Raw genomic sequence first — 72,089 nt, 5'->3', positions numbered from 1 at the left:
CAGTTGTGATTTTTTTTTGGTCATAGGAGTGTAAGTATCAAAATAGTTAAGTCTTTCACTCTGTGTAAAGCCTCTATTCACAGGTCGAGATTTATACGTTTCTATGGTTCTGACTAGTCTTAGCTTCTCTTAAGCAATCATTTACTATTAATGGATTTACACTCTTAGGTAAGCCAGCCAGTTCCCAAGTATAATTAAGATAGAGTCTAGCTCACTCTTCATGGCCTCTTTCCACAAGCTATAATCAACTGAAGTCATGGCCTCATGATAAGTCTTTGGGCCAGTCTCAATTAAGGAACTAGACACAAACTGATCATTCAGCCAGTCTAAACTTGCAGAAGCAGAAAAACAGTGACGGAGTTAGCGCCTCATGGTAGAGTCTAGCTCACTTTTCATGACCTCTTTCCACAAGCTTTAATCTACTGAAGTTATGGTCTCATGATAAGTCTTTGGGTCAGCCTCAATTAAGAAACTAGACACAAATTGATCATTCAGGCAGTCTACACCTTCAGATAGAATAACAGTGGAAAATTCAGGCAAAGTTTTTCTCTATCCTACGTCTTTTACGTTTCCTAAGTTGTCATCAATGGCAGAACTAGAGGGAGGCATACTATTTGACCTCTCAACATGCAAAGGTGTGCTTAGTAAGTGACTTATCACGCAAGGGAACATTCTCAACAGACAGTTTCAAAGGAAACACATGCTCAAAAATTCAACATCTCTAGATTCTATCATAACATTATCGTCTAACATGAACCTATATGCAACACTATTATGAACATAACCAACAAAACCAAAATCAACAGTTTTGGTCCAACAGTGACTTTCCCAAAGTCAGGTCTACCCACTTTTGTTAGACACCCCCCACACTCTTAAAATTTCAGGTTAGGTGTGATACCCTTCCATAATTCAAGGGTGTTTTGTCTAACACCTTTATGAGGTACCATGTTCAACACATGCAGGCGGATACCTTTTTCTGCAGGTCCTCTGGTAGCCCTACCTATAACCATGGCATTCTTCATGTTCTTAAGTGTCATCTTATTCTTTTCAAATACACCATTTTGTTGTGATGTATAAGGGGCACTCAGTTCATGAACTATCCAATGTTCCTTATAGAAAGACTTAAGGGTATTAGGGCTATACTCACCACCCCTATCTGATCTAGACCTTTTCGAATTTCCTGTCCAGTTGGTTGTCTACTTTAACCTTATATTTCAGAAACATCTCTTTTGCTACATCTTAAGTCCAAGGAGGTAATCTCTCGTGTACCTATAATAATCATCTATGAAGTACTTTTTATCTCCCTTCTTTGTTAGGCAGTTCTTGATGTCACCTAAGTCTCAGAATGCACTATTTCTGACAATTCTATCATTCTAGTTGTGACATGTTTAGAAGGTGAATAACATGTTTAGGTCTCACAGAAACATGACATCTAGTGTGATCGTCAAGATCATCTACACTAAAACGTTCACCAATTTTCACATTCTCAATATAAACATAAATAACATGGTCATAGAGATCGTCTACACTTATGAGTCCTTTCTCTTAAGAGAAGCAAAGTTAAGATTGCCTAATCTACCATGCCACACATCAAGAAGATATAACAAGACTAGTGTTGTTATCAAGCACAAGGGCAATTATTGCTAGCAAATATTAGAAAATACTCAGAGTACTTTAACTAATATTAAGTGGAACGATGTACCTTAAGATAGCTAGCCTTGCTTCAAGAAGAGTCACGAACACATTCCGTCTAGATATCCAGCTTTGATCCTTTCTCAATTAGGGTTTCACTATCCGTCGCCTGTCAATTTCCCATTAGCACAATGTAGGAGTCCCCTCAGCAATGGAGATGTCAACTCCCTTTAGCTAAAATTGTACTCCCCATAACAGTGGAGTTGATATCTCCCTTTAGCAGAACAGGTTTCTCCATAACAATGGAGATGACAGCTCTCCTTAGCCGAAACTGATTTCCCTATAACTGAGTAATCTTCATCTTCCTCCCAACAGAAGTCCTCCATGAAAGCTTGAGACAAGCTTTCTCTCTCTAGGAAATTCTAGAAGATTCCGGCTAGAGAAAGATTTTCCGGCCAAGAAAGGGTGTTGTTAAGGTGGGGCCAAAGTACCGAGCTGCTTCTCTCCCGTCCCGAGCTTCCTTTACAAAACCGAGCCGACTGGAGATGAATCTCGAGCAGCCCAAGCTACTGTTCACTGACGGAGTTGCTTTAAGCTAAGAACCTCTTACCCTAGAAAACTTCTCCAAGAGCAAACCCTTCAGATTCGTTCATCTCTTTCTTTTTTTTTTATTTAATTCAAATTCGAAACCCTAACCTTAGCAACGAAATAGAGAGTTTGTTCGGAGCAATGTCTGATAAGAATCTCTTTCTAACCAAATCCGCCACTCAGATTGACTGTTGGTGGATCCACGTCCTACTTCGATGCTGATGAGTACGATGCAACTAAAACTGAGACTGATTCAAGGTTCCCCTCCTTCTTTCACGGAAGATCTTGGACTGAGCGAAGGGAAGCTGGAATAGGAGAGTATGCTGGCTTTCGAATAGGTTATCTGAGTGGGTGGAAGGCCGGGCAAGATGCTTTCTATACTGCTACCGGTGTTGAAGTGACTACCTCCGCCTTTGAAGTGAAGGATCAAGAAGAGAGTGCGTTTTGTCTTTCTTTCTTAAAGCTTTCTGTCCGAGCTATCAAGCTGAAGGGAGTCCGCTATTAACAACAAATTGTAACATTGAATCTGGTTTTTTCTAATCTCACTGTGAATCTTCTTTTTAGTAACCAGATTCAAGATCGAAAAATAGATAGTGATCTTGTACGCATGAATCCATAATTTGCAAACGAACATGGCTCCTTTCCATCTCTCTTTTGTGATCTCTCTCTAAATTCCAAACAAACCTATCTCTTGATTACTTCATCTCTTTCTCTTTCTATGGTTTGTCGTTTCTAAAATTTTCTTTCTCTAATTAGTGTTGATTTTAGAGGGGAACATAGAGATATGTTGCTAACAGAACCACCACTAGTCATCAAGCTGCTTCGAGCCTTGGTCAACGTGATTAACAATAAGAGGTTATCACTTTCTTTCACTAGAAAATAGATAGTGCCAAACTAGAAAAGAAGGTTGAATAAAATAGCATTATTTTGAGAACAGCAAACCCCTTCTATCTTCATTCTTCCAAAACCTCACTGATGGGCCTAGAAAGTTTCCTAAATAGGTCACCACCCGCAAGTATACGGGCGTCAAGTAATAGTTCCGGTAAGACCGGTTTGTTCCTCAGAGACTAAGTGAAACCTATTCTAAGACTTGGAAGTAAGACGGTTTTTGTTTTTGAAAATTTAGTTTTTGGTAATAATAAAATGCTAAAACAAATGTATGAACTCAAATGGGGGGAAGATGACCTAGGGTTTTTGGAATCCATCTTAACATGCATTAATGATGATCTAATCAAGCATATCTTCTTTACCACTCAAGTTTTGGTAACCGAATGTACCAAACCCCGGAAAATGTTCTAGTTAAAGCCGAATAACACTAAAGTCTAAACTCGAAGTTTTAAAATAAAAAGTCGCAACTATTAACTATCAATTTATAAGCATGACTCATTAAAGGACTTAACCTAAACATGAGCCATCAAATGAAAAGCATAGCTAATGAATAAATCTCCCTATGTCAACACTAAGAATTTAATATTATAACGATTAAGGCATTTAAGATATTAAGCCATGAAAATGATTATCAAAATATTTTCAGACTTCATCAAGAACCCTAAGTCAAAGAGAGTTAGCTAATCATGGTGGGAGAGATAAATATTTAAACAATTTAAAGTACGAGAGCAAAGTGGGAAGAGAATTAACTTTCTTGCTAATTTGCAACCAAAGAGGGCCTTAGGGAAGTATTTTCCAGCAGATGGGAAAATAATTTTATCGACAAACCAAACAGACCCTAAAGGAACACGATTTTCTCATCTTCTCAAAAATATTTTCTCAGAAATCTCTATCTGTAAATAGAACAAAATAGATAAATCTCTTCTCTTTCTCCCTCTATAGAATATCATCAATCCCTTAATAAAACTCAATCAAATCTTCACAATCCTTCTCTTTCAATCTCCAAAAGCTCTAAGAATCCAAACTGAAATCTCCCATCATTTCCTTCTATACTTGGTTCCTCTTACGAATTTCCTACTATGATTCGAATCCCTCCTCCAGCCGAGAAAAGCAGTGACAGTCTCTTTCTTCTCTATCTTTTATTTTCAATATGATCCTCTTAAATCTTCAATCTCACACCTCTTTCAATCTCTCTATATCTTCTTTCCCTATTTCTTTAAGAACTTCCTAATCTCTGTTACTCCAACCCTTTCTCTCTCTACTGGTTTTATGGAGAAGCTAGATACCATAAAGAGAGAAGGAAATAATGAGATACTCACTGTTACTATAAAAGAGATATTCTTTTAAGAGGACGGTTGCAAGAGAGAAAGAGTAAAAATCCAATAAGATCATTCCCACGATTTTGGGTATTTCGGCTAAGAGATGTGGAGTGGTCGTTGGCTGTCAAGAGGAGCAACTTAGGTGCATCGCGAATCATGGAAGAAAAGCTATATGACCGTTAGATGGTTCTGTTGTAAGCGTGTTGCAGCAAGGTTCGTTGGATCGTGAGGGACTACTGTAGATTGGTTACGCGCAAAGTACCGAATCAGTCTTCATCTGTACCACCAAGTATAACCCGCGCGTCCCACCAGCATACCGAGAACTTAGCCCTCAACAACAGACTGCACAACACGTGTCCTTGCAAGCCAAAAGTTGACTTCACTTTGACCAAAACTTTGACATAGTCTATGTTCCTTATCCGGACTCCGATTTGATTTCTGTTTTCGCCGTTGGGTTCGTCTTGGACTCTACTTTTTCATCGGAGCATCGATGTTGGCCAAAATTACTGAACTCTCCAAAAGACCAAACTACCCTTTTGTGTCTCTTTCTCCCGTTTTTAACCACTTTCCGTGCTCAATCCCATAGAAACCTCCTGAGTAAGAGAAACAACCAATTCATTAGAGTAACCGCCCGAAATAGACTAACTAGTCCAAGTAAAGAGATTCAGATGGGACATTTTCATGTCTCATCACTCACTCTTGTCGCCATTCCTCCGGATGAAGAAATTCGTAAAGTTGTTTTCTCTCCCAAACCTAATGCGGCCCCTGGTCCCAACGGTTACCCTCCATTATTTTACCAATCAAACTGGGACACTATCAAATTTGATATCTCTACCATGATCATAAATTTCTTTCAATCGGCATGTCTTCCTTCTCAATCCAATCACACTCACATCTGTCTTCTTCCCAAAACCAAGACACCCTAAATTCCTGGGGATTTCAGGCCCGTTAGCCTGCTGAACACCACTTACAAAATCATCACCAAAATCTTAGCTAACAGGCTTAAAAACCTCCTTCCAGAGCTTATTTCCCCTTTTCAGGCAGCCTATGTTCCTGGAAGACAAATCACAGACAACATTCTCATTAGCCAAGCAATTATCCACTCCTTTTTAAGAAATGTCGAGGTTCCAAAAGCTACTTCGGTCTCAAACTCGATATGTCCAAAGTTTTTGATCGAATCGAATGGATCTACCTAGAAAACATCATGTCCCAATGAACTTTTCCGATCAATGGATCCAACTCATTATAAGCTGCCTGAGCTCATCTTCTATGGCTAGTTTAATTAATGGTCGCCCTGGCTCCACTTTCGATGTAAGCAGAGACATTCCTCAGGGTGACCCGCTTTCTCCTTTTTTTAATGCCTTAGCCATGGAAGGGCTTAGTCGAATGCTAGAAAGTAACAACAACGCTAATCGGTTTGATGGCTTTCCGATCCCCAACTCTGATGTTAACATCAAACACCTGCTCTTCGCTGATGATTGTATTATCTTCGATCGTAAAACATTGGGGAACATCCACAATCTTAAGCAAATTCTCGCGGAATTCAGCCTTGCTTCGGGACAAATGATAAACTATGCCAAATCGACTATCTTTTTCTCCAAAAATTCTCATCCGAAACTCAAAAGAATGATCATTCGTAATCTTAAAGTTCATCAATCCTCTTCCCTGGACAAATATTTAGGCACTCATCTTTTCATCAGCAAGAATAAGAAATAATTCTTTTCCTCCCTCCAATTCAGAATAAGTTGTCCAAGTGGCAGACTAATCTCTTCTTTCAAGCTGACCGCTCTATAGTAATTTCCTCTATAGTAACAGTCATTCCCCGATATCAAATGCAATGGTTTGCCATCCCAAAAGGCATAAGTAATAGCATCGAGACCCTGCAAAGGGCCTTCTGGTGGGGAAAAACCAAAACTATCCATACCATCAATTGGGTGGCGATCTGCAAACCTCGTAAAATAGGGGGTCTGGGATTTAGATTCTGGACATTGATAATCAAGCCTTTCTTAGTAAATTAGTGTGGCGGATGATCAAAAATCCCCAGGATCTTTGGGCCAGAATTCTGAACGTCAAATATTTCCCCAAATCCCCCAAACCTAACCTAACTAAATCTAACCATTCTTGGTCGTGGAAGTCCATTCGTAAGCATTATGATCAAGTGGCCAGTATTATATTTTGGGACGTTAACAAAGGTACTCATGTTAACATCTGGCTAGACAACTGGATTCTAATCACCCGCCTCCTACTCAAAATGCGAGAAATGCTAATTTAGTGTGGGTTAGTCAGTTAATTACGAATAATGCCTGGAATCTGAACATTATTAATAATTGATTTACCACTTAAATTAAAAATGCTATTATGAGTATTAACTTGCAAGCCGATGCAGAGGACACAGCTAGATGGCCTTTAACCAATCAGGTAATTACACTGTTAAGTCGATGTATCATCATATTCGAAACAATGGCAATGAGCATAGTAACGATACGATGGAATGGAATCATATATGGAATATGAATATAATACCACGGATAAAACTCTTTTATGAAAATGTTGCACCAATAGTCTACCTGTGACAGATAAAATAGGTAAATTTGTTGGTAATATATACTCTTGTATAAATTGTGATGCTAATGAAACTATAGATCATGTGTTGCTACATTGTCACTATGCCAAAGCGATTTGGTTTTATTTTCAGGTTCGGACAGATCATATACAGTCATTTAAACTGTGGATCCTTCTTTGGTAGGATCTGGATAAGGATCTCACAAATTTGTATGCTAAACTATTATGGTTTATCTGGAAAGCGAGATGTGAGGCTTGCTTCACATCCAAAAAACAATCTCCCATGCAGGTCATACAAATGATCCAAGCTTCTACAATAGAACCATTAAAAGTAACCACGAAGATCAAAGAACCAAAGCATAAAAAATGGAGCCCTCCATCGACACCATTTCTAAAAATCAACATTGACGCCTCTTTCACAGATCTATCTGAGCCAGCAGGATTTAGATGTGTTATTTATGATTCGGATGCCAACTTCATCTCAACTCTTGTAGATACTACCAGAGGTCAAAATGCGGAAGAATGTGAATGTCCGGCAATCAAACAGGCACGTATGTGGGCGATTAATCTCAAGATATCTCACGTGCATATAGAAAGTGACAATCTGAATATCATTTCATTTCTGGAGGATCTAACTTTCACCACACAATGAAAATCCAGGAAACATTTGTTCGAAATTTTACAGAAGGACAGATTCACTGAGTCGAAATTCTCCTACATTCCTAGAGATTACAACACGATAGCGGATGCATTAGCTAAATGGGGGAGGAAGAATCACCAGAGGAAGATTTGGAACGCCTTGCCTTCTTTTATTGCCAGTTCTGTTTAGTTTCCTTGTATTATCTTAACAAAAAACATTAACTAATCCATGATTCTGACTTTAACACCTTTTCCAAGATATAATAAGAAATCACTGTTGGATTTTGTCTCCAAGAAATTAACGTCTTCATTAATTTCTTTTCAAGCAAATCTAACCTCGTCGTACTAACACTTCTCTGTCTGAATCTCTCCACGAGTCTCAACCTTTATGGCTTTCTTTTTTATCTCAATTACTCTTTCCTTTTTATGTAGAAAACAATACTTCCATTGATCAATGAAATCACTTTCAATTGTTAGAAATATAGGGTTAGATCAATGGAAAGTATTATCTCTCAGAAAAACCAAGAACGGAGTTTAATGTGTCATGGTATGGAGGCCACTGCGTTCAAAGGGATTTCGGTACAACCTCGGTGCAAATTGTATAACTCTGAACACTTCCCAAGGATTTACCACATCTATCATCTTCCACTGCACTGAAGAAGATGATATTGGAGAAGCAGAAAATCGGCTTCAATATTTAGTAGAAGATGAATCCCTCTTAGTAGTTGTACGTTTCTCTATTCTGGTTTAGGTCTTATTTATAGACCAAGTAAACCCTATTAGGGTTTCTTAGATAACGTGGATAAGAATAAGGAAGTTGTGGGATTTGAGGATATCCTTTACTTGTTTTACAAGAAAACAAATACCAGAGTTTTAGAAATAATAAATACCCAAAAGTATTTATTTTATTCTAAATTCCCCCAAACTTAGAACTCCCAAACCCGACCCGACCCGCGTTGGTCAGACCGACTATTCCCCTCCAGTGGGACTATCGGACTTAACGGCTTTGGAAGCCATTTATCCAACATTTCCTTACATAGGAAGTTGAAAAATCATATGCTTACTTTTGTCTCCAAACAGTATATGCAATAAATTTATTGAATCGATTTCAAACAAGGTAGTTTATGTTATTTAACTATCACAAGACCTGATATAACATATTCCGTTGAATTAATATCTTAATTTAGGGACAACCCATGTGTGGGTCGTTTAATTGCAGCAAAGAGAAATCTCCGTTATACAAGAACTCTCAGTTTTGGTTTAATGTAGAAGAAACATGTATCATTCTACCTAGGTGGGTATGTAGATGTATATTGGGCAGGGAACGTAAAATGATGGGCTCTCCATAATTGGTTATTGCTTCAACCCGGACTCAATTGCACTTTCGTGGTGCACTAAAAAAACAATCTATCTTGATCTTTCGTCAATTGATGTGAAGTTTAATATGTCACATCTACTATGGCCACTCAAGAGTGTCATTGGTTTAAAAGACGCATCAAAGAAACTAATTCAAAAGAAACTTATTTTCTTTAGTAATTCTTGTGTATACAATAGAAGAAGTTATTCCCCTTATATAACTACAAAATTTACATATATATATATATATATATATAATATATCATAAGAAATGTTTAGTATGTCCCATATATCATATATATCTTATATTCAGCATATATCAGATATTGAGAAAATATATCCTATATTTTGTATATATCGTACATTGAGGTAGTATATCATATATTCTGTATATATCTTATGTTAATCATATCTTGTATTCAACACTCCCGCTCAAGATGGAACATGGATGTCAATCATGTCCAGCTTGTCAATCGCTTTATTAAATATTCGTTCCCAAACTCCTTTTGTAAGAATATCTGCAAGTTGATCTTCCAACTTCACGAATGGAAAACATATGCACCCTTCGTCAATATTTTCTCTGATAAAGAACCGATCCACTTCAACATGTTCCATACGGTCATGTTGAATTGGATAATGTGCAACCATAAGTGTCGCTTATTGTCACAGTGCAGATCCATTGCTTTCACAAGTTTAAATCAGAGATCCTTTAATATATATTGTATTCATAGTAGTTCACATACCCCTTGACTCATACCTCAAAACTCAGATTTTGCACTTGATCTAGCAACAGCCTTTTGTTGCTTAGCTCTAAATGTTACCATATTCCCACAAACAAACGTAATATATCCTGAGGTTGACCTCATGTCCGTTATATATCCTGCCCAATCTGCATCGGTGTATCTCATTACTTCAATTTCACCACCTTTCCAGAATAAGAGACCTTTTCCCAGATATTTCTTCAAGTACCTTAGTATTCTAAAGACTGCCTTCATATGTTCTTCACTTGGATTATGCATGAATTGACTCACGACTCTAATGGTATATGCAATATCCGAACGAGTATTAGAGAGGTAAATTAGTCTCCCCACTAAGTGTTGGTACCTTCCTTTGTCACATGGAACTTGATCTAAAAACATTCTGAAGTGATTGTTTGCTCAATCGGGTTGCAATCAAACATCCCAGTTTCAACAAGAAGATCTAATATATACTTCCGTTGAGACATGAAAATACATTGACTTGATCTTGCGACTTCGATGCCTAAAAAGTATTTTAACTGTCCCAAATCCTTCATCTCAAATTCCTACGACAAATAGTTCTTCAGTGCCTCCATTTCTACTGAGTCATTTTCAGTAACAATCATATCATCAACATAAACAATAAGAGCAGTAAGTTTGCCTAACTTCTGTTTTATAAACAAGGTATGATAATAGTTACTTTGTTTATATCCAAATGCCTTCATGTTCTTCGTAAACTGTTCAAACCAAGCTCGTAGTGACTGTTTTAACCCGTACAATGCCTTCATTAATTTGCATACTTTTCCTACTTCAGAATTCGTGACTCCAAGTGGTAACTCCATATATACTTCTTTTCTAAGTCTCCATTGAGAAATGCATTCTTCACGTCAAACTGTTGTAATGGCTAACCTTGATTGACTGCAAGAGAAATGAGTACATGAATAGTGTTTTTCTTTGCCACCAGGGCGAAGGTCTCCTCATAATCCACATCATACGTTTGGGTATACCCTTTGGAAACAAATCTAACTTCATACCTATCAATACTTCCATCTGACTTCATCTTTACAGTAAATATCCAACGACACCCAACAATACGATATCCGTGGGGTTTTATCAACAAGTTCCCAACTAGAATTCTTCTGTAATGCATTCATCTCTTCATTCATGGCTTTCTTCCATCATGGATCTAATAGTGCTTCCTCCAAATTACTAGGAATGGATACAGACGACAATTGATTCATGCATGTAAATGACTTAGACAACCTATTGTTGGACACATAATCTGAAATTGGTATTTGGCTTTAGAATTGATATTTGGTTCATAAGTGGACTTCGGAATACCTTTAATAGGTCCTTTTGAACGTCTTGTTCAACATCATTAACAGTGTTAGGATCAGGAAATACCTGAGGTTCAACATTCTAAGGCAGGCCTTCTGTAGATGGTGTTAGAAAGTTGGAGTCACGGGCAACTACTACTTCAACTTAATCTCCCCCTGTTGTCTGATCCTCTCTATTCCCAAAAAATTCGTTTTTAATCCCCTAATCTATCCATATCGTATGATTTTCTCCGTTCCCATTAAATTCATCTTCAATACCCTGATCTCCCCCTGTCACAGGCTCTGCTTCACTCCAATTTTCATCATTAGCTAGATTACTATGCCTGAAGGGAAGATCCCATAAAATGTCTCTAATTCTTGAAACGAAATATCTAATGAGATATACACACTTTCGAGCACAATGATCTAACGTGGAATATCTCCTTGACTAACCAAATTTTTGTAGGAATCCTAAGAAATACGAGTAAACATAATGTTCCAAGCTCGTTAAAAGCAACAAATTGCTTTTTTTCTAGGGTTCCAAAACCCAAGAACCTGAGCTCAAATATTTCCCAAAATCAAGATGTTTAAAGCTATTCAACAATAATCCAAGTATCTTAAAGAAAAAATTTTAATATATTGAAGTTTGAAGTTTGAGTAAGAAATTATCGTTCTCTTTGTGAAGGTTCTTCAACCACGACTATCTTTGATTTTCTAGATTTTACCATCTTCCACGATGTTCTTCTACACTTTCTCTCTCTGAAGTGTTACTAACTAGAAAAGAATAAATAAAATCTGAAATTCATGAAAGAACCTTATAGAAAGGGGGACGGACTTATTTTGAAAAATAATTTTTGTAGAGAATAGTAATTAAAATGTTGTATATTTTATCCTTACCTAATTTTGTCAAACTAATATTTCTAATTTTTTGTGTTATTTCCCTATAATCTTGATCATATGAAATTTTTGTTTATTCATATATTGCACATCATAAACAAAAATCTGCCCCAGCCTTTCTTTGTCCGTCCATATATTGACCACCACAGGCCACAACCTTTCCCGAACGGCCATGGCTAAAGGGCATGACATGACAGGAAAGCACACCCCAGCCTGGCCTTTAACAAGCCGGGCGGTGTCCAAACCAATCCAACCGTTCTGAACCACTAGGTTGGATAATGTCTTCAAATAAAGAACATATATAGTTGACTTGAAATGCCTAGTCGACAATAGGGAGAGACACAGTAGAGAATAGAGAGGAAATATAAGCTTACGGAATATGAAGAGTACATAAAACTAAATAAACACTCTGAAACAAAAAATAGTACATTACTGGATAATTAAGATAACGTCTGAAAGAAACAATCACCTTAAACATTTGGAGTATGAATCCGACTAACAAAAAAGTTCAGTTTCATTGAAGTTTTAAGCCCACATACCTAAGCAGCAACAGATGGCTTAGAAGCAACAGATAGCCTGGATCTCTTCTTTGCTAAGCTTTCACTTCGGCGTTCTCTCTGCTCCTTCAACCTCGAAGCCAAAAGCTTCTGGTAGTCTGCTGCCTCAGACTTTGCCTTCACGATTCTCTTCTTCTTCTCTGCAATTCTTGAACGCTTCCTTTGCAATGTCAATGGAGTGACCAACCTCTGTATCTTAGGAGCTTTACTCACCTTCTTCCCTGCAATCCATCATATATACAATCGAGTACTTCTTAACTAGAAATATGAAAATGCAATTTACTTCACGAGTAAAGTTTACACAAGAAAAAGAAGTTCATTTGGAACTCGGACTCACCGTTTTTGGTTAGGAAATTTCTTCGGTATGTGTTGACATACTTCCTGACGTCATCTTCCTTCGAGAGATTGAAGAGTTTTCTGATTTTGGATGCCCTCTTCGGACCTCTCATTCTCGGCTTCTCTGTGTCAGTTAAACCAGGAAGATCATTCACACCCTTCTTCACAATCACCAAGTTAATAACAGAGAGGTCTTGGCTGACAATGCATCCTCGTACTGACTTCCTCCTTCGCTCTCCATTTCGTCTTCCAAATCCACGGAAGCATGGAGTGCCTGTGACCAGTATTGTTAAAATCGTAAGATTTAAGATTCAAATAGTAAGATCCAAATTGGATCGTAGCAAAATCGATCTGAATCGTTCATTAAATCGTTTTGATGATGAATCCTAAGATTTTTAATGTAAATCTTTCAGAAAATTGTGAATTGTGGGATTCACTTTGAATCCCACGATTTGCAATTGTTCTTCCAATTTGACCAAAACTGTATAGATGGATGAATGACTTGGGTTTAGTTCTTCCAGAAATAAGGAGAAGGAAGAAGAGAAAATTACGGAACAGAAAAAATAAAAGATAAGAACCCAAATCAACATTTACAGAGAAGATCTCCTAGGTGGCTAAGTTTATTCTTTGGTTCTTCCATTTTCGTCTTCTTCTAGTTTTTCTCTATGGGCTGTCTTTTTATATTCTAGAGTGAGAAAGAAGAAAGTTACAGCTGGATCCCAAGCTGATTTTTTACCTTTACCCATAGAAAAGAACTCTGAACTCTAATTAAAATATTTGCATGAAGTAACTTGTTTAATTTTATTCTAGTGTTTAAACAACAAAAGTGACATTCATATTGTGAATAATCTCTATAGTCTGTACACATATATATTATATGTAATATGTAATTATGAATATTTTGTTAGAAAAAATAAATCTGACGACTTCCGATTTGAATCTATGATTCGATTTACTAAGTCAAAAAACGATGCATGACACTATTTACGATTTAACATTGCCTGTGACAAAAAAAACCCACCGAATGCCAAATCTTAAGCCACTACCAGTATCTGAACTAATATGTATAATACGATAGCCACATAGACGATTTTATAGCTATGGAACTTTTTCCAAACCAACACTAACAGTATTGGAATTTTGTTCACCTCTGTGCAGCAAGAGACGAACACGGCCAGGAGTCAACACTCCTTGCTTCATAGGGAATCCTTGCTTATCACAACCTCCCATGATTTTGAAAACATAACCATTGAACTCCTGGGGATTATAAGATACAACTATTAGATGAAGTGCCTAAAGACTAAAGTAAGAATAAGTAGTAACTTTCATTGTAAATTACCTCGCCCAGGGCATCTCCGCTGACCTCTTGCGATATCCTCTTGTCGTAAAAAGCTCGCCTATATGATGAAAGTATAACATAAGAAAAAGCAGTTCCATGTAAATTATAAACCTCGCCTAGAAGACATGAGTAAGTGATATTAAGCTTTAAATGATCAAAATCACTTATTATCCGAATAGTTTTCCCTGAAAATGAAAACCGCGTTTGTGCGTGCAGTATGAACACTGCATGGGCTCCGGCTAATGGTGGATCAAACAACTGCCACTATATCTTTTAAGCAAAACAATTTTCTACTAACAAGCTAAAAACAATACTACGGAACTTGTAACAAAAGATGACTACGATATAGCTACCTAAGGTTTCCAATTCCCAATTCAAGGCGAAAAAACAGCAGAAAAAATTCTAAAACATAATAAATTATACATCTCCCAGTCAATTTCTGTTCACATTCAACTACTTAGCATAATAGTTAGGGAAAATGATTAAGCAATGGAAATCAGAAATCAACGGCTAGGATTGATTTATCAACTTCCTCTTGATTTGTGCTTCAAATCAAGAGGAAATTCCGGCCGATTTGGTATTCCCCCCCAAATCTGCCTGGATTGCCCTGGCTCTATCAGTTCTTCATAATTTAGAAATTCATTATTAATGCTAACATCCAATATTTCAAGTAAATTCTACAGGTATAAAACAGAACTTTACGTTCGATTTATCAATTTAACCCTAAAATTAAAAGAGCAAGTGAATTTGTAACAAGCTAGTAGTAGTTTACATCTCGGGTGCAAACACCAAAAAAAGGACCAAAAGATCGAGCTAGTAAGAGAAAAACCCTAGAATGTAACTCACAGTTTCTGATCGTCATCGATTTCGAGCTTCTTCTGGCATCCAGTGGTTGGATTTGCTATGTTAAACTGCAAAAAAGAATCAAGAAATAGAATCAGACCTAACCAAAGTACAACATTATGAAGATATTGAATCGGAATGGAGATTTTTGTTTTTCAATTCTAGGTATTCTCTTTTGTTAGCAAACCTTCATCTTGCCTCGCCCCAACCAGTTCCAAAGAAATGAACACAATCAGGGTTTTGATTCAGAAATTTAGGGTTTTCGGAAGCACGTTACTGGGTTAAGATATTTCGTCAATCTAAGAGACTGATGTTTAAAGGCACTTCACTTTTGTTAAAGGGTAGAAGCGAGAATGGGGCAACAGCTAGGGCTTTGGTGTAGAAATGCGTAAAAGACCCGAGAATCCGATATCGGTCATGGATAACCGAGTCCGTTAGAGCCTATGGACACCAAAACCTCGGTGGGTTCAATCCGACCGACTCCATGAAATAGATGAATCGGGTAGGGGTTGTCCTAATGTCTCATGATCTCAAACTGATGTCAGTCACGATCACGAGTTACCGATAAAATCAGTTGTGATGTCTACTTTATGTATTTCATAAACGAATATACATGACTATTTTTTTGATGACATAAATCAAGAAGTGTCACCTGCTTGAATCATAGTTAGGTAGCCCTTAGGTTTCCATGGCGGCCGAAGTGAAATTTGAATTTAGGGCGTTGTAAATGAGAGATCCAGTTTAGTATCCTTCAAAAACTGGTGAAAAGCCTGAGAGCTAAAGTCCAAACCCGATGGTACCTTTTAAATACTTATCTACCGTTCCTATGGTAGCCCATTGGAATCTGCTTAGATTTTGGGTATACATGTTGAGTCGTCCTACTACATAGGCAACGTCCAACCTATAACAGTTCATCAAGTACATATACTACTAATTATTTGAGCATCTTAGATTGAGACACACATGGTCCATGATTTTTCTTCAGTTAGAAAATTAACATCATATGGTGTTGATACTGGCTTGGAATCAAAATACCTAAATTTCTTCAAGAATTTCTCAACATAATATTTTTGCAATAAAGTATATTTGCCACCTAATCTCATAATTTTAATACCAAGAATAACATCAACAACACCCACATCTTTCATGTCAAAATTTGAGGTAAGAAAACTTTTGGTTTCATTCACAATGTCAAGACTTGTGCTCTAAATAAGCGTATATATCATCAAAACATAGAGACAACTGATGACATACTTGTTTTTTTTTTTTGTTAAGGATGATGACATACTTGTTAGAATCAATACATTTGAAGTAAACACACGTATCTGCATAGTTAATGTGATAGCCATTGAAGGCTAACACCTTATCATATCTCTTTTTTTTTTTGTTGAAGAACCTTATCATATCTCTCATGTCATTGTTTAGGCACTTCCTCTAAATCATATAAGAAATTTGCTCATTTGTATACCTTGTACTCGTTACTTGGTATAACATATTGGTCTGCTTGATCCATTTAGATTTCTTCTTCGCACTCCCCATTTAAGAATGCAATCTTAACACCATTTGATGAACGACTAATTTATGAATGGAGCCGAGGCAAGTGAAACACGAACAGAAAAAATTCTAGTCATAAGAGAAAGTATCAAACAATCAACATCTATTTTCTAAGGAGAACCTTTAGCAACAACTCGAGCTTTATATTTTTCAATAGATTCATCTGGGCTTAGCTTCTTGTTGAAGATCCACTTAGAACTAAATGTATTTGACCCCGCTGGTAAATCTACCAATTCTCGAGTTTCATTTGACAATAATACAATTTAATTCGTTGTTAATTGATTCTTTCTAAAATGGAGAATCACATAAACTAACAACATCAACATTGGTAACATGGTCATCATTGACAAGGTAAGTATAAAAATCATCACCAAGATTAGTTGCTTTCTGATTTCACTTATTTCTCCTTAAGTATACTTCTAAGTTAATTTAGAGGTTGTACATTTTCTATATGAGGGTTAGGAACAAAATTTTCATAACACTTCTCCAATGATAATCATTCTTTAAGAATTCATCATTCTTCGTCTCAAGATTAACATTGGTATAGGGTATTCTATTTTGTTTATGACAAGCAGATAAAATAGCTTCCCCCCACAAGTTTGACAGTGCCTTAACACTGATGAGCATGGCATTCATCATTTCTTTAAGTGTCATATTTTTACTTTCACCTATACCATTAGATTGGGTGAGTTATAGTCTCATGAATGATGTCATGTTCTTCCACAAAACTTCAAGTGAGTTAAAATCATATTTGCCACCCTATCTGTTCAGAGTGTCTTGATTTTCTTATTGAGTTGATTTTCCACTTCTGCCTTGTATTTTGAGAAATATTTCTTTAGATTCATCCTTTGTTCCTTAACAAATATATCTTTGTGTATCTAGAGTAATCATCTATAAATGTGATATAATCATTTTTCCACCTCTAGTTGTGGTTTATTTTAAATTACCAATTTTATATTTAATGAAACTAAGTTGTGATTCTCTTTCAGTAGCTAACTTATATGTTCTTTTTGTTAGCTTAAATTTTACATAGGAAACTCACCTATCATGATCAAAGGTGCTAATGATAGAGACTAGACCCGCTTCTTCTATTTTCTTAAGATAAACAAAGTTCACCATGACCTAGTCCTTTATGCCACATATAAATAGATTCATTCAAGTTAGCAGAAGTAACATTTCAATATACAATAATTTCAAGAACATTTAACCAAGAGAGCATGAAGAGTCAGAGGTCCTCAGATTTGTTTCTTTTAGGGAGACGCCTATACGTGTCGTGAGTCAATGGAGATTGACCAGGGTCAATCTCTATAAGGAGACCCAATGCCTCATTTGGATACGCGTTTAGTGATGAGGCATGAAAATGTCACATCTGATTCTTTTAACTTTAGATAGTTAGTCTATTTTGAGGCGTTATTTCTATGATTTGTTTGTTTTTCTTACTCATGTGTCTTCTAAGGAATTAAGCGTCAGAAAACGTATAAAATCGGGAGAAAGACATACTAAGTGCATTCTAGTCATTTAGTGACGATAGTAGTCTGTTAATTGTGGTTGATGTTGATACTTCAATGAGAAGTAGAGTCCAAGACGAACCCAACGGCGAAAATAGAAGTCAAATCAGAGTCCGGATTAGCAAAATAGAGCAGGTCAAAGTGTTAATCAGGTCAACATGGAACTTTCAGCGACACGTGGCGGATAATCCAACAGCGAGGAACTAGTTTCGGTATGCTGTTGGGCGGAAGTGGGACAAAATTTGGGATACTCTCGAAGCACTTATTCAGTGTACGTGAGGCGTGATAGTTCTGTAGTCCGACAAGATCGGACGGTCAAGAAACACAAGCTTACGTCTCGTTCAGTCTCGCAGTCTGGAACAACTGTGACTCTATATTAAATTGTTCCCTGCTACATCGTATATCCTCTATTCTTGACAGCAAACGCCAACTAAATTAAATCCCAAAATTTTGGGAATTCCTCTCTTATCTTCAGAAATTTTAGTGAGAGAAAGAGAAGGCTCTTCGTTAACAAATAGTTGGACAGATTGTAAAGAGATGGAAGGAGTCGGTTGATGAAATTCTAGAGAGTGATTTGAAGGAGATAAAGAATATTTTTCTTAATTAGGGAAGAAGAATCAAGGTTTACAGTAGAGAGAGAAAGAGATCACATCTCTTTATAAGGGCAAAACCAATGTGGGGCTCGGGCTCCCAATTTTTGGGAGCCCCTAAATTTTGGGAGCCCCGAGGCTTTTCTCAATTCCAATGTCGAGCTCTCAAATCAAAATAATGTACGTGTGCGGAATACGTGTACGAAATTTTGGTTTCAGTTTTCGACTATGAATTATTCATTTTTGATATAGAATTAAAATGTGATATTATTCGAGAGAGATAATTTCTAAAAAGTAAACACAACAAAAAGAGGAAAAAAAAGTAGTTCAAAACAAAGAAAGAATATCAAAAAGAAATTTCAAATAACAATTTAAAAACAGTAAATAAAACAAGTTTGGGTGGATCCCCCATTTCGGGGGATCCACCAAATCTATCCGTTGGGGATCCTTAACCCTAAACCCAAATGGGAGCCCGGGAGCATGGGGTTCCCAGCCCACCGGGAGCCCAGCCCCGGGTCTCCCGAGTTGGGAGGGGCGGGTTGGGGGTTGGGGCTCCCATATTTGAATTGGGAGCCCAACCCCACCCCACATTGGTTTTGCCCTAACAGAGATCTGAAGGAGTTGAAGGAGATGTCCTTCGACCAAGGTGACAATGCGAACAATTTTTCGGATAGGACAATTGATGTAGAAGATCATCAAGTCCAATTGATTTAGGGATCGTAGAGTTGTAGCTAGAGACCAACTACGATCGTCGAATTACGAAGTAATTCGCGGCTAACTTCGATCGGATCCTACAACGGGTTACACATAAGAGTGACAAATTGATCTAGGATATGACTAGTGGGAGTGAGATATAATCATGGGAGTGTCTCATAAACATATCTCATAGGCCTAAAAAGGAATCAGGCAAAGATAGTACAAAAAGGTCAAAAACAGGGTTTTTGGGCCTAGGCCGGTTCGGGTACTTCTAGGACTCGGATTGGGCTGAATTTTGGAGGGTTAGTTGCTGATATAATAAAAATTATATCTGCCAATTTTAGTGGTGTTTGCACCCTCCCTCCTTAGGGAATTGAGAAAATATCAATAGTTGCTATTTTCGACTATTTCCCTAAATCTTATTCTAAAGGGTGTTTTAGGAAACCTAAAAGGAGGTGAATTCTTATTAGGGTTCTATATAAACACTCTTAGGGCAGAGAATAAGGTGTGGAATTTCTCTCTAAGCTTTCTTACTCTACCACATCAAGTAGAGAGGAGAGAGTGAGCTAATTCCCATTAACTATCTATCTAGTCAAGAAGAAAGGTGTTCTTCTTTCCAACCACCATTGGTGTGCTAGCTAAACAACAAGGTGGGAGATCAAGTTGATTGATCGTGTCCCAAGTAGAGGAGCTACGCTTGAAGCTCTTGGTCTTCTCAAAAGCAATTAGAAAGGTTCGAGGGAAAACTAGCGAATAAGGTATTTATCTTTCTAGTTTTACTTAGTATTATTATGGGCTTATGCATGTGATCATGGGAATACTAGTGTAGACATTAGATGTCTTATTTCCGCTATAAACACTAGTAGAAGGGTGTAAATCCCAACAAGATCTTCTCTTTCTCTTCTTAATGGGATTACTACACTAAAGATGGCCGGATCGGAGAAACATTGCCGGATATTGTTCCTAGCTTCATAATTATTCGGACAACAACTAATGAAGAAGATTATAGTAAGCTCGGCAGGAACATAGGAGTTGAGATTTGAAGATTTATATAGAGAGAGTACTCTCTGATTCAGAAATTCTAGAGAGAGAGATGATGAACGGGTTTTCTTCTTCTTCTCTCTACATATAAACAAAGAATAAAGGTATCATCAGATCATCTCGGTTGGGAGGAGCTTCATCTTCTCTTGAGCTAAAAACGGGAGTGAGGGCTCTGTTCTTCTTTTTATTTCTCAGAGCTTAAATGTAAGATTTTTAAAGAGAAAGAAAAGAACATATCTTCTGTAAAGAGAGAGAGAGAGAGAGAGAGAGAGAGAGAGAGAAAAAGAGAGAGAGATCCAGAGAAAGATTAACATAGAGCTTTTTCTTCTTCTTATTTGAGAGTAATTTCTGTAGAGAGAGAGAGATAAAGAGAGAGGAAGTTAAAGAGAAAATTGTAAAGAGAGATAAATTTTTATACATTATCTTTTTTTTCTTTTCTTCTTTGTTAAGAAAACTTATTTTGGTGAGAAGAGAGATAGAGAGGACAATACTTCTTAAGTCTTTTTGTGAGAGAGAGATTAAAGAGAATGGTTCTTTGAGTTTTTCTTTGTGTTCTTGTGAGAGGGACTCTCATCAACATTAATAGACCTTCTTCATCTACATCAATGTTCATCACCATTATAATGGAAGCTAAATATTGGGTGATATCTCTCTCACTTGTCTTTTGCTCTTGATTCTTATAGTGAAACTCTTTGTGATGAATTTGATAGTACCTAAATCTCTCAATCTAGGATTTTGATGAAGTTTTAACGCATGACATTGATATTCTTTTCATGTCTATTATCTTAATGTGTGCTTTAATCGTATTAATATTAATAAATTTTAGGTTTTGATATACGAAGAATTCTTCATCAGCTATGCTTTTGATTAGATGGTTCACGTTTAGATTAAATTCTTCAATGAGTCATGTTTATGGATTGATAGTTAATAGTTGCGACTTTAATATTTCAATTCTTCGAGTTTAGACTTTAGGGATGTTCGGCTACAACCAGACTATTTTCTGGGGTTTGGTATGATATGTTATCAAAACTCGAGTTATAAAAAAGAATATGCTTGATTAAGTTGTCACTAATACGTGTTAAGATGGATTCTAAAATCCTAGGTCCTCTACCCTTTGAGTTCATTTTTGTTGTTTGTTTTCTTTAAGTATTTTGTTATTTCATCATCACCAAAATCAACTTTGAAATATCGTACTAATTTGAGGTTAAGAACGAGTTTAACTAGTCTTTGAGGGTTGATCCCGGTCTTACCGGGTTTTATTACTTGACGTTGTATACTTGCGGGTGGGGACCTTTTTGGGTAACCTTTTTAGGCCCATCATTTATCTTATTACACTAATTTCTTTCCTGTGCTTAAATAAAAGTAATTTTTAATAATTATGTAGATTGTTTCGCTTGACATAATAAAAACGCTATTTATCTTCAAAAGCTACACTGTGGAGTTTGGCAAAAATAAGCTATAAACGTTTCTGCAAATTATTAAATACTTTATATTTCATGATAATGAACAGATCAATTTAAACTTATTTATCATGCTAACTTGAGTTTCATTGGTTTTAGGGAGATTTCTTGTTTGGACCCCCTTCATATAATTGACTTGCTGTTTGAACTCCCTTTTTTCAAGTGTTGCATTTTGGACTCCCTTTTTTCAAAAAATAAAATAAAAATATAACAGTTCAAGAATGGAAAATATATCCTCTATTTAATATAACCCAACCTAAATAGGTAACCCACTAATTAACTAACCCACAAATTTAATAAGAGTTTTTGTTGTTGGTTTTGTTTCTTAATTCCGAATATGGTTTGAAGGACTTTTATAACTTCCATAGTTATTATTGTTTGGTCTTTTATCAACTCAGTTTCGAATGCACATGGCTGTCTTTTTATGACTCCATTGCTGGCTTTGGGGTTCAAGAAGTAGGTAATTGGTTGAGGTTTCACTGACCAATAAAAGCTTTGGTATTTGAAGCATTTAACCCAAATTACCAATTAGTGGTGGAAATGAATCATTATGCTCGTGGCAGGGTTAGTGGTGAATGAAAGTAACTCTTTCAGTCTAGTGCTTCTTCTCCTTTAAGTTATAGTGGTGTTTGTTTTTTATTCTCCCAATTGGACTAGTTGAAACCTTACTTGTTTCTTTTTTTCCTTTTAAATTCTCTGATAAAATTAGAATGTTTGCTTTTCACTTACTCGGATGATCAAGTTATTAGGGTTTGTGAGCAAGAAGATGAGTTAAAGTTAGAAGAAGAAGATGAATTAAATAAGCTAGGGGGTCAAATGTGCAATATTAATTATGTGTTTGGATATTTTCAACATTGAATAGGCATGGCCTTTCACCAAGAGATGTACATGGCGTAGCCATGAATTTGAATGGATACATCCCATTCAAAGTAGCCATGAGTTAGAAGAAGAAGATGAATTAAATAAGCTAGGGGGTCAAATATGCAATATTAATTATGTGTTTGGATATTTTCAACATTGAATAAGCATGGCCTTTCACCAAGAGATGTACATGGCGTAGCCAAGAATTTGAATGGATACATCCCATTCAAAGTAGCCATGAGTTTGAATGGATACTTCCCATTCATATAGCATCTCCTGGACCCTTCTAATTAATTACAATTCTCCACACTAGTTTACACATAGACACATGAAACCAACAAAATACTTTTTCTGTCTCTTCTCCCAATATTTCTGTTTTGTATTCTCTTCTATTATCATCAACAGTGAAGGTGTCAACATTGGGTATTTTATTTATTCAACTTGCTTGGTCAATTTGAAGTCGGTTTTTTGGCATTATCAGTTTATTCTCGGAGTGTTCTTGATCTTGGTTAAAGCGTACATACTTTGAACCGAGATAGTTGTAAAGACTTCATCGTATCCTGAAGGCATAATTCCATACCCGTTGTGTACTCGTGGTTTTACCAGAATGGGGCGAATTACTGTCTAAAAGAATCGATATTATCGAGCTTTGAAGTCTACTGATCAACGTGATTTTATTCATCGATTGTTTTTCACCTTCCATTTCAATTCAAACACCATATTTTTCTAACAATTTTTAGACAGTAAGTCTGTAGTTGAAATGGAAGTTATTTCAGTAACATCTCTCCATATGATCACGCGAACCGAGTGAGAAAAATAAGCGGAACACCTGTAAGTATTTCTGTTAAATTTGATGCATGATTTTATGTGATAAAATGAAGTAGATTTGATATCTTTTATTAATCATGCTATGTTAAAATATCTTTTGGCCATAATACATTGTTAAGATTGGTTCTGATCTTTTGGTTATGATGAGACCCTTCACATTAATGTTGGTCCATTTTATAGTTCGTAAGAATTATTTTGTTTTGGAATCCAAGCGATTACCCACTTGAAGAGGTATTTATGAGCTTTGGAAAAAAATGATTTTGGTCACATTGTTCTTTGTATTAGATGGAAGTGCACTTGATCCATTTACGAGAGAGTGAAATATGATCTTTTGGTACACGAGGTACATCTCATGTGTGAGTTACATTTGCTCAATTTCGGAAGACGAAATATTTTACTTCATGTTATGAGTACATCATTTTGTTATCTATGAACATGTGAAACCTTCTAATTAAGATTTAGAAGATAATATGCATTTGAGAAATTCATGTTTACGGAATAACATACATTATTTTGTAGCATAAGGTATTTAACAAGTAGTTAGTAATGCTCGTGAAACTAGAATTCATTTTCGTGGAAGAAATGAATGGTAAATTCCAACTTTGAGTCCTTGACATGATGAAAAAGTTAATGGTGATCTTAGAATTAAAACTCTAAAAAACGAATAATCATATTCTTGAGTGAAGAATATAATGAGTGAAAATTGTATTGAGTAAGAGTACAATTATAGTTCCTCTGGACTATTTATTTTCAAGTGATATGATATTTTTCTTTTAGTGTTAGTTTTAAAGAATATCACATTGTATTAAGAGAATACAATTACAAAAGTTGGTGGATTCAGTTTGGGGCCATACATAAATCTTCATATTGTGAGATGTTGTTGTCTTGGTCATCCAAGAAACAAGTGGTGATTTAGAGGGTGTTTGATTTTTTAGCACTTATAAGTGATAGTACTTACAAGTGAATATCATTTATTAAGTGCTATCACTTAATAAGTGCAACGCCGTTTGTTTTTTATCACTTACAAGTGCAATGTCGTTTGTTTTTCATCACTTATAAGCGCTTTAAAAAATGTTAATTGTCTAGATTATCCTTGCATACAATCTCTTAATTTTGTAACTTTTGTTAGTACGAATTTATTCAAAAAATCAATCATAATTAATCAAACTTCACATCCTAAATTGATAAGGTAAATAAACTTTATATCCCATAGAGTTATGTAAGAAAATACGCATTAAGCAATAACATTTGCACTATTAACTAGTCATCTGCAATTTCGTTTCGGAGTTGGATCATTGCAGTTTGATATTGAGGTCGGAATGTTTGAGAATGTGGCGTAGGATCATCAGAGTCCATAAGAACATTGTTGTTTATCTCTTCCTCAACATCTTCATATTGTTGGAATAATGGATCATCAAGTGAATGTCGACGAAGATAGTTGTTTAACGCTATGCATGCAACCACAATATTTATTTGGGTTTGAAAACTATAAGATGACATTTTTCCTCATATAGGAAATCTACACTTCAACACACCAAAGGCTCGTTCAATCACATTTCTTAACCGGGCATGCGCGCGATTAAATATTTCTTCTTTACCAACAGTAGGTCCAGATTTCCAACTCCACAACCAATATCTTTGATTGCGATAAGGGGCCATAAACCCTCTAGTGTGGGTGTAAGCAAGGTCACATAAATAATATTTATCTGCACCAACAAATACAAAATAAAGTCAATATTAAGGTTCTAAATGAAATCTTATTGTAAATAATGAACATATTTTACCTGAAGGGGGAAGTGGAAATTTCAAAGCTGGGTTACGGACAATCTCAGACAACACTCTGGAGTCATGGGCTACACCTTCCCATCCAGCTACCACAAATAAGAACTTCATATCGAAATCGCATACTGCCATCACATTTTGAAAACATTCTTTCCCACCTCGCCCTCTAAAAGGAATTCTTTTTTCAGGAGGAATCACTGCATGGATTAATGTGCCATCTAATGCGCCAATAGCTCCTCTGAATGTCCCTTCTCTAAGTCGCTTATGTGTTCTTATTGGTGGCATTGGTTTTTCAAAATTTGGTGGAACTATCATTTCTTTTGCGAATTCCTGCATAGCCCTCAACACTTCATGAAAAAATTTACTAATAGTTTGTCCCGAATGTTGAAAACGATGTTTAATCATACGAATGATTTCTTTATGACCAACTGTCATTAAGAACATGGCCAGTTTTTCTTCAACATTTACATGTTTACTATCCGTAAGAAATCCTTTATCTCTTAAATGAGAAGACAACTCAATAAACGCATGATGTGACATGAAAATGTCACATTTGGAGAGCCTAACTTAGACTAATTATTCCTTTTCGAGTGTTATCAATAATATTTTATGTGTTTTTCATGTTAGGTACCATATTTGGAATAAAGAACTTAATTCGGAATAAAGGGAGCGAATTATCACTATCATTTCATGTACCCAAAATGAGACAAAAATACTTCAAACAAATCAAATGAGAAGAAGAGTCAAAGACGAGTCCAACGGTGAAAACGGAAGTCCATTCCGAGTTCGGACGGGGAAGTTGTGAAAGAAAGAAGTCGATGTTCGGTCTTAAAACAAAGATTCTATGAAGGCACCCCCCTTGATTTCCAAGTGTAGATTAAAGCCTAAGTCTAAAACCCAAGAGCCTAGATATGAAGGAATAAAACCCAAGCCCAAAGAAGATGAAAGAAGGAAGAGATTTTGGAGGCACCCAATGGACCCAAGTTTGAGTCAAAGTCAAGGTTGACTAAGTCTAGGGTTGGAGTCAAATACACTATTCATCTTCTTCCTCATTCATCATTCTAACAACCAAGAAGGGAGAGAAGAGAAGGAGGCTAGAAACTTTAGGGTTTTTTGGGTTCAAGAGCTTGAGGGTTTGAAGAGAAAGACAAGAGAGAAGAAGGAGGATCCGGCCAAAGCATAGGCCGGCCAGCACACTAGGCCGGCCTAGCTTTGGTCGGCCGAGCAGCAGCTCGGGAGCTGCTCGGGAAGTGACCAGAGACGCGGCTGCAGCTGGAGCTGCTCGGGACAGCAGCAGATCTGCTCGGGACAGCAGCAGATCTGCTCCGGACAGCAGCTTCACGCAAGCTTTCTATCTCGGGCTGCAAGCTTCTCCGAGCCCGGGACGCCTTCACGGGATGCGGCTGCAGCTCGGACGTGCATGGGACGCGCGCACGTGGCACGGGACAGCATCTATGGGCCGGATCTAAGCTTCCTTTGGCCGGAAATCTTGATTTTGGCCGAAAACCTAACTTTCTTTGATCGGATTTTCGTGGTGTTCCGGCAACTTTCTTGATTCAAAACCTTAGGGCTTTTATTCCCCATGTCTTGATCTATCTTCCCATATAGTTTGATTTGATTTTGGGTGAAAAATCTTTAGAGAGAGAAAGCTTGGTGAAGCTTTAATGGTGGATGTTCTTGAGATGGAGAAGATGATGATGGGTGCTATGGGGTAATCTGATTTTTACTCGGGGACACCCAAAGTTCACTATTAAAGGGAAATCCAGAAAATCGCTACGGGGAGATCGACTACACTTAGAGACTCATTTTTCTCGACGAACCTAGCCTCGAGCCACATCGAAAAAGGGGGATTTCTCTTATCATTTCCTTTCATTTATTACTTATTCACCATGTTAGCTAAATCAAGTGTGTCGATTATATGAGATGAAATGTGATGAATTTGTGATTATGTTTAATATGATTTGATGTTTTGATTATGAATTGATGTTCATTTGATTCGATTATCGTTTTGATCGTATTTTCATGTGTCTTGTCAAGCACTTCGCATAGTTAATAGACGAAACGAAGTATTCGATATCGATCGTAGTCTAAGTCATAATTTCATGTGTCTTGTCATGCACTTCACATAGTTAGGCGACTAGACGACACTTTCGATGACTCGGGATTAATTGAATTAGGTGTTTGTTTGACTAAAGTATGATCTCCGGATATACATAGTACTTAGAAACATCTACTTTAGGAGTCGAACATCGATTGTACTTCGACACATTAAATCGGACTACACATAGTCGTAGGTTTATCATTATGGATTCCCGGACTTCGACACCTTTCTCACTTATTTGTTGCCCGAATCGAGTCTTACCGTCTCCCAACTCTTGTTCCTCCGACACTTCTCTCGAATCTCTCTCGCCCGTTTACTTTTATTGTTTAGTTTAGTTATTTTACTTGTTTGTTTTATTATCTTATCACCTTATTCGATCAAACCCTCATTTATCTTTGTTTCCTTTCCTTTTTAGTCTAAGTTAGCTTGAAATATCTAGACCGAGGGACAAGACCCTTCGATATCCAAACTACCTTCCTATCCTTGGATCGATCCCGGCTTTGACAGATTACTACTTGATACCTCCGCTTGGGTGTGTAACCTTTTCGGTTGCATCAACGCACCTTTATGCATTCTTAATAATTGATACATTACTATAGATGGACCATCTAACAATTCTCGTATGTACGCTTTTCCAGTGAGTGAAGAGACACATAAACTTCGACGAATGTTGGGAGTGCGAAATTCGTTAGGTTTGAACCATGAGAGTATGATTAATGCAAAAAAGATAAATATTTCATCTTCTTTAATGAAGTGTAAAATTAAATCTTCATTTGATACCATGTCGATCAAATTTAATAAATCTACAAAGAAAAAAAATAAAATCATAAGCAACCAAAACATGAGCTAAAATTAAAATGAAAATCTAAATTTCATATAAGATAAACCACGATAAAGATAAAATTCTAGTTCATGATACTAAATTTAATAAGAATCTTATAAGAACAAACTTAAAGAATAAAAAAAAGAAACATAAATAAATAAACAATAATTCCACCCTATGATTGTTTTACTATTTCTTCTAAAAAGACAACCTTATCATCTACGTCTTCTTGCATCATAAAAGCCTTTCGCAATTCAGTATTTTTACAAAGTAATATTGTAGCAGCAGCATAAACTTTTTTGTCTAACTGAACATCAGGTATGACCTTCATTGCATATATTATCTTAAGACATTCATCAACAGAATAAGTTTTGGTTTCTACATCTTCTTTAAGTTCGTACTCGATTTTCTTCATAAGAATTTCTCTATCAGCTTTGGAGCCTTCAACATGAGAGCGCATTATTCCAAGTAATTCACTATACTCCGCACTTGATCTTTTTCTTTTTCCTGAACCTTGAGACATTTCAAGAGTATGACTTGGTGAAATAGTATTATCTTCCACATAAACATCATTATTTTTTGAAAAATAGTCATCTTTGTCAAGATCCACAAAAGTTTCACTTTCATTCGTAGTGAACTTATCATAGTCATCCTTCGATGTATCATCCTGGACATCTTGATCAAATAGAATTGGACTATAAGCAGTCTCTCCAGTTGAGAGTGTACCCTCAAAGAGTTTCTCCAACTCCTTAAAATGATTTAAAGGTTGATTCCTATACTTTGCAACCCTCTTGTCTTTCTGCATTAGCAAAAAGAAAGAAACTAAATTAATATTTATATTGCACTAAACTTAATAAACTAGTATCTATCTTAAATATGTTACTTGCCTCAATTAAAGTTTTCCATATCTCATCAGGCCAGTCGAATGTTCCTTGATCAGCATTGTAACCATGACCAGTCTTATGTGTCAGTTGTCTCCAGACCATATACCCGTTCTTTAGAGAATTCCACTTATTTTTAAGGGTCTTCTGGTCAAAATTTTGACCGTATTTGGTATTCAACTCCTTAATAATGTTAGACCAATTCTTTAGAGAACTTCCAGCGTAACCAAAAATCGCAACTGAATTTAAACATAAATCGATGAAATCCTTCTCCATTGTCGGGTTCAATTTCCAGATTTGCATATTTTTTTTGTCTCTTTCTCGGCAGATTCCTTACGCACAATATTTAGCTTAAACATTCTTCTCAGACAATAGAAGTAAACAGACAAATAGATTTAATAACTAATTCAAATTTCTCAAATATTATTCTACAAAACCTTTTATAATCATAAGGTTTATAATTGAAGGTCGTTCATGAAGTGAGTATGTCTTTCTAAACAATGATATTTATTTTTGGAGTTATTTGTTGTGTTCCTAAGCATATAAAATAATATTTATTGAACAACTGATTTTAAGTGTATGGAGAAAAAAATTTGGGATAAATTTTATCAAGTATGAATATTGTAAACAATAGAATATCGTTTTTCTATAAACCGTATCACTATATCAGTTTGTATACCTTCTCATTCTTTCTCCAATAAATAAATATTCAACTATATTAAAAATAAAAAGAAGTTCAACAAAAAAAAATATTAAAAATAAAAAGAAAAGAAACAAACAAAAGTTTGGGAGAACTAAAAATAAAAATAAAGCTTGGGAGATTGTATTAAACAATGAATAGTGCAAAAAATAATGATGGATCATGGATGAATAGCATAAACTAAAAACAATAGTATTGTAGACAATAAAAAAAAATCAATATCAATAGAAAAATAGTCAATATCAATTTTATGGAATCAAAATCATGATGAAGACACCAAAATAAACATTCAAACAATAAATTAATTAAACTATGGACAAAAGAAAAACTAATGGATTACCTCAAAGTTCTCAAAGTTGTTTTCTCTCTAGAAGTCTTCTTCTCTCTAGATTCCCTCTTCAAATTTTCTCCACAATTTAATTAGGAAGACTAGTATTGGTGGGCAGTGATTTTAGGTTTTAATATAGGTTTATAGGCATAGGTATTTATAAGAGTTGGTACTATGAAAGCAGGTTTTGGATTGTAATGGGCAGTAGCACTGATTTTAGGTTTTAATAGGGTGGCACAAATTCCAACGGTTTCAATTCTTTGATTTAGGGTTTAGTTGCTTTCTTTTTTGACTAGAAAGGGTTTAGTTGGTTAGTATTTTAGTAATTCTTATATTTTATGGAGGGGTGTTATGTCTTTTTTAGCACTTACAGAGTAAGTGCAAAAAAATAAGCTTCAAGTTGGAGCTTACTTTTTTGCACTTACTTTGACATCACTTACAAGTGATATTCACTTATTAAGTGAAAAAACAAACGTCTAAAATTTCCGGCCTGCACTTACTAAGTGAAAATCACTTAATAAGTGCAAAAATCAAACACCCTCTTAGTTTCACTAAAATTGACTTATTAATTTTTCTAGTCATGTGCACTAGAAAGAAGCTCAGTGATGAGTTATTTTGAGTAAGATACATGAGACAAATAGTAGATGGTTGAGAAACTATTGCTCATAAAATGTTTTGGTCAAAACGGGTGCCGTCAATTGTTGTTCATGTAAAGTTATAGTTGACTGTATTAAGTCAATTTTGGAACTAGAGAAGTATTTTCTCATGTTGTTGTCATCTAGACAAATATTCTCTAGTGTTTTTAGAGTTATCTAGAGAACTTATCTCTAAAGAAAGAAAAATGGGCTAACGTCTGTGAATGAAGGTTGATCGCCTTTAACGGGAACCCAACTTATGTCTTGAAATAGATAGACAAAGTTCAACGGGTACTAACAAGTTAAAGCTTTCGCGATTATGGAATACTATCAATTTATATTCTCCCATTTCTAAGCTAATATTGGTTTTCTGCAAGACAAAGGATGGATGATAAATCCTTAATAAGTCCTAATTTTTAAGTGGTGTCTCGCGGAAACACCTCAAGTGGACTTACCTAAGTGAGTGTGGAGATCAGACCGTCTCCTAAGAAAAGAAGACCGTTTTCCGAAGAAGACTCGTGAAAGGGATATTGCACATGACCATTAATGTGCGGAGTATGAACACTCTGATTCACCGGAACAAGTATGTGCGACGGCTCTGGTTTCATCACTAAAAGATTGTTGGTTCAAGATACGTTCACCATAACATTCTGATAAAGCTTTGAGTTGTTTGCACTAAGTGAAGGTTCAAATCCATAAGATACCTATCATGTATGTACAAGTTTCTACGATAATGCAAAGTTGTCATTTTTCTATTTTATTGTCTTTTCTGTATGATTTTCGTTGCACTTTCAAATTTTGAAAATGGAGGGGGAATGTTGGGTATTTTCAACATTGAATAGGCATGGCCTTTCACCAAGAGATGTACATGGCGTAGCCATGAATTTGAATGGATACATCCCATTCATATAACATCTCCTGGACCTTTATAAATAATTACAATTCTCCACAGTCGTTTACACACAGACACATGAAACCAACGAAATACTCTCTCTCTCTTCTCTCAATATTTCTGTTTTGTACTCTCTTCTATTATCATCAACAGTGAAGGTGTCAACATTGGGTATTTTATTTATTCAACTTGCTTGGTCATTTTGAAGTCGGTTTTTTGGCATTATCAGTTTATTCTCGGAGTGTTCTTGATCTTGGTCAAAGCGTACATACTTTGAACCGAGATAGTTGTAAAGACTTCATCGTATCCTGAAGGCATAATTCCATACCCGTTGTGTACTCGTGATTTTACCAGAAGGGGGTGAAGTACTGTCTAAAAAAATCGATATTATCGAGCTTTGAAGTCTAGTGATCAACGTGATTTTATTCATCGGTTGTTTTCCACCTTCCATTTCAATTCAAACGCCATATTTTTCCAACATTATGTAAGGGTAAACTGGAAATTACTTAAAGTATGACTTTAGAGACAAATTATTCTCGGGTGATTCCGTCAAAAGGAAGTCCAAAGTGCAACACTGAAAAAATGAAGTCCAAACAACAAGTCAATTACACGAGAGAGGGTCCAAACAGCAAATCTCCCGTGATTTTATAATTTATCATACTACATATTTTAATTATAAAACTTTGAAGTTCTAGCTAGTTTAGATGAAGAAGAAAGATCGCAATTGTTTATACGAGAATTTTTGTATTCTTATATATCCTCCTGAAGAAATGAATTGCAACAATGGTTATAGCATTAGACTTGGTTTATAAATGTTTCAATTCGTTTTTGTTTGGAAATAAAATCAACCCATCAATTTGATTATTGTTTAACTGGTCCTGTAGAGAGACACTTGCGAGTGGGTCTTGGACGTAAGTAAGAGAATACAAGATCAAGTGGTTTTTGGCAAGAAGTGGGTAGATGAATTTAGTGATAAGTAGAATCAATTTGGGTTTTCTTAACAACAAAAGTCAATATCGTGGTTCATGAACATGGGGTTTAGAGAGTGAAAGTGCCCAAGGGCTTAGAGAGAGAAACTTCTCCAACAAAATTTTATCAGAGCATGGCAAACACACAAAATACTCACTAGTGAATCACAAAGATAACATATATCTAAGCAGAATCCATTGAATGGATGCCAATGAATCACAAAACAGAGCAATAGACCAAAACAATATATCATGAAATTAGATTTTGATTTTTAAAACAGATCCTTATATACTTTGAGATTGAAGATAGATTTCTGAAGTTTAGAGTTTTGATTGCACCCTTCTCCATAAACCCTAGACTTTTTGAAGAAGATATGAAGATAGCAACTTCATTTTCTTTATACCCTAGATATGGTGTAATCAAAGATTCAATTTTTTCCTTCCCGAAAAATGGTTGGTGAAGAACATTGGCTTCCCGTCAACAGTTAGTAGCCCAAGTGGTTCCAAGGTGTTGACATAAACTCCAGAAATCCATGGAGGTCTCAGGTTCGAATCTCAGAGAAGGTGAAATATTTGGTTATTTGATCTGAGATTATAAGGGTGTAAATAATGTAATTGGGCTTTAGGCCATTGTCATGTTGGGCTATAGGCCCGGTCTTGTTTCAGTTTGAGTGGGTAGTTATTGAGCGTATCACATCTTTGATGTATCAATGCCAAATGTAACGACATACGTAGATCGTAGTCGACTTCCAAAAAAAAAAAAAAAAAACAAGCAGAAGCTAAGAAAATTTGGCTTGTGCTTTGTAGTGGCGATGAGCTTTGGGGGCTTAAACAAGCCATAGGTTTTTATAACCAAACGTGTACTTTTTCAACAAGGGCTTATAATTTTAAGCAATCCCAATCGAGGCCCAAGAACAATTTGGGGGTGCCCCTATAGATGCGCCCACTCCAACCATTGTCTTTAGCCTCTGCCCTTCCTTTCTAGGTTTTGTTCACGTGATAAACACGTGAAAGATCCCTGTCGCCAAAACCGTAGATCAACAAGCTTAAACCGCGTCCTCCGTCTGGTATCCTGGTGTAGGGCTGGCTGTACATCACTTGCATTGGTTCCTAATAATGAACGGCTCAGATCATTTCTGGGGGAGTTTAATTCAGGGAAATGAACGGTTCAAAAATGCTTCTCATCTCATCAGTCCTTTTTCATATAAATGAGGCCAGAATCCTATGATCTTTTCTGGTATTTAGATGGGCTTTTAAGATTTCCACAGCGACTATAAATTGATATCATACAATCGCCATAACCATATTAAACTACCAACGTATGTTATTAGCCGTAGATCTATGAAAACTAATAAAACCTTACTAATCTAGCGGTCAATATAGGTTTTTACTTACATCTTAGTTGTATGGAATATCTAAAAATAGAAAAAGGCGGGAATCCCTAAAGTTCGTGGGATGGCCAACAATACAGCTGCCACCCGTTTCCGTGCCTTTCTCTCTCTACTTTCTCTCTCTAAAAATAAAAAGGGCTTCTCCTCTGAAACAAAAAAACCTAAACAAAGAAAAAAAGTAACTGAAAACCCCCACACCCTTTTTCTTCTCACATTCAAAGGCGTCCGTCTTCTCTTCATCTTCACGACTTTTCTCTTTCATCAAACAAATTCGAAATCGAAAAAGAAAGTTCAGATCAGAGAGAAGAGAATCAAAAGATCTAATCAATGGCTTCAGCAAGAGAGGAAAATGTTTACATGGCTAAGTTGGCTGAACAAGCCGAAAGATACGAAGAAATGGTTGAGTTTATGGAGAAAGTAACTGCTTCTGTTGAAACTGAAGAACTTACTGTTGAAGAACGTAATCTTCTTTCTGTTGCTTATAAAAATGTAATCGGTGCTCGTCGTGCTTCATGGAGGATTATTTCATCTATTGAACAGAAAGAAGAAAGCCGTGGTAATGAAGATCATGTTGCTACTATTAAAGAATACAGATCTAAGATCGAGACTGAACTTACTGGAATTTGTGATGGAATCCTTCGTTTACTTGACTCTAGGCTTATTCCTTCTGCTTCCATTGGTGATTCTAAGGTCTTTTACCTCAAGATGAAAGGAGATTATCATCGTTACCTTGCTGAGTTTAAGACTGGTGCTGAGCGTAAGGAGGCCGCTGAAAATACTCTTGCTGCTTACAAATCGGCTCAGGTTAGCCTCATTATTATCGATTTGTTAGGTTTAGGGTTAAGGATTAGGGTTCATTTTAATGTTTTAGATCTTGATCTGTAATTTTTATTTTTGTTATTGCAGGATATTGCAACAGCTGAACTTGCACCTACTCATCCGATCCGTTTAGGGCTTGCTCTTAACTTCTCTGTGTTTTATTATGAGATCTTGAACTCTCCTGATCGTGCTTGTAATCTTGCTAAACAGGTGAAAGATCTATATACTTAACTCTCTTGATTAATTTTAACATTGATTGATGATTTTGTTAGTTTTTTTTTGTTGAGAAATGATTTTGTTAGTTAGGATGAAATGGAAAACAGAAAGACTGAAAATGGTTTCTGATTTCAATTTTTTTCCTTTATCTAATTCATTACAGTTTGAGTTAATCTTTGATTCTTTTTGTTAGGGTTTCTAAACATTTGCCCTAATTCAACATAATTAGGTTTGGGTTATATTACGATCTAGGTAGTCAGGATTGTAATTATAGACAGAATGACCAACTTTCATGTGACTTATCATAATCCATATTTTGTATTTTGTTACCGTTTTAGTTATGTTTGTTTGATTCAGAAATGCTTAATTAGGTTTAGATTTCTGATCTTTTATTCGTTTCGGTCGTGTTCTTCATCAATTAGCCCTAGATTTAAATATTGAATGTGTTTTTTATTTGAAAATCAGGCATTCGATGAAGCAATTGCAGAGCTTGACACACTAGGGGAAGAGTCATACAAGGACAGTACCTTGATAATGCAGCTCCTTCGTGATAACCTCACTTTGTGGACCTCTGATATGCAGGTAAATGGTTAACCCTAATCTGATCAATGTTAATTGTCAGTCCTTTATTTGTTTTGAATTGTTAATGAGGTTTCTTTTGCTAATTGATAGAAAACCCAATGTTCAATTGATAGAAAACCCAATGTTGAATTGATAATCCAAAATGTTGTGCTACTATCGGTTACTACAATTTTTGTTGATGTCTTATATAAGCACACATTAGGGTTTTCAGGATGAAGATAAGATATTATAGAAGAAAAATAGAAATTTTAAACTCGTTATACTTGTCACAGCTCGTATACTAACTTTATTTGCTTGGGTTTTAATTAGGATGATGGTGATGAGATCAAAGAGGCAGCACCAAAGCCTGATGACGAACCACACCAGTAATAAAGTAAATGTAATCTTCATATTAGGGTTTTAAAATCTGTCTTTGTTTTCCTAAAGATGAATGTGCTCGGTATCTGCTATTATGATTTCCTCTAGCCATTTCTGTAGGGATTTCCGTTTCTTTTGGATTTTCTTGCTTACTATCTTATCCTACCTTGTTTATCTTTATCTTCCGAGGTCTGACGTGATTTTATATATGTCGAACAACTAGATGATGATATTTTCGTTTTTAATGGAATTTTATGGATTCATCGTAAGGTTAATCTTGATTGTATCGTTATTCTGTTTCCAATTCAGTCCTTATGTTTTATATTTGGTGTTGCTCTACAAGATCTCCATCAAACTAATGGAAGCTTGTGGATCTGAAGGTAAACTAGTTGAGTTTTAGTTCTTAGGGTTTTGGGTTAAATCCTCATAGATGCAACCATGATCCATATTTTGTTATGTTTTAGACTTTATTTTTTTGTGGAAGTAACTGCAACTTTATGGGTAGGGGTAGGAAGGTAGGATTGTCCATTGAAGATAAAATAGAGGATTGGGTGACTAGATACCCACTTTCAATTCTTTATCAAACACATCACGAGCCTTGCCACTAAATTTATTGAAGTCAACAAAATCCACAAAATTTATTGAAATCAACTTGGTAGGTAGGGGTAATAAGGCCTTCTACACTGACCAACACCAATTCTCTTGTTTTATGTAGTCACATCACCCAACTTTTTTGTCAATAGATAAGAAGAATAGAAGGAATTACTAAAACAGAGGTGATGCTCCAGATACAAAGGATGCAGAGAGAGCATTTTCTCTCTAAATCTTGTCCACCTATACTCGCACTATACTAGTTTTCGTGAGACCATATGTTAACCATACTATGGTAAGTTGTATTTGGAACTATACTAGTTTTCATGAGACCATATGTTAACCATAGTATGGTAAGTTGTGGTGGGCTAGAAATTTTATTCCGTAAGTAATTAAAAATGAGTGTGATTGGCATATGTGAAAGGAAAGAAAACCGTAAATACATGTACTTGTGAATTACAAGTAGGGAATTTTTAACAAAAAAAAAAAAAAAAAAATTACAAGAGGGAATAGTTGATAATTGTAAGCTGGAAGTTTACTTTCACGCGGAGAGAGTTGATGATGTTTAATGTAGAGAAATTGGTGATGATTTGTGTACAGATGGTTCATAGGGTTGTACATGTAGAAAAATGCAAGTGTCTGATCCCGCGGACAAGACTTGCCCGCTGAGAGGACAATGTGTAATAAATGTTGGAGTTCCAATTAAGCGATTTATATATCGATGGTAGTATTTAACATTCTTGAGCGATAACCCTAACGGAAGCCCTAACTTTTAAGATTTCAACTAATTGGTAATCGGTCTATATCTTTTCCTCCTACCATATTACTGTTGTGATTTTTTGAAATAGTTTAGATGTCACCATCCAACCAAAAGTGGGTTTGTTTCACTGAGAAATTTTAGAGATTGGGCTCTACAAATTGACACGAAAAATATTCATTAGACCACTATCTTCATCCGGTGGTAACAAATAAAAAACATGACAATTTAACCACAAGAACATGAGAGAAACAGTAGAAAACCTCTATTCTGTTAAACAAAATAAAAACAGTCTCTATTCTTGTCTGAAACAAAAAAAGTTCAAAAATCAAGTGTGGCTATAATATAATGCCCTTGGAGATTCAGAATGTGGTTTCTTCGATTCAAATTCATTCGTTAAGTTAGAGGTCTTGAGATACCTCATAGGGAAATTTTAAAAGGCCCCCCGTTTTTGTTAAAAGGCCTCCCCGCTAAAAGCGCCCCTCATTATAACCCATTTGGTTATAGGGCTCCCTCTACAAAAGAGCACCTCCTTCATCAATATTTGACCTAACGGCAAAGTTAACGTCGTTAGGTCAAACTTAACCCAAGACCAGAGATGTTGACCACGCCACATCATCATCTTCTCCGGTAGGTCGCCGGCCGGCCAAACTTCCGGCCGGCGACCTTCAAATTTTTTTTTATTTTTATTCTCTCTCTTCTCTCTCTCTCTCCAAAAAATTTTTTTTTTTTTTTTTTAACTCTCTCTCTCTCTAGAGATCTAGAGAGAGAGCAGATCCAGATCTGCTCGCAGACCTCTAATGGGTCTGCGAACAACAGACCCTTTGAAGGTCTGCGAACAGATCCATTGAAGGTCTGTTCGCAGACCTTCAATGGCTGCACTCTCTCTCTCTCTAGATCTATAGAGAGAGAGAGAGTTAAAAAAAAAAAAAAAAAAAAAAAATTTTTTTTTTGGAGAGAGAGAAGAGAGAATAAAAAAAAAAAAAATTTGAAGGTCGCCGGCCGGAAGTTTGGCCGGCCGGCGACCTACCGGAGAAGATGATGATGTGGCAGAGAGAGAAAATGAGATGGAGGAGAGAAAATGTGGGTGAAATACACCTTTAAAGAGGGTTTTTTTCACCCATTCAAAGAGGGGGCCCTTTAACCAAGCTAAGTCAAAGGGTTTTTACTAAGTCAACGAAATCATGGGGAGGCCTTTTAAAATCTCCCTACCTCATATAAGCAGAGATGGGTGATTCCTCTGCAAAATGGATTGCTGGAAATGGTGGAAGTGGTGATAAAGCAGGTGATACCTTTCTTCCATTTTCTTCATTCTTGTTTGTGGTGGTAATAATAGAATCAAAAGCAGTAGTAATGGTGGGTAAGGGTAGAAGAAAAGAAGGTCTGGTAAGGGGAGGAGGACGAATACTCTGTAGACGAGATACTGGTGGTGGGGGTTTAGAAGAAATACCAGAAGTAAGTTTCTGAACTACATATCTGAAATCATTTTTGTCGATTTTGTAAACTTGGGGTGGCTGATTATAATGTTTTTTTTGTTGTGGATTGAATTCAAATAGAGGGTTAGTTGTTCTTTTGATGGGTTTTGATATTTTGTGTGAAACTTTGTTGATTTGTTTCAGATCAATAAGATGATGATGACCTTCAGCTGAGTCCATCTCTCTATTTCTAAACTTTCTCTTACATGAATTCCCTTGTGTTGATGGAGCACTATATATATATATATATATAGAGAGAGAGAGAGAGAGAGAGAGAGAGAGGAAGGGTGAGTCAAAGAAGACAACTACATGAGATGATTTTCTCGTCAAAGTGGAAACGTCTAGCAGTAGAGAAAGTGACGTAGGGTAGGTGCTATAGGAGAACTGGGGAACGGATTCTTATCAGAGCAATCAGCACCCATCACCACATTTACGTTTTGCACTACCTACACCTACAAGCCCTTCTTGCTCTGCAACGTAGGCTCTGCTATTGGACACCTAATGACGTGGTCGGCCCATTAGGATAAAATTGACGAACTCCGGATACGGGCTCAAGCTTATAATGTGGCTCGGTCGCGTCAAACTGGGTTTAACTCTGGCTTTGGGCTTAGCCACTCCAGTTTGGTTCTAGGCTCTGCGTTGTGGTTTTCACGAACGTTGATCGAGGGTTTTTAAGAGAGATGAAGACGAGGGTTGTAGGAGTCTAGGAGATGATGGTGTTGGTGGTGGACTGGTGGAGAGAATGAGAGAGCACACTAACAGAGAGCCACTCTGTCGTAGACGGCTAATTGTTGCAAATAGGAGTAGGAAATAGATAAAACAAGAGAAAATGTTTGTAATTTCAAAGCCAAAATATTTTCAATTTTTACTCGTATAAGAGCCAAGGTGGCCCTTGGTCCTAAATTAGGGGCTAAAATTAAATTGATGGCAGTGTTAGCAGGGCCGGCCCTGATATTTTGGTGGCCCAAAACGACTTTTTAAAATGGGGCCCTCATAAGCAAAATGTGTCGATTTATTTTCTCAAATAATATTTTTCCTAATAACATTTCATAGAAAATATAAATTTATCACAAAAATTGGTATTTCACAAATTGGTGTTATTAGAATTTTAGATGAAGATTACTAATAATTCATAAGAAATAGAAAAAGAACAAGTGGATGGTAGTTTTCTCATGTTTTCACTCACGTTACTTATAACAAATTAACTACTTAACGACTCTGTCAAAATGATGTGTATATGTAAACTAACAAAATATTATTAGGATTCAAAACAAACCCCACCTACTAATGATGATGATGATGATAATAATAATAATAATAATAATAATAATAATAATAATAATAATAATAATAATAATAATAATAATAATAATAATAATAATAATAATAATAATGTGAACAAATAGAATAGTTAATAGAGTGTAAGATTTATTACATTCCATATGATGAATGTTACATGAATAAATGAGTATGTACTTATGCCATGAATAAGTCCTATAGCTACCATCCTCAAAGACATCTTAACTCCCAAAAGACATATGGAGATTGCCAAACGTAAAACCCATTTGTTTTTTCACTTCATTTATATCATTTAAAACAGTCAACAAATAATGAAATCTACCTCCAAACACAAATCGAAACAATGACTTCCGAATTTTTTGAATCCTAATTTTTGATAAATAATTTAAATACATGAATCTTATATAGAAAAAGATGGATATCAATAATGGAAGACAAGTAAATAGATTCGGGATAGAAATGAGTCGTGTAGATGGTCCGGATTGGAGAGAAGAGGCAGAGAGAGAAGAGGTGAATGAGTTACTATTTAGGTAGGGCCCACTCTGTAAGAAATAATGAAATTGGGCCACTGTTAGGTTCTATTTCCTATTATTGACTGCCGTTATCTTTTCTTCCCTTGTTACAAACTACTGGGCCTCTTATTCAGGGTTAAAACTAAACAAGCTCTATAGGCATCTCCTCAAAATTGTGGCCCCCAAATTTTGGTGGCCCAAAGCGTTAGCAATCCTTACAAATAGCACACATGATTAAAGGCGTACAAGCCAAAATCAACGTTTTACAAAAGCACACACATCACTAATCACTTCTACACACATCACTAATCACTTCTACGCACACTTCCCCTTCTTTCCATAATTCTCACTAGAGACACCTTCCTCACTAATTGTCTCTTTCTCGCTCCATAATTGTTTCTTCCTCTCTAACTCTCATTATCTAACAAATATCTCTCCTGCTAAACTCTCTTTCTCTAACAGTCTCTCTCGCTAATGGTCTCTTTCTCGCTCCCAGATTTTCTCTTTGAAGAAAAGAGGAGAAGAAGAAAGAATAAGAAGGAACAAAAATCGTCGGCGGGGAGTTACTAGTTGAACTCTGGCCGTCAACTTTTTGTCAGAAGAGTCCAACACCCTTTGGTGTAACGGTTGGACACCCCTCTTAAGCCTATGAGGTTGTGGGACCAAGTTTCGGTGGAAGCAGTTTGCCATCAAGATTTATCTCATATAATTTAAGAAATATATAAAGTAAATATTGTAATAAATTTGTCGGGCTTTAGACTTCTTTCATTGTGGTTTAAAGTAGGAGGTTATCATGCTCATCACATCTTCATGATGTCTCAATGCCTTGTAACGACCAACATAGACCGTAGTCGATTTCTCAAAACAAAAACCTTTTTGTCGGAAGAGGAGAAAGGGAAGACGTGGGTGATAAACACTCCCAAATTTAGGCATTCCTCTAACCATACTCAGTCAACTTAATTTGACCCAATTTTGGCTACAAAACACATTGCCTAAACATGTTTGGCCATTGCGTATAAACTTTCCCTTCTGATAACCAAGATTATGATCTTGATAAATGCAACTACTAACTTCTAGATAATCTTAGTCTAGAGTATTACAAGAATTGATCCAATTAAGATGTTTAATATTTACAAAATTTTGAAGTTCGATAAACGAATCCTATGGCCTAAAATCTTCAAAACAAATAAAATTTGTAACATGAGTTAGCAACTCATTCATGACTGTCACAAATAATATAAACCACAGGAAAATAATCTTCTTAGACTTAGGGTCCGTTTGATACGCGAGAAAATATATGAGTAAGAAAACGACTTTCTTTCCCATTAGAAAGAAAAGGGATTTCTTACCTCAAAGTCAAATTTTAGGTGTTTGATAAGATAGTGAGAAAAGAAGTAAGAAATAGAGTGCCTTTAGACAAATGTTTATTTATTAATTGGGCCTTTAACCAATACATAAATGTTAGGCATTTAAGGGGGGGGGTGCCTTTAGACAAATGTTTATTAATTAGATTTTATTTATTGATTGAGCCTTTAACCAATATATAAATGTTAGAATTTAAAAGGGTGCCTTTAGAATTTAAGGGGGGTGCCTTTAGAATTTCAGCTTATTTATTAATTCGTTTTATTTTTTAATTGAACAGAGATGAACAGGGAGAGTTACGGTAGGAGAGAAATAGAGAGAGACAGTTACGGGAGAAGAGAGTTATAGGAGGAGGGAGAGAGTGAGAAATCAACTTTCTCATCTAGAAGGTGGGAAAAAAAAATTATACCATTTGCACACTTTTTTTTCTTAGGAAAACGATTTTCTTACCCAAAGTGGCCAACCAAACAGCGAAAAACTGATTTTCTTGGGAAAACGATTTTCTTACTCACATTTTCACAGGTATCAAACGGACCCTAAAAGTAATTTAGACCACTCAACTAATTCAACTTATAAATCATTCTAATTTTGGGTCCACCGATAAAGTGATGTCACCGTAAGCTTCCTCTTGTTTCATGTCGATCATATTGCGATTCTTCAAAACCTGCAATACAACACAAAACTCTTAAGAAAAAAAGATTTGTAGTACAAAAAATGACGCATTTTCTCTTGGTGTATATGCCAAAAATATGCGTTTCAAAGATTACGAAGAAACTTCAAAAGAATACACGTAGATAGAAAACTTACTAGTGTTTCATAGAACATACGAGCACTTTGCTCTCTGGTTTTCCCTAGTAGAAATTCGTTCAGCGAAAGATTACCCATTTGACCATCTGAGGTTGTGGCTTGCCGAACCTTGTCCTTCAAATATTGACCAAAATCCCTTTACGTAAAAAAAAATTATGAATAATATTCATATTTCAGTTAATACTTATAACATCCTTAAAACTGAAATTCCTTTTAAGATTTAAATTTGCATACCTAGTCTTAGCAGTAAAATCGTTTACTTGTTCAATTTCTTCTTTGTAATCATGCTCATCCCCTACCAGTATCACAAGTATATATCAAACTTCTATATATATATATATATATATATTATACAAATAAGATCCTTGTGACTAGGACATACTTAATGTAAATCTAACTAGGACAAATTTAACGTGAATCAATATGACTTGGCAGTCTGACTAAGACAAAAACAAATCCAGCCATCTATATTACATATCGGATCAATCCGACGGTCCATGCTCCAATGTCCGTTCCGCTCCCAAACCTTCCATTTTCCTTTTACCTCTCATCACGACTTTATTCTTCTCATCTTCTTCAGGTCGTTCTCTCTCCCTTCTCTCTCGTGTCTTTGCCAACATTGAAGGTAAGATATCTCATCATTTTTCAATGTCAAATTGTTGTTTCTGGTCTAGGTATAATCTCAAATCCCGTCTCTTTATCTATCTTCACTTTCAAATTTCAACCTACAAAAGTTTATTTTTCTTTTTTGTTCAGTCTTTTTATCTATAATTTGATTGTTTTAGGGTTTAGTTTTTGATATCATAAGTAGTTATGATTACTAATATGGAAAATCTATTACAGAGTTTCTTTTTGACTGAATCTAAACTTTCTTTTATGATTATCTCTACAGTAAGAAGACGATGAGATATTAATTCTGGATGTCAAATTGTTGTTGTTTCTGGTCTAGGTATAATCTCAAATCCCGTCTCTTTCTCTATCTTCACTTTCAAATTTCAACCTACAAAAGTTTTTTTTTCTTTTTTGTTCAGTGTTTTTATCTATAATTTGATTGTTTTAGGGTTTTAGTTTTTGATATCATAACTAATATGGAAAATCTATTACAGAGTTTCTTTTTCACTGAATCTAAACTTTCTTTTATGATTATCTCTACAGTAAGAAGACGATGAGATATTAATTCTGGATTCAGAAATGGTTCAGGGTTCACAATCAATGAAAGGTGAAAAGTTGATCCTATTATGAATAATTATTACTAAATTATGATTTTGGGTTTGAGTTTCTGAAATTGGAAAAGTTTGATACGATGATTACCGATTTATGAAAAATATCTTCTATTGGATCTGAGTTTCAGTTCTGTACTAACTTTTAATGACCGTAGATTTAGCCGTTATCGATAATTCGATATTGATTAAACAAATAGGTAGATCTATTGGTGAAATAAAGTCCCTACACAAATCATTAGCAAAACATGATAAAATACATCTGCCTTATTTTCGAACTTAATTTATTTTCTACTTAGATAACAGAATAAGAGAAGGAAAGATGGGTTTGAGGGCAATTCTGCTCCCCCCTTTTGTTCTATAGTCTATATCTGAAATGAGGTAAGAAACTCGTTATTTCGTTTGTCTGGTCCTATATTGAATGTTAAATATTGGGAAATAGTGAAGTAAGGTGGAAGAGTACTCTATGTTCGTTAAATCATAGTATGCGGCTAATGTTGAGAAAGTCAAATGAGCGAGTAAACTCTTTGTAGTTCCTATTAGAGAGTTTTTGATTAATCAATTTGGATTTCAAACTATTTGTTTAGTTTTCTGTGTTTATTTGATTTCATTGTTTGCAGTATAGAACTGATTTCATTGTTTGCAGTATAGAACTGATTTCACTGTTTCCAGTATAGGGAATATATAGCCGTCCTTTGTGGGAGATTTTGAATATTTGGTTACACAGATAGGGAATATTGAGCATTTGAAATATCAAAGGATTGTCTCAAGGTATTGAAAATCTGCAGGTTAGTTGGATTTTGACCACTAAACTTTATCTACACACTAACTGTTTGAGAAAATGTTTCAAAGAGGTTTGAAGTCTATTGTTTTGTTATTCCCTTTTTAATTTGTTTTTCGCTTCTGTAATTGTTTTTGTCTTTCTTATAAGAAGTTTATAAAGAAGGATGAAGATCTTTGCATCAAGCAATTAATTAAATTGAAATATGTTAGTTTTGATTGATTTTTAAGTGTTATAATTGTAGTTCAAAAATTACAATTTTGGGTTGCATATAAAATTTATATCCATCTCTATTTACATGTTTATATATATGGTACGTCTCAAAAGATGATGATGGTCGCTAACAGTTCTAATCATGGCAGAAAGGCGTCTTCTTCTTAGCTAATGAAATCTAGAGCTTCGTCTTCTTCATAGTTTTCTTGGTTCGTGTTCTTTTATTGCTTGCTTCTTTTTGTTTCTTGCTCTGACTCTTTGTGTTTCATAATCTTAGCTAGCTTCTTCTGTTTGGGAAAACTTTTTTTCTTCTCTTATAAGTTTTTTGTTTTTTTTTTCCACTGTAGGTGGTTATGTACCTAAGCACCAATTCTCATCATGTGCTCCACCTTTAGTAAATTTAAGTATCATTGCATTCATCAGGTATCTTTCACATTTATTCTCTTCAAATTGGGATGTAAAATTACCACCCAAAAGTTCCAACCCTTCTCTCACATACACTCTTTGCGAAATATTGAAAATAGGAAACTAACATTGAGAAGACATGGTGTCAGCCTTACACAGCATCCTCTTGAGTCTCTTTGCCAACCCGAGAGAGAGAGAAAGAGCAGGTTGAAGAAGTTTTAAACAGAAGAGTGAGAACGCACCTCCGTCTATGCCAACCATCTCCAGCTACTGCATATAGGATACTTTTATACATCTTCAAGCTGTTGGAGTATAGAGAAACTAGGTAAGTAATTTTATTTGATTTGATTCTCATTTTGAAGTGATTATTTCAAGGTCTTATTAATCTGATTAGGACATAATAATGACATAAAATCTAACTAGGACAAAAAAATAATGTGACTAGGATATTATTTATCTGATTAGGACATTAGTTTAATTACTCTACTATGAAATTGATTAAAAATTCCTCCACTTTTCAAATTGTTTCAACGTCCTGAACTACTCTAAAGAGTAATAGGAAGATTATGGGTAGAGGAAGAGTTCAATTAAAAAGGATAGAGAAGAAGATCAATAGGGAAGTGACTTTCTCAAACAAAAGGTCAGAGTTTTAAAGAAAACTCATGTAATAGATAAGGCATCTATATTTATAGTAATGATTTGTAACTTTATATTGTTGCCTTATCTATTGTAATCATCCCAAAATATGGGATTGTAATTTCATTATATAATGGATACCCAAAAAGGGGAAGAGGCAAGGATCCTCTCATTTCATGGTATCAAGAGAAACCAGGAACCCTAATCCGGTGCCAGCCTCCTCTTCCGTGGCTGTCATCCCCTAAATCTCCACCACCTTGCTCATCTTCTATCTCTCTTTACCTCTTTATTACCCTTTATTGAATCTTCTCTCCTCACCCTTCTTCCACAATAGACCACCATGGATAAAATACACCCAGCCACCACTGTCTCAAACATCACCAACTTCATCCCTCTCAAACTTGAGATAGACACCGCCCATTGGCCTTCCTAGTCAGAATTATTCAAAATCCATTGCAAAGCTTACCAGGTTTATGATCACCTTTTACCTCATTCAACATCCTCAACCCCATCCACCGACGAGGCCTGGGAGAGACTCGACTCCATTGTTCTTCAATGGATGTATGACACGATCTCTCAAGACCTCGTTCACACCATTATTGAACCAGGAAAGAATAAAACAACCCACCAAGCATGGACCACTCTTGAAAATCTTTTTCAAGATAACAAGAGTGCTCGTGCTATTCATCTCCGCCACCGTTTTACAAACACCCGTTTTGAAAACTTTCAAACCATGTCAGCCTACTGTCAACAACTCAAGACTTTGGCTGACCAATTGGCCAGTGTCGGCCACCCGATCAATAATGATGATCTTGTGTTGCAACTCATCGCTGGGCTCACTGAACAGTACGAAAGCATCGGCACCATTCTTCAAGGACAAGAGCCGTTACCTCAGTTTTACAAGGCTCGTTCAAAGCTTTGCATGATCGAATCTCAAAAGGCAGAACAAGCCCTACATGCCTCACAGAAAGCTGGTACAGCTTTGAACACCACCACCCGACCCACCTTCTCTCAATCTCCAACAGACCCTATGTACGATCGAAGCCGGGGCCGTGGACGTTCACGTGGACGTGGGCGAGGCAGACAATCATGGGGTCGCGGACGAGGCCAAGGTGGCTACAACTACTGGGCTGCTCCTTACCCTTCATTCTGGCCTCCTAGCCCTTACGGCCCATGGCCTAGTCAGCCTCAACAGCAGGCCCATCAACAGCAGATGTCTCCTTCATCATGGGGCACACCTCCCTGCCCTTACCCAACATCCACTAATCGGCATACCAGCAGCAACAGTGGAGCCGGCCTCCTCGGGTCCAAACCGTCACAATCGTATCATACGGCTTACACTCCGACAGATATTGATCAAGCTCTACATGCTATGTCGCTCAACAACACGCAAGAGCCAACCGGGTACATGGATACAGGCGCCACAGGTAATATGTCTAATACCTCTGTTAACTTCGATTCTTTTTCTAATAATAGTATGGGACAACAAATAATCGTTGGTGATGGCTCAACCATCCCGGTACTTGGACATGGTAACCAAACCCTATCACCACCCTTCCCACCACTTGTGCTAAAAAATGTACTTTATGCACCGAAATTGATTAAAAACTTAATCTCAGTTCGTAGATTCACCACCGACAACTCTGTCTCTGTCGAATTTGACCCATTTGGTTTTCTTGTGAAGGACTACAAGAGCCGGATCCCTATCCTCCGATGCAACAGCAACGGTGATCTTTATCCACTTGTGCTCGGCCCCGGAACCACCACCTTTCCCTCCACCTTTGCTGCTATCTCCTCTTCTCTATGGCACCAACGTCTTGGACACCCTGGGCGTGCACCGTTACAATCTTTAAAGTCTAATCATTTCGTCAACTTTTCCAATTTCAATAATAATATTTGTCAATCTTGTGTACTTCGCAAAAGTATTAGACTACCCTTTGCTAGCTCTACTACTCGTATTTTTAATCCGTTTGATTTAATTCGTAGTGATTTATGGACTTCTCCCATTTTGAGTTCTAATGGACATCGATATTATATACTATGATGTTACTAATTTTTTGTGGACTTACCCATTATCAAATAAGTCCCAAGTTTATACCACCTTCTGTCACTTTCACAAGCAAATAACAACTCAATTTGAGCGACCCATGAAAACACCGAATACATAAATTCTTCTTTCATCACCTTCTTCTCCTCCCATGGTATCCTCTTTCGATGGTCATGTCCTCACACGTCATCTCAAAACGGCAAAGCGGAACGCATGATTCGTACGATCAATAACATGATCCGCACGATTCTCACCCATGCATCTCTACCTAATACCTTTTGGCACCATGCTCTTGAAACCGTCACTTATCTTCTCAATATCCTACCGGTCAAACACTTACAAAATAAAACACCCACAGAAATCCTATATCACCGCACACCCTCTTATGACCACCTCCGAGTCTTCGGTTTCTTCTGCTACCCGTTGACTCCCAACACTACCATCCACAAACTCGACCCACGGTCCACCCCGTGTGTCTTCTTAGGTTACCCATCCACCCACCGTGGCTACAAATGCTTCAACCTTAAAACCAAACAAATTATCATATCCCGGCATGTTGCTTTCGACGAAACCACCTTCCCATTTGCCAACACCATCCAACCACCACCGAGCTATGATTTTTTATCTGAGTTCCCACCCGTCCTTTGGCCCCATGTCGACTCATTATCCCACACTCCACCGGCCCTCACTGATCATCCAAACCCCTCGGCCCAATCTGTCACACCTAACCCCTCGGCCCACACTCACCCAACACCTTCCTCATCCACTGAAGCCCACAACTCACCACCACAATCACCTTCTTCGGCCCAAACCACCCAGCCCATCCCTACGACCCAGCACCATACCAGGATCACACCAACCCAAACCACCACGGTTCAAACCCAACCACCCACCCGCACCATGTGCACTCGCGCCATGGATGACATCACCAAACCTCAAGCTCGACTAAATCTAAATGTTTCCACCACCATCCCCCTACCCAAAAACCCGTTCGAGGCCTTGTCCATACCGGAATGGCATAACGCCATGACTGACGAATACCATGCTCTTATTAAGAACGAGACATGAGAATTAACACCGAGGTTACCAAACATGAATGTCATCAGAAGCATGTGGCTATTTAAACACAAGTTCAAGTCAGATGGGTCTTTGGAACGTTATAAGGCGAGGTTAGTTTGTGATGGGCGCCTACAACAGGTTGGTATTGACTGTGGCGAGACGTTCAGTCCGGTTGTTAAGCCGGCCACATACGTACGGTGCTTTCTATTGCCTTATCTCAGTCTTGGCAAATACACCAGTTGGACGTTACTAATGCCTTCCTTCACGGCCACTTACATGAGACTGTATATATGTATCAGCCTATGGGATTTCGTAACACAGACTTTCCTGATCATGTCTGCCGACTCAAGAAGTCTTTATATGGGTTGAAACAGGCACCACGGGCGTGGTACCAACGGTTTACAGATTTTGTTCTCACTTTGGGCTTTGTGCAGAGTAAGTGTGATGCTCCCTTATTTACTTTTCACCAGGGATCCCAGGTTGCTTATTTGTTACTCTACGTCGATGATATGAAAGACCTCGGCCCACTTAGCTTCTTCCTCGGTATTTCAGTCAAGCCGCAAAAGGATACCCTCTTTCTCTCACAACATGCCTATGCCCAGGAAATTATTGAGCGAGCTGGCATGTCTTCTTGCAAGCCTGTCCACACACCTGTTGACACCAACAGTAAACTCGGGTCTCATGCAGGTGATGCCTTTCATGACCCAACGTTGTATCGTAGTCTCGCAGGTGCACTTCAGTATTTAACCTTCACCCGCCCTGATATTAGCTATGCTGTACAACAGATATGTATCCATATGCATGCTCCTAAGACTGACCATTGGAATGCTCTCAAGCGAATCATCCGTTACATTCAGGGTACCAGTACTTTCAGCCTTACCCTTGGGCCATCTCAGGATCCACGGTTGGTAGCTTATACTGATGCTGATTGGGCTGGTTGTCCCGACACACGCCGTTCCACTAGTGGCTTCTGTATTTACTACGACAACAATCTCATCTCGTGGTCCTCCAAGAGACAGGCTACCATCTCTCGTTCCAGTTCAGAAGCCGAGTACCGCGGTGTTGCAAATGTTGTTGCAGAAGTTTGCTGGTTGCGAAACCTACTGCTAGAGCTTCAACACCCTCTTTCCTGCGCCACTGTAGTCTATTGCGACAACGTCAGTGCCATTTATCTATCAGGTAACCCAGTACAACATCAACGAACCAAGCACATAGAACTTGATATACACTTTGTTCGTGAAAAGGTGCAAAAGGGTCAAGTGCGTGTTCTTCATGTGCCCTCACGATATCAAATCGCTGACATATTCACGAAGGGGCTGCCACGTGTACTCTTTGAAGACTTTCGCTCCAGTCTCAGCCTTCGGCTTCCTCCGGCTTCGACTGCGGGGGTGTAATAGATAAGGCATCTATATTTATAGTAATGATTTGTAAATTTATATTGTTGCCATATCTATTGTAATCATCCCAAAATATGGGATTGTAATTTCATTATATAATGGATACCCAAAGAGGGGAAGAGGCAAGGATCCTCTCATTTCATCTTGAGATCTCAGTTCTGTTCTATCTGTGAATTTGATCAAATACATTTTTCAAAATGGACCTAATTCTGAGATGGGTGGGTTCACAAGGATTTTGCACGATGGAAAACCTGATAACTATTTGGATGAGATCCCTACTTTTTCTACCCAACCCTTACCTTCGGGAATGGATCAAGTAATCGAATTGGGTGTTTTTTTAGTTTTCCTCAGTTTAATTTTTCTTTCATTGTCATTTTAACATCTTCAAGATGTTAGAGTTTAGAAAATTACTATATGGATGAGATTCCCACTTTTGTTGGCCAACCCTTACCTTCGGGAATGGATCAGGTAATCGAAATTGGTGGTTTTTTTAGTTTTCCTCAGTTTAATTTTTCTTTCATTGTCATTTTAACAGAGATTATGCATCTTGGGTTGTGAGTTTTTTTGGTTAGTTGTTGATTATGAATTCATTTCAGATATAACTTTACCGGCAAACAATTATAGGTGGAATCTGAAGTGATTTAGGGTTTGGGTATTCTTCTCAATTTGTTTTGTGGAGATTATTGTTGAAACTGTGGTCATTGTTTATGAAATTATAAACTTGAATGATTTATATAAGCTGGTTTTTCCAATCCATTTATCACCTATGTTGGATTTGAGTTTTTAGATGATAGTCTTTGTTTATTTTGGATTATGACATTCAACTTTATGACTTCTATGAAACTACCTTAAATCAAGAAATGTGAAGTAAAACTTCTCAGAAAGAAAATGTCTGTAGAGGTTGTTCACCGAATTTCAACGGAACCTTAAAGTACCCAATATAGACAATAACTGAACTGAGGGTATGATTTCTTTGTACTTCGCTTCCACCATGACAGAACCTTATAAGATCAGCTTGACTAGAAGAGGACTAGACTTTACAATTGAGTTTTAGTAGGATGTGGTTTGCAGGATATACTTGATGAATTGGAATCGTATACGGGGATGTTATCCCTAAGCATGGGATTTTATTGCTTCTCTTGCCATTCATCATTCGCGTGTCTCGTTTTCTAATTTCAGGGTTACATAGTCCTTAAAAAACCTTGGGCGTTTGTTCAATGGCTTCAAAAGGCAGACATTAATTAAAGAAGAGTAAGAAAATTTTCTTTCTCACTTTGAGTTAGACAATTTGACCCAATAGGAAATTCTCCTGTCATTGCCGGGAAGGTTCATATTTTCAACCTGATTACTCCTTTATGAGTTGTATACGCGAGTGTCCTGTTTGTGTTCTTATGTCGAATGGGTGTAGGAATCTCTTAGAAAGATCGTTCCCACATGGATGAATGTTTCTTTGGCAATGAAGGACCCCGAGGCAGATAAAGCTTTCGGTCGGGTGCTTCAGATGGGTCACTCAATGCATAAGGATGGTCTACTACTTTTATCCGAAACTCCTTAATTCTATGACCACAGAAATCAACGTTGAAGGAAACGAATTTAGGAACTTTACATTTAATTCATTTTCTACAGATTACTTGTTCCATTGCTGGTTTCTCTGACAGCTGGTCGTTAAAATGGAAATTCTTCATCTTATTTGTAGCTAACCTCTTTCTGTAACAGGCGAAAGATTACTTCGACAAGGCGGTTGATAATGATGAGGCTGATGGTCATTATAATCTGGGGTCTTATACCTCAAAGGGATTGGTGTGAAAAAGGATGTGAAGACGGCATGCAAGTATTTCATTACAGCAGCTAATGCTGGTCAAACCAAGGCAATTTTACAATTGCCAAAAATGTTCCAAACATACATAGGGCTTAAGAAGAACAGTTCGATGGTAAGTTTACTTGGCTTATATTTCTTCTGAAAGTTCTTTCTTAAAGGTTATAACTCTATAAGAACTGAATACTTAATCAAGGTCTTTATATTTTAGTTACAGTATATTCGAGCCATCTCCTCCGTCTTGAGAACTTATTCTGATTTGTTTTTTGTGATTTTTTTTGTGTTGTTTAGGAAGTCTCAAATATTACATTTGGTAATTAGCATGGATAATGTATATTTTTTTATTTGCAGTTCTTTTTACCCTTGGACATGCACTCAAGCAGTAACGTTCTTCTGAACTTAGTCTTCAATTCTCCATTCTTTCAGGCTACTGCACTGTACAATTTAGTTGCTGAGAGAGGGCCTTGGGGTTCCTTGTCAAGATGGGCTTTAGAGTCGTACTTGAAAGGTGACGTGGGAAGAGCATTTTTACTGTACTCAAGAATGGCAGAACTAGGGCATGAAGTTGCACAGAGTAATGCTGCATGGATTCTTGACAAGTATGAGGAGTGCAGTATTTGTATGGGAGAGACTGGACTTTGCACAGATGCTGAAAGACATCGATGTGCACATTCATTATGGTGGAAAGCTTCAGTGTAGGGTAATGAACATGCTGCTTTACTCATTGGGGATGCATATTGCTATGGCCGGCTATGTTCGTACTTGAACTCCACTTCTAAATCTTATGGTATTTATGATTGATTACACTCTACTTCTTGAATTATTATTGTGATGTTATGACCAGCGTTGGGTGAAAGATTTGTGAGTTTTCTATGCCCTCTTTTAAAATCATTGTTGTTATTTCTTATATTTTACAGGGTACGAGGGATTATGAGCATGCTAAGTCAGAATCCAACGCCCAAGCCATGTTCAACCTTGAATACATGCATGAGCATGGTCAAGGGCTTCCGCTAGATCTTCATCTTGCCAAACGATATTATGATCAGGCCTTAGAGAACGACCCAGCAGCAAAATTGCTTGTTGCATTGGCTCTTATGAGCTTGTAAGTAGGGAAAAACTAAAAGAATAGCTTCTTGGTGAGTTTATCTAAGTAAGAGTATTTGTGATCAACTTTTCTACTATTGCTTTGTGTTTATGATTTTCTCGCAAATCTAATTGTTGGTCAACGTAATGGTTTGTTTTTATTTAGGTCCTTACTTGATTCAATAATCATTAATGTAATTACGCTAAATAATTTATGGGTTTATGGTCCAAAAACTACCCCTAAACACACATATAGTCCAAAAAAGGTTTTTAGATTGTTTGTATGGTAATTTCTTCGCGTTGCATAAAGGGCATTCCCCCGCCCGTAGGGCGGGGGTTATGCCTAGTCTATTATACAAAACAGAACAATGTGACTAGGACATAATAAATACAAAATAATATGACTAGGACAAAAACATAATCTGACTAAGACATACCAATCATAAATTTCTTTTAGTAGCTTGTTTCAACTTCCTAAACTCCTCAAATTCTTTGCAATATCTCTCCATCTTTTCTCTCTCAGTGTCACTCTTTGTACTCAAAATTTTAAAGAAAACAAAACATAAGACAGAGGAAATCACAAAAGAATGTCTCTCAGCAACAGTTGCCAACTGCGTGTCTAGGGTTAGTATCCTTTTTCTCCCTCTCATCCCCACCATTACTGAGTTATTGGTTTCTTAGGCTCTATCTTTCAATTCCTTAATCATCTGTTTGTTAATCTCCGAAGTGAAGCTGTTTTAAAGCTTTTCATCGAAAAAAATTCGGACGTTTATATGATAAATTTGACCTTAAATTTGTTTTTGCTTGATTTTTACATTTCGGTTCATTTGAAATTGGATTTCTAAAAGACTATTGGTTTCTATTTACTTGAGTACTTTCTTATGATTGTAATCTCCATTGGTATTTGATTTGACTTCATTTGAAACTTTTGGACTTAGGGTTTTATGCTTGAACTTGTATGAAGTGAGTTTCACTGAAATTTCTTGAGAAGAGAGTGTATTTATATATAGATTAATTGAAGATTACTTCATGTTAGAGGAGTTGACTAGAAAATTCAGTCCTTATTTTCTTTTTTTTTGCTTAAGAACTTCAAATTTATTTAATGAAACTCTGATTTGAAGAGTTTTACTCTCAAACTCTAATTTGAAGAGTTTTACTCTCAAGTTAAAGCTTAACGCTGAAGTTATTATGTAGTCCATGGAGAGTAGATTTCTATGGTATAATCACTTTTTGACCTAATTAGATTCTGGATAGGGCTATTACTTCTCTATATTTCTAATCGGCTGGTAGATGTTTTTGGGGAAGAAGGTAAACAGAGAAGCTAGAAAGAAGCAAGACTGGAAAATAACTACGAGTCATTAAGTAGTCGACTATATTAAGTATAAGTGAAGAATGTAAACTCAATTGAACACCATTTCGTCTAGCTAATCCTTTTCTTGGGGTTCAGTATGAAATTTTTTATTCCTCCTTACACCCACATACAATCACCTGAATGGATGTAAAAACTTAGGGCACTCTCTAGATGGTGATGTGATTAGTAAAGATATATATGCATTTATGGAATTGAAGCGATTGAAGACGTTCATGATGCCAAACTTAGATATATGATAACACCAACATGTAAAAGGACCGCAAATCTTTATGTTTTCTTTTGACCTATTCTCAGAGGAATTTTAAGACTGATATCTTCAATTTTCACAGATGGCAGATGGATTTCCAAATGAAGACATACGCATTGAAGTCTTATTCGGTTGCCAACAGAGGTTTTGCTCCAATCAAAGCAAGTTTCGAAAAAGTGGCGTCAAATAATTAATGATATGTCCTTCGTTCGTTTTCAATCCGAAAGATCAAAACCCATCTTCTCTGGTTTCTCTTCCAAGAAAAGTTCCAATGGTGCAATAATGATATTGAGACTGTCAGCCATATCCCTGTTGAAAGCGGACACACAATTGTGCATAAATCGGTGTTTGATTTTCCTGCTCGAAAAAGTTGTCCTTATGGCATCAACCAATGAGTTTGTGTGTTGTAGAAGTTGCAAACAACAAGTCTTCTCACCCTCTCATCTATATTTTCAATCCCTCTAACAAGCAATAGATCTCACTAAAATGACCCGATACTATAGGAAAAACCATTGCAATAGCTCTCATGGGCTGGACAACCATGTAGAAATATGACTAGGACAAGCACTTCTCATTCAAATCCAGGCATCCACTTTTTTTCCTGCTGACTAGGATGCGTCCACATAAATGTGGTTGTCCAAATTCACATGTTTTGGAGTAACCCTCATCTAAAGCTGTTTCATTTAAGCTCTTTGATGTCTCCCTACAGCACTGGAAATTCTCTCTCCATTCCCACTTCCCATAAGCCATAACAATCCAGTTGCTCTCTTTCTCTCCCCAACTATCTTTCTCTCTCAATTCTGACAATAAAACGGACATTGTTTGTCTTGAGGCAGCTTCCACCTCCCTCCATCGTCTCTCCCTTCGCGAGGTTTTACCTCTAGCTTAAGGTTAAAATTAACTACAATCCTTGAAAATCCTTTACAATAACTTACATCGAAGGATTGATTAGGTGCTTCAAAGTTCAATAATAAATTCTTCTTTAAATGCTCTGGATGGGAATGATGAACCTATCGATGATGAAGAAAAGAAAGTTTGCTTCATAGGGTGGAATTTCATGCATCTGATGAACCTATTGATGATGAGGAAAATAACAAAAGTAAGTGATTTCATCTCTCTTATTTTTATTATTGTCTAGATGTTTTAACTATTGTCTTATTATATAGATTCTTCACCCCAAATGTAGAAGCTATATCAAAGATGATTACTAAAAATGCAAGTGAGGAATTTTAAAATTTATTAAGCAACTATTGTGCACTTTAGGTAAATAAAACATTTGTTTATATCTAATTCCGAATTCTGATTATAGTATTGAAAGGATGAATATTTTGATACTCTAATTCTAACTCTCCTTATGCCTTTCATGTTTATTTTCCTCACCAAATATGAAATTCTCTAAACAAATCTCTCAGTAAGAAGATGAGTTATTAATCGTATTATTATACTTTTTCATTACAGGAAAACGTGTTCGACATAGTATGTGAAACGTGTAATGTGATCTCTTTTCAGGTGGGGTACCTTGAGTATTGCAAGACCGATGCTTAACGAGGTGATACATTTGGGGTTGCCCTCTATTAGAGGGTGCTTCTGAAAACGCCTAAATCGGATAAAGAGATCAGGTACCGGTGAGCCAATTAACCTTCATTACATTCTTGCTTCAAAATTTAACCCACAGTCCCTCTATAACTCCACCATTCTCAGCATAACTCAATTGAAATGACGTAGCTTACCTCCTTCACGTCTGTCGTTACCTTCTTTCCTCTTCCCTCGCAATCAACGGGCTTAGTGAAAAATTGAAATCGATTTCATTAAGTGCTCATCCAAGGTTACTTATATTTGTGATTCAATTCGTCATGAGAACTCGACATACAGATTGAGGTATTTTTCTTCCAATTACAGCAGATTGAGGTATTTTTCTTCCTTCTTACTTACTTCTTCACTTTGATTATGGTTCTAATGAAAGTATTTGTTCAACTTACTGCAAGTCTCTATGTACTGGAACTCTGGTAATGCCAGTAAAGTTCTTGTTGATGTCGGTACAAGCTATTTTATCTAGGTTCATTTTCGATTTTTTTTACTGTTTCTGTTATGCATCTCAACTCAACATTTTTGAACCTTAACAGTATTATGATTACAGGGCTTTATTGAAGATTTAATTTTTAACTTTTGAAATTTATTAGTTTGTTTTGAAATTTTAGGGGTTTCTTTCAAATGCTAGATTTATGGGTTCGATACTTTTATTTTTAGGCAAAAGATATTTAAAATGTAGGGTAGATGATTTTGGGTTGTTTGAGTGGTTAATATCATAGAGGCATAGATAATTTTCTTGTGCCATGAAAGAGTAGATGAGCAGAAAATCCAATTGATAACTTGGAATAAGAATGTAAATCTTTGAGCTTTGGATAAAAATAACATAAGTTGGAGCTTTTGGAACTCCACAGAGTATCTTGGTGGTCAATATAATGAAGGTTTAGAGAGGAATTACAAACTCTTTTAGTACTTACCGTTCATAATGTTTCTAATTTATCGCCTAAGACAATTACTTCTTCAAACCCCTGATCCTATTCCATTGGGAGAGAGTGTCAGTGACGAATAATTAAAAGGGGTTGACTCGACAATCATACCTGAAGATTCCACTTTTTATGAATTGATTCCAACAAAAATTTCTCATATGTATGCTACTATTGGTGTGACCAGTTAAGGACAAAATTATCATTGGTTAAAGATGTTCCTATGATTTTCTCAATTGATCAAGTAAGTTCCATATGGCATGATTTTATTATTAATAAGACCATGAACGGAAGAATTTACAACTGAGAATTTCTTTTTATGAAATCTTCTTTGGTAAGATAGCTGGTTTACATTCATCGAGTACGGAGAACCAATAAGTAATAACAACCTGTTTTTGTAGGTCAGTTCATGCTAAAGATGCATGGCATGAAATTAAGCACTCGGCGACTGATTTATCTCGGTCAAAAAGGCTCAGTAAAAGATGTAGAATTCTGATTATTCGAAGGACAATCGTCTTAGGTCAGTACATTTCATTACTCAACTCTATTAAACAAGAAATGGGTTTCTCCATTTCCAGGTTCAAATTTTCATGAAAGCATAACATTACTTTGAGTCATATAAAACATTCTTTCATTTCTACAATGTGTTCATCCCTTTTCTGTTCTTCTGTCTGAGCCTTCTTGGTTCAAATAAGAATATAATCCTTCTCTTATTTTATGTGTGGAACTATTGTGTTTATATAGGAAAAGAGTTTTCCAAGTTTTCCAAGAGGTTATAAACTAACAATAGATGTGTGATGGTTGAAATCCTTTTGTCAGAAATTCTTCTCATGGAACTCAATGTACTTGATATCATATTTGTCCATAACAATCTACATGATCATTGGTCGCTCCTTAATTTTCTTCCTCCAAAGATGTTTTTTTCTGCTTAAACATGTGAGGAATGGTTTCTATTGTCTTGTGAAAATGACCAGCAAAAGGTTGGTCAAAACATCACCTGGTAAGCTTCTCATTTTTTCTTCTCTTAGTGTTGCATTAATTCATTGCGTTTTATTCAAGAACCTTTTCATCTCTGGGCTTTGTAGCACCTTCGCCCTTTCTACTATAAAGGTTGAAATCTGATGTATAGAGAGGGTTGCCTTAACGAAAGATACAATACTTAAAGTAGGCATGTCTCCATTGTTCGTGAAGTTTATCGTGCTTTCTTGTAGGAGGATTTAGAAGTTGTTAACACTGCTAGAGAGCGTAAGCATTTGCTGAACATAGCAGTGCAACTCTGAAAATGTTACAATCATCCATGCCTATTTCGAGGACCTGAACTTGGTCCTCCTTACACTACTAGGGATCATCTTATTACGAGTACAAGTATGTTATTTCTTCTGTAATGCTTATTGTTCTTTGATATCTATGTTTTATTTTTTTTAACCTCCTGATTGATTCATGACAAGTTGGTGTTTTCTCAATGTTGTATATAGGTAAAATAATTCTTTTAAGTAAGCTGCTTTCAAAGCTGAAGGATCGAAACAACAAGGTTATGTTTCTCAATTTTGTAAGACTATGTAATAGAGGTCATGGACCCGACCCGCTAGCGTTTGGCCATGTATCCCCATGCACACATGAAGGCCCCATGCAAACCGACCACACAAGAATCCTCCCACATCAAGACTCAAGGGTCAAAGAGACAATCTTCACCAACTTGTAATACTTATCTGATTGTATTGTATTTCCACTAGGATTCATCCTCTTGTACATCTATATATATACCCATATTGTATAACTTAATCAATACAACAAAGAGTTAATTGTATCTCTCTCTCGGCTACTATCTCTTTCTCTCTCGTTCTCTCTCGTTCTCTATCTCGATCCCTCTAGCTCTCAGTTTCACAATCAATCTCCTAGAAGATTCAAGTTCTAGGATTTCACATTCTAACTTAACCAAAGCAATTTAGGTGCACGTTATGTCTTAAATATCACAAGAATTTCATTTATATTTTGTGTTAAACCGTGTTAATTTTCTCTTTTTCATAATTTTTGTGACGCTTGATTAACCAAGAGAAGAATTAAGGCCAAACGAACAAAGTATCAGTTGTATAAAACCAACAAGAAAAAGGTAAAAGAAACTGAAAGGCAGCCTCATTCGAAAATTGAGGTGAAAACCAGTGGGAGAAAGTACTTGGGCAAGTTAATGACATTCAAGAGAAATGAAAGAAACTTGCATGTCTCCTTTACAGAAAGATAGTCTTATTTTGGCTAAAAACTATATTTTTTATATTTTTGTAAGACCATAGTTTGGCCATTTTCACTGTTTTCTATTTTGTTCAGGTTGAGAATCTTGAAGAAAAATTGCAAGAACAAAGACGTTTGGAATCTTTGACGCTTTAGCAGAAGGTTTCTGCCATTTTTCGTTGAAACTTCTTCCAACAAATGCTAAGGGCTATGTTGGGTTAAATACTATCAGATCGGAGAATTGGCAGTTAGGTTGTATGTTTGTTGTAAATATTATCTTCAATCTGATTTCCCCCTTAACCCCATTTTTCGATAAAGTCATTTGGGTCTTTAAGCTTTAAATTCATTGAGACAAATATAACTACCTCAAAGTTTGTATATTTATATTTGTGGAGGGAGATGATATTCTAACAAAAATTAATGATTATATTTTTAGGTAACCTGACATTTTAAAAAAGGTCAAATTATTATTATTATTATTTTTTTTTTGGAATCAAACTTCATAAATAGGCCAAAAGACTAATGAGAATTACATCATGAAGTTGAAATCAAAGACACAACCAAATCGGACAAACAAGTCGAATTATGCACACTTGGGGTGCATCTAGAGCTGCCTGGACTAACTTGTGGGCTACTTCTGTTGCAGTCACCACTAACCATCTGTGGGTAGTTTTAAAACCGTTGCTTCTTTCACCTTCTGCTGTGAGTTGTTGAAGAAACTCTCAATGGTTGCCAAGATCATACACTCAGTCTGAGATAAATACAAAAATAACAAAAAAGATCCTAAAGACCAACAAAAAAGATCCTAAAGACCAACAAAACAGGCCCTAAAGACCAACAAAGAAACATAATCTTTATTTAGAATCAAAGAAAGAAATCCGGTGACCGGAAAAACAATGAACCCCATGGATAATCCGTGATGATCTTTTAAGTATTGAAAGTTGTATCTCCAACAAATAAACAAAAGAGTCGATGATGGACTATGATGGACTACTGTGAATGTTGGCTCCAATTTCTTGGACTTCCATTCAATCTAATCTCCATTAATACGGTTACTTCTATTGCACATACTCTAGGTCCGAACCAAACGATCACTAGTGACAATGAGAATTCATGGAAAGGATTCATTAAACATTCTCAAACCTCCACTAATTAACCTTACCTGTAGACTCCTTGCAGATCAAAGCATTTCAATATCCTTTTTTTATAAGAGCATTACAATATCCTTGAAGACATCGTTTCACTTCCACCGATGATTCAACTATGATCTCGACACTACTAATGGAGGGAAGACTTACAAACATCGAGAGAAAAAGGGGATCCGACGAAGGGAAGCCCCTTCGCCGGAAGAACAAACTCGGATCTAGAAGAAAAAAGAGAGGGACGGTTATGGAGAGAGAGAGGGACGGTTAAGGAGAGAGAGAGAAAAAAAAATGGTCAAATTATTTTTAATTATGTCGGATGCATTTTTTTGTTTTATGTTTCATCCTTTCTGTTTAATTAGAAATGAAATTGTTTGACAATAACTACGTTGGTTTAACATCTAATCATGCGAACGTGGTGTCATGATCCACAATTGAGTGTTGAAGTTATCTTTTGAATAATAATAACGAATAAAGTTAACATCACCAAATCATAAGTTATCCTCTTTCTCTACGGTTTTCTGGCGCATAAGCGAAATCGTATATGCCGAAACCGTTGGTCATGCAAGGTGAACTACAAGGGTTGGGGAACAGTTGGTAGAAAATCTCGGGGAAACTACAACCCAGTTGTAAGATATAAAGAAGTCACAACAGAAGAGAAACACTACAGGATATCAATAGAACAACAACGATCAAATATATTCACAAGTATCTGACTTCCACAAGAATTGTATTGTATAATTGTGAAGATTTTTAAACGAACGTTGACAAAATGGTGAAGATTTTAGGCATAATGCTATGTCTTTAAACCTTCATATCTTTCTTGATTGAAGGGGCGTTTCAATTCAAATTTCTTTAAATTTTTCTACAAGTGAAAATTATTTTCAATTTACGCGAATATTGCTCATACAGTATTTTACATTATTGTTTATTATGTTTGCAAATCTAACTTTTGGCCAACGTAACGATTTGTTTTTATTTAGGTCATTACTTGGTTAAATAATTGTTAGTTAAATTTTTTTAAGACTTTTTAGATTGTTTTTGTATGTTTACTTCTTCAGATTTCGTAAAGGGCATTCCCCCGCCCGTAGGGCGGGGTTATGTCTAGTATATATATATAGAAAACTAAGTTTAGTTGGAGTAATAAACACTTCACTTTTGGCTTACCCGTTGGTACAGTATCAACATATAGAAAAGATAGGTCCTGGAAGTTGAATAATCTTAGGGTCATAACCTAGTTGAACTAAGAAAAGATAATGAAATATTAACAAACTTGTGCATATATAACTCACCAGCTGGCTGTCAGTAGCCGAAGGTTCGCATAAAGATGTCGTTTGAAGCACAGAAAGATCTTCATCAACTGGGACATTTTGATCCTCACCGATTGTATCGTTTTATGATGGGACGTTTTCAAATTGAGAACCCTCTTCGACTATATTGTTCTCCGAATTTGGGGTTGAATTATTTGAGTTAGCAGGCTCTCGAGGAATGTGTTCCCTTAATGAAATAGTAGAAGCTCTAGACACAACATGATCTGTGTTGAATACATTTTGAAAATCCGCGGATAGACCTGTAAACGAAAATCATTTTTCATTTCAAGTAAATACCCCATTAGTTTCTTACTGAAAAGTTTACGGAATAATTTTTTCATACGAAACTCGATACTCTAAGACATTTAAGTGTTTTATGATGAAGGATAAACAAACTAGGGAGCAATGAGGATTCGCTTGTGACGTTCGTGTAGTGTCCTTATCCATTATTTTTGGGGGTGCCTTTAGCATCATGCCTTTTTAATTCCTAAAACCCTACCCCCCTCATTCTTTTCCTTCCCATTTGCCTTCTTCAACCGTGAGTTTAAGCATATGAGGGGTATTGGACTTTTCTAGAGTGAGAAAGTGGGAAAGTGATTTCCTTCCCTCCCATTATTGCTTCAAGTTTCCAACCCTTTTAACCCCTAATCCCTTCACTCACTTTTGAGTTTCTATTTTTTTCACCTCTTTCTTTTCTTGTTGTAGCCATTAGTGTTAGAGAGAGGGATTTTGGGTTCTTGTGAGATAAACTAGGGCAAGAGAAGGACTAAGGAAGAAGAGCTTGGAGCTTGGAGCTTGGTGATTCTTTTCTTTGTTGTTCTTGGTGTGTGGCTTATATTGCTTTGGTTAAGGTAGATTTCTATCTCTCTAGGGCTTGAATAGCCATTTTTATAGATAAACCTAGACAAATTAGATGAAACTACAAACCCTAGAATTTAGTATTACTTGAACATAGATTAGGGTCCTTGACACAAATATATATACTAGAAGTAGTAGATTTATATTCCTACAAACTTATTTTTAGGTCACGTTGAATCTCATCTACGTGTTAGATTTTGAGGATATTTACTATAATGACATCCTTGATGAACCATACAATCTTCATTTACATTTTCATGCTAGATTCATGTATTACAATGATATTTAGGGCTAAACCTCTTTCTTTTTCCATGATTTTAGTATATAACTCTTATAATTAGATGCATCTCACTATTGGACAATACTCTTTACATAGATACATGAACATGTGCTATAACACAACATGATATGAGAATTTGAGGCTATATTATCATTGATTCATTACTTGCAAACATTATAAATATGAAACTCGTATGTCGTAATATACTAACGAATATGATTTTGATTTATGTATGCTGTGGTGTGATGTTATTATATGTGTGTGATGTGATGGAGTTGGTGGAGGGTTGTGAGAGTTTTGTGGTTGTTTCGACCCTCTCTACCGGATGTGATATAGGTATGGAGCGCATGGGGTCGGCGCTAACACAAGGGTAACCTTGTGGACCACACTCTTACATAAGGTGGACACCAACTCGTCATGTCGCTTTTGGTTGTTTGTTACGTATGTGGTATAGTGTATTTCTGATGGTCACAACTCGGATACTATACTTGGACATCTTAACATGTTATGTGGTTGTCTAGGTAGCTCTTGAATCTTTCTATTGAGGCTTTAGAGGTTTCGAAATCTACTTGTTGGGGTCTGACCCAACCTTTTATTTTTCAGGACAAGGGAATCGGGAAGTGCCACCTGCTTGAGTCATAGTTAGCCTTGGAGGAGTTTCTTTAGTGGTTTTCTTTTTTTCTTTAGGTAGTTATTTGGAGTTGTATCTCTTAAATACTTGGTATTGTTTTTGTTTGATCTTGTCCGACATGAGTCGATGATTTAGAGACATCATGTGAGTTTTGAGAAACTTAGTAAAGTTTTATTAGATGATTTATTGTTACTTTTTGAGCTTCATGTTCGATACTATTTGTCTCCTTGATGAGTATATCGTATATGTTTACTGTTCTGCGGAGAAATGCCTTAAGTTTAGGTTTCATGGCGGCCGACGTGGAAATCTGGATTTGAGGTGTTACAAAGTGGTATCAGAGCTCTAGGTTCATAAATCCTAGGGATTGTGTCTAAGGCTATAAGACAGTTAGAAGCAGTAGTGACACTTTAGTCTTTTCTTGGTTGTTGTGCGTGACATTATTTTAGTTTATCTCCTTATTCTTCTCTTCATTAGATTCATGGATGGAGATGGAGTTATTTGTAGGGGACGTCGTAGTGCTCGCATCCGAGGCCGAGGTACAGGCCGAGGTGTAGGCAGGGGGACATGCCGAGGTGCAGGTAGGGCGATAGGTCGAAGATTCTTTGCTGAGGATAGAGAATCAACAGAAACTGTGGGTACAACGGCGCAAGCTGAGAGCAGTGCAACTCTAGTTCAAAATCCGAATAGAGGGGCAACGGTGACCATTGACGCAGTTGTATTGCAAGATTTGATTAACATTGCAGCGGAGGCTAAAATGCGGGAGCGAGATCGGGTTCAGGTTCCAACACGGGAAACAGGAGGTCCTGTGGTACATGTGGTGAATCAGAGACCACCGACTGAGATGACTTGGGTGCAGCATTATCACCATTTCAAGAAGATGGGGCCTCCTGTATTTCATGGAACCGCGGGACCTTTAGGAGCACATGCATGGTGCCAGAAGATGGATAAGATTTTGCAGAATCTCGAGTACTCAGATGTGTATAAGCAGAGAATGGCAGTGTTTCAGTTGGAAGGAAATGCCGCTTCTTGGTGGGATATAGAGGCTCGGTTCGTAGATCCTATGGCTATGACATGGACACAGTTAAGGATTTATTCAAGGCAAATTACTTTCCATATTCAACACAACAGAAAGTAGAGAATCAGACAGTCTTAGAGTATGAGCAGGAGTTTCATCGACTGTCATTGTTTGCAACTCACTTGATCCCTGCTGAACAGGATAAGATTGAGAGGTTTGTGAATGGTTTTATCCCTAACATTGCGAGACAAATCATTGGGCAACCTAGTTTTGACACTTATCAGAAAGTTGTGACATGTGCTAAGGCACAAGATGACTACATTCAAGAGATGAGGAAGCAGAGGAGTGTCAAGGGAGAAATGGGACATAACCAGAAATGGAGTGGTAATAACAACAAGAACGGTGGTAAGAATCGAAGTGACCACTATCATGGAAAGCGTGATGGCAAGAGGCCTCGTACAGATCGAGATGATAAAGCAGTGGTAGCAACTAGTGGACAACCAGAACCACTGAATGGCAACTGGGGAAGACAAAGAGCTTTCCAGGGAACTTGCTACACTTGTCATGGGCAGTGTCATAGAGCAGTTGATTGTCCTAAGAAGAATGAGACTCAAACTGGTAATCAAGGGCGACAACATGATCATAATCAACAAAGGAGGTTGCAGGGACGGTGTCAGCAGCTGCAGCTGAATGCCGTAGTTCCTGGAGATGTTGAAGTACCTGCTGAGGTGCTTGAAGGTACATTTCTTATTCATAGTAATCTGAGAAGAGTATTATTTGATCCTGGTGCCATGGGTACATTTATTTCTACTTCTTTTGTACGCACTTTGCCTATTGTGTTAGATCGATGTGTGAGCCCTTTTGTTGTGTCGTCACCTTGGGGTGGGTCTATAGTGATAGACCACATTTGTCGGGGGTGCATTATTAAGTTAGGTGAACGAGAGTTTGCTTTGGACCTCTTTGTACTTCAGTTAGTTTACTACGATGTCATCCTAGGCATGGATTGGCTTGCTTCATATCATGCACTTGTGGACTGTTTTGCTAAGACGGTCACATTTTCTCTTCCGAGTGAAGAGGTGTTGGTTGTGTCTGGACTTACGAGACAGATGAGGGAGATGCACTTGGGTAACGTGGAACTGATAGAGCATCCCATAATGGGTAAGACACTAGAGATGATTGATGTGGTATGTGAGTACCATGGGGTGTTTAGCGATATACCAGGGTTGCCACCGCGCAGAGAGGTTGACTTCTGCATAGAGTTGGAACCGGGTACTGCACCGATAGCTAGAACTCATTACCGAATGGCTCAAATTAAACTATGTGAGCTCAAGGACCAGATTCAACAATTACTTGACTTGGGTTTCATATGCCAGAGTAGCTCCCCGTGGGGTGTGCCTATGCTTTTTGTTAAAAAGAAAGACGGGTCGATGAGGTTGTGTATTGGTTATAGGGAGTTGAATAAGGTTACTGTGAGGAATAAGTACCCTTTACGGAGGATCGATGTCTTCTTCGATCAACTGAGAGGATCCAAGTGGTTTTCAAAGATTGACTTGAGATTAGGGTATCATCAGTTACGGGTTTGAGAAGAAGACATTCCTAAGACTGCATTTGTGACACGTATGGGGTCGGCGCTAACACAAGGGTTGTTGGGATTTACACCCTTCTACAATGTTTATAGCGGATAAAGACATCATATGTCTAACATTAGTATCACCAGGATTACATGCATAAACCAATAATGCTAAGTAAATAAAACTAGTTTGATGATTACCTTAATCGCTAGTTTTTCTCTCGAACCTTTCCAATTGCTTTTGAGAAGACCAAGAGCTTCAAAAGTAGCTCCTCTACTTGGGACACGAGCATTCAATTTGATCTCCCACCTTGTTTTTAGCTAGCACACCAATGGTGGTTGGAGAGAAGACCTTCTTCTTTGACTAGATAGATAGTTGGGAATTAGCTCACTTTCTCCTCTCTACTTGATGTGGTAGAGTAAGAAAGCTTAGAGAGAATTCCACACCTTATTCTCTGCCCTAAGAGTCTTTATATAGAACCCTAATAAGAATCGACCTCCAATTAGGTTTCCTAAAAGACCCTTTAGAATAAGATTCAAGGAAATTGTCGAAAATAACAACTAGTTGATATTTTCTCAATTCCCTAAGGAGATGACGTCTAAACCCAGCCAAAATTGGCAGATTTAATTTTCATAACATAAGGAATCGTCCCTCCAAAAATCAGCCCAATCCGAGCCCTAAAAGTACCCGAATCCGTTTAGGCCCAAAATTCTATTTTTGGGCTTTTTGTACTATCTTTGCCTAATTTCTCTTTAGGCCTATGAGATATGTTTATGGGACACTCCCATTAATATATCTCACTCCCACTAGTCATATCCTTGATCAAATTGGCACTCTTATGTGTAACCCGTTGTAGGATCCGGTCGAAGTTCGCCGCGAATTACTTCGTAATTCGACGATCGTGGTTGGTTTCTAGCTTAAACTCCATGACCCCTAAATCAACCGGACTTGATGATCTTCTCTATCAATTGTCCTAGCCGACAAATTGCTCGCATTGCAATCTTGGTCGAAGGACATCTCTTTCATACCTCCAAACTCCCACTTGGACTTAGAACAAGTGTAATGCTCGATTCCCGTGTCAATTAGTATCCCATCTGATACGTCACGTCATTCAGACTTTCTTGATATCCGAGTACAACTGTAAAGACAAACGATTAACGTTTAATTCGTTTGAGCGCGGCCACGCATTTTTCAGTTGCTACTCATCAAGTGGCCTTGAGACACTTTGTACCTAATGTGATTACGATGACACAATCCATTCTTGCACTCCCACTTAACTTCATGTCTATCCTGTCCTTCCCAATATCTGCCTTTATAACCTCCTTTTACGGCGCGGCGTTTAACGGAACCAAAGTCGGACATTCCTTACATAAGATGAGTGGAGTACTCATGTTTTTAGGAATCTCTCCAATCTTGTCTTTATGAGAAGTATTGACGTTCATCACGAGTGATGTACTTCTCATTTAAGGGTTATCCAATGTATAAACCTTTTACACATCCACGTAGTCGACTCGAATACTTTTATTCAATAGCCCATGAAACTGCGCTATATGGTCGATCTCACGTGCTAGTCTTCCTTGGTCGTTGTTGTCCATGTAACGACCTGGACCAGGGAGATGATAATAAATATTCCAAGTTCACTTGATAGGGTTTCATTTATCAAATCACGTATTTGACAAACCTATTCGGAATGTATTATTATCGGTGGACTATCGTTTAAATACTAATTAGACGACTGTGAAATAATCAACTTATTTCCGATAACGAGAGTTTGTAAATCCGTGCCTCTTTCGTAAAATTCCTTTTACCTACTCAGTTTTACTTGTCGAGGTTTATTCAAAATATACTTCATGCCTTAGACTTGTGTATGAATCTCATACTTTGTCTTAGGTGACAGTTTAGTTTTGACTACGGACGTAGTCTGTTTAAACTTTGCTAATTATCAATTAATTTGAAGATTGCTTTCTTCAACCTTCATAATTTCTAGTAATTTTTACTAAAGTTAAGGCTTTTAATTCTTTGTGTAGTATTTGCAACAGTTTCCGGCTTAAACACTTTTAGCCTACTTTCCTTCCATGTCTGGAAGTTCGCTATGGTGACATGTTCAACTTTTGTACTACTTCATTCTTTAGCCTTCTAGGATGTTTCTAAGTAGTTTTTCGGTTTTCAATCCGAATTTGGATATTTAAATGCTAATCATGTCCAACATGATTGACATAAATGTCACTCTCATGCTTGCTTGCTTCCTTGGTGTCTTTTAGACTTCGAGTCTTGCAACGCTCTCTGTCGTGAGTTTTTACGTCGAAATTCTTTTAGACTTTTTCGAGTCTCAGATTTTTGGTTTTGGATTTCAAGCGTCTCAGTGTACTGAGTCTTTCTAATCCTATCATCTATTTGATCTATGTTTACAGATCTTAGATGCCCAAAATTGGCAGTTTATCCTTGTGTGTGGTCCTTTTATTGAGTCAGTTCGTTACTGTTATACAACATCTTATGCCGCACTCAATCTTTTGTATGTACTCTGCATACAGACCCGGAAGGTTTGTTACTCCCACTTACCTTCTTGAAATTTCGTGATTCAAGAATTACTTCATTCCTCAAGAATCAAAACTATTTTGATTGCCTCTGTGAATCGAAGATTCCGACTCTTGCTTGCTATAATCTGTCGGTGGATTCCTGAAGCATGCGTATGGACATAACTGGGTTGGAGGAATTTGATTCCTCTTGTCTAGTTTTGGGAAACTCGAACGTTTCCATCCTTCTCAGTTTTCTATTCTAGAAAACTAATTTTGGTCTTCCGTTGACTTAAATTATCAAGCTACATGTCTTGATGAGATGTGGATTCCATGATGATTTCGGCTTCTAGCCAAAATCTAGAGTCAGTTTTCCGTCTCTGCGCAGGTCTTCAAAAATAACCTTTATCTTCTGAATCTTTGAGATTTTACTCTTGACCTTTAGGGCTTTTGAAGAACAATTTGGAGTATTCTCATTCGTTTGAGAGTTCTCCTGCGAAGGTTATTCGCTTTTGTGCAGTAGGTTTTTAAGATCACATCTTTACCATTTCCGAGGAACCGCGATTTACTGTCTTTCAACAGTTTTGTTGCTCTTGGTCGAACTTAATCGGCCTGTACAATTTTCATGATTGTTCTTCATGACTCTTCATGATTTTTCTCATGGTCGAATTAATTCGACTTGTACTTTTCTCCCACTTATTCTTGTAATAATTAGTACTTTTCTCCCAGAAGATTAGGTATGCTAATTACTATAAGAATACTATCATGAGCAACAAACACTTTGTTCTCTTGATTGTTTGTGGAAAAAGACCAAATTTCTTCTGAAGAAATTGCGTCAGTCTTTTAGCTAGTTTTTGTATCCTCGTAAAACACTTTTACACAATATTTGGCTTTTAGACGGATTTTGGTAAATGTGTGAGAAATAATCGTTTGTAGAATATATCCCAAAATATTCGGAAGACTTGGCTTAAACCCATCATTGATCGAACATGCATAGCAGTGTTCGATTACTCCCACTGAATCCACCATCCCTCAGATGTGTTCTATGGAGCAAGTTGGAAAACGGTTTCTCAACTCCTTTGATGGTTATCAAGTGTTTGACTCAAGTTTTCACCACTCCAATTGGATGGCTTAAACTCTCTTGTCAAAGTGATTCTTTTCTTCGGTTTGTACTTTGTTTGAACCTTTCAAACATTCCGACTTACACTTTATGATTTGTATGTTTCCATACTTCACGAAGTTTTCAGAGTACGTATTGAAGTTTTCAGAGTACGTATTGAAGTTTCTCTCGTTAGCTTCTGCAAGTAAACTTATAGGTCTGCATAACATCGTATGAGTCCTAATAGATTACTAGTCTCCATGCCCTTTTGAAAAGGGTGACTTTGTCAATTAGTCCTTAAGACCCAATTGACGATGCTGAAGTTAATGAGTTTGAATCTCTTGATATCAGCCATTATTAATGTTAACCTTCAGTTAATTTTACCACTGGTTTAAAACATCAGATCTTTCTAGAAGAACAAAATTAAGTTCTAAGCTAGATTAGTGTCTAAAAGAAGACTTCGACCCCTTTCAGCATCCCTAACATTACTGCTTCTGCTCCCTCTTGGATCTTTACTTCTTTTAGTCAAGTATGTGATTCCCTTGAGCTTTACCGAGCCGCACATCCGGTCTTAAAAATACCTGATGAAGGAATTTTACGATACTTGTTTTTAACTTTGTTAACAAGGATATTGGAACCAGAATTCATAATTCCATTCCTTTTGTCCTACAGGTGCTAAGGGTAGTTTCCTCTTAAATGGTCTAGCCATTGTTTGAAAACATTCACAGTAATGAGGAATACTCTTGATCATGTACTCGGCAACTACTTGCCTTTTCTTTGATCAAATGTTTTTCTCACTTGACTGACCCTTTGCCCCTTTGAATCTCAAAAAACAATTTCTTAGATTCCTTTTACCAAATCTCAAGAAACTTTCTTAGATTTGATATTCCCGTGTGTTCTGCACAGTTGTTCGTAACAATCTGAGTGACTCATCTAAGGTCTTATCTATCTTTGATCAATCAATCAAAATTTTGTGTTTAAAACACTTTTAAAACCAAAATCAATCAAATTGAATCTTTTGAAACACTTTCAATCATCAATCTTTTATTCTTAATTTGAAAACATGGAATCCCCATTCAAAACATTCAAACTAGATGTTAAAAACGCTTTTAAACACAACTATCAATCTAATCAAGCATGGATTAGTTCAATTCTTAGCAAAAATAAGCTATTTGCAAGAGGCTCTAACGCCACTGTTGGGATTTACACCCTTCTACTAATGTTTATAGAGGATAAAGACATCATATGTCTAACATTAGTATCCCCAGGATCACATGCATAAACCAATAATGCTAAGTAAATAAAACTAGTTTGATGATTACCTTAATCGCTAGTTTTTCTCGAACCTTTCCAATTGCTTTTGAGAAGACCAAGAGCTTCAAACATAGCTCCTCTACTTGGGACACGGGAAATCAACTTGATCTCCCACCTTGTTGTTAGCTAGCATACCAATGGTGGTTGGATAGAAGACCTTCTTCTTTGACTAGATAGATAGTTGGGAATTAACTCACTTTCTCCTCTCTACTTGATGTGGTAAAGTAAGAAAGCTCAGAGAGAAATTCCACACCTTATTCTCTTCCCTAAGAGTATATAGAACCCTAATAAGAATCCACTTCCAATTAGGTTTCCTAAAAGACCCTTTAGAATAAGATTTAAGGAAATTGTCGAAAATAGCAACTAGTTGATATTTTCTCAATTCCCTAAGGAGATGACGTCCAAACCCAGCCAAAATTGGAAGATTTAATTTTTATAACATAAGGAAACGTCCCTCCAAAAATCAGCCCAATCCGAGCCCTAAAAGTGCCCGAATCGGTTTAGGCCCAAACCCCGTTT

General features: G+C 36.7%; 4 protein-coding genes and 2 long non-coding RNA genes across 8 annotated transcripts; 4 read left to right on the top strand and 2 right to left on the bottom strand.

Annotated features, from left to right (window-relative positions):
• Window positions 1-12,344: 12,344 nt before the first annotated feature.
• LOC147537652 (small ribosomal subunit protein eS6-like) lies at window positions 12,345-15,472 on the bottom strand. The gene is made up of 6 exons (XM_086639783.1): window positions 15,197-15,472; window positions 15,013-15,077; window positions 14,167-14,224; window positions 13,976-14,084; window positions 12,829-13,101; window positions 12,345-12,712 (listed from the first exon to the last, which is right to left on the bottom strand). The coding sequence occupies exons 1-6, from the start codon at window positions 15,200-15,202 to the stop codon at window positions 12,474-12,476; spliced, it is 750 nt and encodes a 249-aa protein (XP_086495909.1). The 5' UTR covers window positions 15,203-15,472; the 3' UTR covers window positions 12,345-12,473.
• An 18,599-nt stretch (window positions 15,473-34,071) lies between these two features.
• Window positions 34,072-36,297, top strand: LOC147537651 (14-3-3 protein 6). The gene is made up of 4 exons (XM_086640161.1): window positions 34,072-34,852; window positions 34,955-35,077; window positions 35,549-35,665; window positions 35,975-36,297. The coding sequence occupies exons 1-4, from the start codon at window positions 34,376-34,378 to the stop codon at window positions 36,032-36,034; spliced, it is 777 nt and encodes a 258-aa protein (XP_086496287.1). The 5' UTR covers window positions 34,072-34,375; the 3' UTR covers window positions 36,035-36,297.
• Window positions 36,298-38,412: 2,115 nt separating this feature from the next.
• Window positions 38,413-39,133, bottom strand: LOC147537650 (VQ motif-containing protein 9-like). Its single transcript, XM_086640162.1, has one exon. It carries the CDS (start codon window positions 39,023-39,025, stop codon window positions 38,579-38,581), a length of 447 nt encoding a protein of 148 aa, XP_086496288.1. The 5' UTR covers window positions 39,026-39,133; the 3' UTR covers window positions 38,413-38,578.
• Window positions 39,134-44,291: 5,158 nt separating this feature from the next.
• Window positions 44,292-57,030, top strand: LOC147537648 (uncharacterized). Of its 3 annotated transcripts, XR_015225152.1 has the most exons (10): window positions 44,292-44,426; window positions 44,718-44,833; window positions 45,189-45,248; window positions 45,387-45,462; window positions 45,564-45,769; window positions 52,300-52,514; window positions 52,826-53,186; window positions 53,317-53,535; window positions 55,184-56,200; window positions 56,611-57,030. It is a non-coding gene; the product is annotated as an uncharacterized LOC147537648 (long non-coding RNA). The 3 variants fall into 3 exon arrangements; XR_015225153.1 differs by lacking the exons at window positions 52,300-52,514; window positions 52,826-53,186; window positions 53,317-53,535; window positions 55,184-56,200; window positions 56,611-57,030 and adding exons at window positions 45,998-46,084; window positions 50,815-50,867 and having other exon boundaries at window positions 44,293-44,426; XR_015225154.1 differs by lacking the exons at window positions 52,300-52,514; window positions 52,826-53,186; window positions 53,317-53,535; window positions 55,184-56,200; window positions 56,611-57,030 and adding an exon at window positions 50,815-50,858 and having other exon boundaries at window positions 44,293-44,426.
• On the top strand, window positions 46,640-48,124 carry LOC147537649 (uncharacterized). The gene has a single exon (XM_086639952.1). The coding sequence runs from the start codon at window positions 46,640-46,642 to the stop codon at window positions 48,122-48,124; it is 1,485 nt and encodes a 494-aa protein (XP_086496078.1).
• A 1,661-nt stretch (window positions 57,031-58,691) lies between the features above and the next one.
• On the top strand, window positions 58,692-59,418 carry LOC147537647 (uncharacterized). Its single transcript, XR_015225155.1, has 2 exons — window positions 58,692-58,976; window positions 59,087-59,418. It is a non-coding gene; the product is annotated as an uncharacterized LOC147537647 (long non-coding RNA).
• The last annotated feature ends 12,671 nt before the right edge of the window (window positions 59,419-72,089 follow it).

This window comes from Eschscholzia californica, unplaced genomic scaffold (genome assembly GCF_041429995.1).
Source record: "Eschscholzia californica isolate CP2 unplaced genomic scaffold, dmEscCali1.0.p SCAF_5, whole genome shotgun sequence".
In the NCBI taxonomy this organism is placed as follows: Eukaryota; Viridiplantae; Streptophyta; class Magnoliopsida; order Ranunculales; family Papaveraceae; genus Eschscholzia; species Eschscholzia californica.
The sequence above is the reverse complement of the archived record's forward strand: the minus strand, read 5'-3'. Positions and strand labels throughout refer to the sequence as shown.

Excerpts from the sequence above, each read along its gene's own strand:
- LOC147537652 (XM_086639783.1), bottom strand. Across the intron at positions 14,085-14,166 it reads GCGGAGATGCCCTGGGCGAG|GAGTTCAATGGTTATGTTTT; the intron begins GTAATTTACAAT and ends TATAATCCCCAG. Across the intron at positions 13,102-13,975 it reads TCGTCTCTTGCTGCACAGAG|GCACTCCATGCTTCCGTGGA; the intron begins GTGAACAAAATT and ends TACTGGTCACAG.
- LOC147537651 (XM_086640161.1), top strand. The coding sequence starts at position 34,376 with ATGGCTTCAGCAAGAGAGGAAAATGTTTACATGGCTAAGTTGGCTGAA. Across the intron at positions 34,853-34,954 it reads CTGCTTACAAATCGGCTCAG|GATATTGCAACAGCTGAACT; the intron begins GTTAGCCTCATT and ends TTGTTATTGCAG. Across the intron at positions 35,666-35,974 it reads TGTGGACCTCTGATATGCAG|GATGATGGTGATGAGATCAA; the intron begins GTAAATGGTTAA and ends GGTTTTAATTAG.
- LOC147537650 (XM_086640162.1), bottom strand. The coding sequence starts at position 39,025 with ATGGACTCAGCTGAAGGTCATCATCATCTTATTGATCTGAAACAAATC.
- LOC147537649 (XM_086639952.1), top strand. The coding sequence starts at position 46,640 with ATGTATGACACGATCTCTCAAGACCTCGTTCACACCATTATTGAACCA.